This window comes from Hypanus sabinus, chromosome 18, assembly GCF_030144855.1.
Source record: "Hypanus sabinus isolate sHypSab1 chromosome 18, sHypSab1.hap1, whole genome shotgun sequence".
Lineage (NCBI taxonomy): Eukaryota > Metazoa > Chordata > Chondrichthyes > Myliobatiformes > Dasyatidae > Hypanus > Hypanus sabinus.
The window spans coordinates 3,762,499-3,834,587 of NC_082723.1; the positions used below are offsets into that span (position 1 = coordinate 3,762,499).

The 72,089-nt window shown below is 43.4% G+C and overlaps 1 protein-coding gene across 8 annotated transcripts; it reads left to right on the forward strand.

Moving 5' to 3' along the window:
• Positions 1-25,686: 25,686 nt before the first annotated feature.
• On the forward strand, positions 25,687-43,559 carry LOC132407285 (gastrula zinc finger protein XlCGF57.1-like). Of its 8 annotated transcripts, none has more exons than XR_009516431.1 (4): positions 25,687-26,154; positions 27,093-27,266; positions 31,275-31,350; positions 40,176-43,559. XR_009516431.1 is itself a non-coding variant. In XM_059993566.1 (4 exons), the coding sequence occupies exon 4, from the start codon at positions 33,396-33,398 to the stop codon at positions 35,343-35,345; it is 1,950 nt and encodes a 649-aa protein (XP_059849549.1). In that variant the 5' UTR covers positions 25,687-26,416; positions 27,093-27,266; positions 31,275-31,350; positions 32,997-33,395; the 3' UTR covers positions 35,346-43,559. The 8 variants fall into 8 exon arrangements, 6 of the variants coding, with proteins under 6 accessions (XP_059849549.1, XP_059849545.1, XP_059849547.1 ...); XM_059993566.1 differs by having other exon boundaries at positions 25,687-26,416; positions 32,997-43,559; XM_059993562.1 differs by having other exon boundaries at positions 32,997-43,559.
• Positions 43,560-72,089: the final 28,530 nt, after the last annotated feature.

The following is a 72,089-nucleotide window of genomic DNA, read 5'->3' on the forward strand; positions in this document are numbered from 1 at the left end:
CACAAAAGGCTTTGTCTCAGACAGAATTGAGCTCCAGCTATCTAAATGCGAGGATTGGGAACTCGGAGAAAGGGAACAAAATCGTTTCCATCTGCTGTTGAGAAAATCACCTTTGTTCTACCTCCAATCACAAACAAGAGAAAATCTGCTAATGCTGGAAATGCAAGCAGCGCACACAAAATGCTGGAGGAACTCAACATTAGTACTCTTTTCCATAGATACTGCCTGACCTGCTGAGTTCCTCCAGCATTTTGTGTTTGTTGCTTGTGCTACCTCCACTTGTTCTGGACTTTTCTACCAGTAAGGACAAGTTTTGATCCATTCTCTCTGGGTACATAATGATATCAAACACCTTGTTGCTGGTCAACAAGTAGATTTCACATCACACATGTGCCAAACTCTAGTGAGACAGACTACTGCCCTTCCCTTCATATTAATTGGCATTACCATCACTGAGTTAACCACCGTCAGCCATTGGGGGAGAGTTCATGAGAAATATTTATGTACCATATTGAAAGTGGTGTTACCTGTGTGTAGAAAATTTGCTGGAGAATTTGCAGGTAGGAATAAGCGGAGAGATGTTTGGAAATCTGACTCTTTAAAGTGTAATTTAGCAAGCAAATCACATATGGACAATGAGCAAAAGCTCTGGTGCGAAAATCCTTCATTACCCGTTATGAGCCTGTTACATAGGTTGTGTGAGAGTGAACTGGACGGATCCAAAAGGAGATCAATGTTCCCATAAACAGTCATTTGCTAGCTGTTAAAATGTATTCCTCTCTATATAAAATTCACTGCGCAAATGTTGTCACTGGGTAAAATATGGACAGTACATGATTTATGTGCACCCTGGTCATTACAAATTAGAGGGGACATTGGTGGGAAGGTGGAGAGACCTCCAGTGTCCCTGATGCCCTCACCTACAAGATGTGCATCCAGCTGCAGCTTGTAACCCTGTACTTTAAGGAGTTGGAATTTCAAATGGATGAATTCCAGATCATTCAGGAGTTGGAGGGAGTGATAGATACGACATGAAGAGAGGTGAGTTACACCCATGGTGCAGGGCACAGGAAAGTAAGTTAGAGTCAGGAAGGGGATAGATATGAAATAGCAATTGCAGAGTACTCTTGTGGAAATCAAACACAACAGCAGGTGGACCACTTCAGAAATAGTTGGGCTGTACTACCAGGCAGAGGAATGTCAAAGGGCTGATAGGGGATTTGTTAGTTAGGGTAACAGTACAAGAGGGGACTAATATCCTAGTGGTAAGGCTTGCTACAGCTAGTGTGTGTGTGGGGGGGGGGTGTGAAGGGGTTAAAGTAAGTTGTATGGGGAATGGGAACAAAATGACAGAACAGATAGTGGAAAGGTTGATTTGAATTTAATTCGCTTTATTACATACATCCTTCATATAGATGAGGACTAGAAATCTTTATGTTACGTCTCTGTCTAAATGCGCAATGTGTAATTTATGGTAATTTATAATAAATAGCTTGTATTTAGAACTGTCAATGTAACATCAAAATCAATTAATCAGTCTGATGGCCTTGTAGAAGATGAAGCCACGGAGCCTGTTAGTTCTTTTGCTGTGTTACCGTTTCCTGGATGGTAACAGCAGGAACAATTTGAGTTTGTAGTTAGTTGACTCCCCAATATCCTTTAGGCCCCTTTTATAGGAAGTCCACATCTACAGATGGGCTGTGCTATCCGCACCACTCTCTGCAGGTTCCTGCGATTAAGGGAAGTACAGTTCCCGTACCAGGCATTGATGCGGTCAGTCAGGATACTCACAATTGTGTCCCTGTAGAATATTCTGAGAATTTGGGGCTGCATCCCAAAATTCTGCGACTGTCTGAGGTGAAAATTGCTGTTGTGCTTTTTTTTTCGCAACACAGCGGTATGAACAGACCATGTGATATCTTTGGTGATGTCTCTGCCAAGGAACTTAAAGCTGTTCACCCTCTCAACCCCAGATCCATTGATATCTTGATGTTAACATGGGTTAGCCTATCTCCAATCCTCCTGTCATCCACAATCAGCTCCTTTGTTTTTCTGAGAATAAGGGAGTGTTTGTTTTCCTGACAACAGTCAGATGTTGTTCAGACCTCGGACAGAGTCAGCAATCAAATGGTTGAGGATGGTGCGATGAATGTGCTGAGCTGTGTACATCACAATGCAAGAAGCATCATAGGAAAGCCAGATGAGCTCAGGGCAGGGAATTATGATATTGTAGCCATTACTGGGACTTGCATACACCCAAAAGTCTGAGGGATTTAGAGGAACAAACTAATAGAGAGATGGCAGACCAGGCCACGAAACAAAGGTTGATTTATTAAGTGATTTTAAATTTCCATATATTGACTGGGACTCCCATACTGTAAAATGACTAGATGGAGTAGAGTTTGTCAAATGTGCCCTTAATCAGTACGTAGAGTTCCCGGTGTAGAAGTGTGCAATAAACCCTTAGGAAGTGATCCAGGGTGACAGAAATTAGTGATCATATCCATGAATTTCAAAGTAAAGCTGGAAAAAGAGAGGTCTGGACCACGGGTTGAGATTCTGAATTGGAGAAAGGTCAATTTTGCTTCTACCAGAAGGGATTTGACAAGTGTGGTATGGGACAGGCTGTCTTCTGGCAAAGGAGTACTTGGTAAGTGGGAGGCCTTCAGAAGTGAAATTTTGAGGGTTTAGAGTTTGTATGTGCCTGAAAAAATAAAAGTTGAAAGGTAACTGGTTCAGAGAACCTTGGTTTTCAGGAAATACTGAGGCCCAGGATATATTGGCCCTCTAAATACCACAGACTTTTGGGTGCTACCAAGACTCATTAATGAATACCGTATCATAATCCCAAGCCCTGAGCTCATCTGGCTTTTTTTAAATCATCTTCTATTGGTTTCTATAAGCTTCCAAATAGCTTTTCTTCAATATTTTGCCCTCTCTTTGCCTTTTTTGTTGGCTTTGGCTTCTCAGTTTAGCTACGGTTTTGTCCTCCTGCCTGTACAATGCTTCCGTTTCATTGGGATGTGTGGATCGCTCAGCTCCCAAATTGCTCCCAGAAACTCCAGTCATTGCTGCTCTGTTGTCACTCCTACCTTTCCCTTCCAAACACGTTTGGCCAGCTTCTCTGACATAGAAACATGGAGAAGTTTAGTATGGAAACAGGCTATTTGGCCCATCTAGTCAATGCTGAAAAAACAATTAAGCTGTCTAAAGCAACTACCTGCACTGGGACCATCTCCCTCCATAACCCTACCATCTAGGCTTCCCTCCAAACTCCTTTTATATGGAGAAACTGAGCTGATATTCACTTCTCGTGCTGACATCTCATTCCACTGTCTCACAACCATTTCAGTAAAGAGTTTTTCTCACATGTTTCTGTCAAATTTTCACCTTTCCCACTTACCCATGATCCTCTGGTTGTCATCGCTCCCAACCTCAGTGGTAAAAGCTGTTTGCATTTACCCTATCTATACCCTCAAAATTTTGTATACTTCCAACAAATCTTCAAAACAATGTATACGTTCCTTATAATTAGATTATATTCAGAGCCTTTTTAAAAATGTATAAGATGATGAAGGACATTGATTATGTGGATATCCAGAGTTTTATTCACACCTAGTGTACAGTAGAAAGTTAACTCATGCCGGCTGGAGCCTGCCAGTGATAGTGTTCTCAGCAGTACTTTTACATCTTTCCCTGTTGTTCATCTCTCACTCTCCTTATGGGAGGGGTTCCAGTCACCACTCTGTGGTTGAAGAGGCTTCCCTTGAATTTAAATCTTCCCATGTTGTTCCTCTTTCACTCCCCCTGTGGGATGGGTTCCAGTCACCACTCTGTGGGTGAAGAGCCTTCCCTTGAATTTTCTTCAGACTGAAGAAGTCAAGCTGACTGCAGTTCTGTCTGAGATGTTCTCCGCCCCTCAAATCTCTGGGCTGAGGAAGAATGACATTGGTTGTTAACCTCCCTATTCAGGGCTAATTTCCACATTACGGGTCATATTCCCTGCTTCTAAAGGGTTGTTAGAAAACTCCACCATCCTATAAAGACTGAAAGCAGAATGGGAAACCATTAGATTGAAGTTCAATGGAGCAGGGTCAGACACCAGAGGTGTGTCCACACAAGGCAGTGTTTGAGGCGCTGAACGATGGTCGGGGTAAGAACTTATGATTAGGAAAAGGGAATCAACAACAGGGTGTGGCAGCGAATGACAGAGTAGCAACATTTGGAAGATGACAGAGAAAATAATTCAGTTATCTGACTGACGACACAAACAATGCCTGTTGTGAGGTGCTGCACTGGCGGAGGAACGTGTCTGTGTTGGGAATGGTTTTGTCTATTGAGGGAGTTATTCCTGCTTCTTTATCCTGTAATATTATATCCAGATGGTTATTATAATTGTCCTATCTGATATAATGTATTGATTATCATATAACTTTTTAAGATTTTGACTCTAAAAGTGGATCAGGCTTGAACTTACGGTGCCTAGATGAAGTGATGGAGGGCATTCATGCGTTTGTATTTTAAAGCAAGATTTTGGTGAATCATATTTGTCACTGATTGTACCTTTGTGAGTAATCAGATTGAGTTAAACTGCTGTAGGGTCCTGAAATGTGCTGGATTGTGTCTGATTTCTCTTGGCATTTTCTACACAGACAGACAGACAGACAGACAGACAGCCATATTTTATTGATCCGGAGAGAAATCGTGTTTCGTTACAGTCACACCAACCAAGAATAGTGTAGAAATTACTGCCATATTGTTTGTATTTCATGTACTTTCGATTTTTCTTTCCTTTTGTTAACCACATTGACGTGTATTTCTGCAAGGGACCCCTTGTCAAGTGATTTTTGACAGGTCATGACCATTGCATCTTTTATCTCTTCAGCAACCTCTCTCAGGTGTTACGAATCCCGAGGTTTCGTTTGCTGTGCACTGCGGAAGTTACTGAGTGAGGCGGGACTAACAGTGACGTCAGCCGGCAGCTTTCTCAGCTCAGAGAGAGAGAAAGAGGGAGAGGGATAGAGATTTAGAGAGACCGATATATATATATATATAGATAGATAGATATGAGACACACACACACAGACAGTGGGAACGAGGGTGTCTCATAGTCTGAGTTAGACTTTTATTTCAGAACTGCCAGAGCAAGGTTTGCTCCAGAATGTGTGTCTGTCACTTCGTATAATCCAAAGGAGTAGATTTAGGAATGTAATGTGGGACCACTTGAAGTTAACCCTTATCTGGATATGTTATGTGGTAATCACTTGAAGACGACATTCGTCTGATATATCGAACTCGATTTTGAATCGATTCAACGGACAAGATCTTCGGTGACGGTTTACATTTACCTGTGGAATTCGATATAATTGCCTTCTCTCTACATTTACCCTGGACTACAAATATCTGTCTCTCTGATCATTTATTCCTCCGATGTCTGAACTTTCCTACGTTACCATCTCAAGACTCTAAGCCTTGATCCTCCAGTCTCGATAGTTTAGGAGTTATATTTACCCATATTTATACGCATAACACTGTTAACTTTAGTTTAATTTGTTTAACTTACAATATTATAAGTAGTTACAAATAAAGATAATCGTTTTAACATCAAACCAGACTCCGGTGAGAACTGTATTTCTGCTGGTTTGTTTCTAAAACGTTACCCTGGGATGTACTCCATCTGGTTCAGGTGACTTATCCACTTTAAGAACCTGAATTTGCCTCGCACATTTTCCTTTGTAATAACAATGACATTTACTCCTGCTCCCTGACACTCACAGATCTCTGGCACACTGCTGTGTCTTCAACGGAGAAGACAGATGCGAAGTACCTATCAAGTTCATCTATCATCTCTTCCCTATTTCTACCCTATGAACATCATTTTCCAGAGGTCCGAAATAAATTATTGCCTCCCTTTCGCATTTTTACGATGGTGTATATTATTGTCTAGTTTGCTCTGCAATTTCAGCTTTCCCCTTCATATAGCTTTTCGTAGTTGCCTGTTGTTGGATTTTCAAAGCTACTCAATTACCTAACTTCCTACTCACTTTTGCTACCTGAAGTCCATAACTTCCTTTGTCAGCCACGGTAGCCTAGTCCAGCTGTGTGCGAACGACTACTACAGGACAATATGACCTATTCAGCACATTATGAACTATTCGCAGAATTGTCAGCCACTTCTGCTTTGACGTCATCCCCACCAGTATCCTTCTCAAATCCACCTGGGGAATCACCTCTCTCATGCCTCTGTAATTTTCTTCATTCCATTGTGATACTATGCTTCTCCCTCACAGATTGCAGTAGGAATTCAATCATTATGATCACTGCCTTCTGATGGTTCCTTTACATTAACCTCCCGAATAAGATCTGAATTATTACACAACACCCAAACTAAGATAACGGTTCCCCGAGTAGGCTCAACCATTAGCTGCTCTAAATATCAATTTCGTAAGCATTCAATACATTCTCTCTGTTGTGATCTCACATCAATCTGACTTTCCCAATTCTCCTACAGAATGAAGCCACCCACTGCTTTTGCAAAGGAGAGAACATGTTTTGGAAACTGAAAAGCCTGAAGGTGAACACACCAGGGTTCAGAAAGAGGTAGCTGAAGAGATTATGAAGGCATTAGAGTCATAGAATACTGCAGCACAGAAAAATCCTGTCCGTGCTAAAGCATTAATCCGCCGAGTTCCAACAAATTCCACCTGGACCGTAGCCCTCCATATACTTCTCATCCATGAACATAAGCAAACTTCTCTTAAAGGTTGAAATCGTCCCTGCCACTTGCTCTGGCAGCTCGTTGCACACGCTCCGACTCTGAATGAAGAAGCTCCCCCTAAGTTTTCTCTTAAAGTAATGAGTAATGATCTATCATGAATCACTAGATTTTGGAATGGTTCTGGCAGGCTGGAAAGTAGCAAATATCACTCCACTCTTTAAGAAGTGAGAAAGGGAGGAAGAAAATTATAGGACAGTTAGTCTGACCTCAGTTGTCAGGAATATGTTGGAGTGTATTAAGGGTGTGTGTTTTTGGATACTGTAATTGGGGACGCATGATGAAGTAGGCCAAAGTCACCAGGATATCTTTAAAGGAAATTGTGTCTGACAAATCACTTGCAATACTTTAAGGAATCAACAGGCAAGATAGATAAAGCAGAAGCAGTGGATGTATTTTGCTTGGATTTTCAGATGATGAGTTCATGAGTTAATGTTCAGATTCATAAGTTGAGAGTTAAGGGGCAGAAGTTTAGGAGTAACACGAGGGGGTACTTCTTTACTCAGAGAATGGTAGCTGTGAGGAACGAGCTTTCAGTAGAAGTGGTAGAGGCAGGTTTAATATTGTCATTAATAAAAATTGGATAGGTATATGGACAGGAAAGGAATGGAGGGTTATGGGCTGAGTACAGGTCGGTGGGACTAGGTGGGAGTAAGCGTACGGCACGGACCAGAGGGCGGAGATGGCCTGTTTTCGTGCTGTAATTGTTATATGGTTATATCTTTAACAAGGTGCCCCCATTTAAGGCTTATTGAGAAAGTAAGGAGGCAAGGGATCCAGGAAATCAGTGCTTTGTGGATCCAGAAGTGGCTTGCCCACAGAAGGTAAAGAGTTGTTTTAGTTGGGTCATATTCTGCATGGAGGTCGGCCAACAGTGGAGCGCCTCAGGGATCTGCTCTGGGACCCTTACTCTTCGTGATTTTTAAAAATGACATGGATGTGGAAGTGAAGGAATGGGTTAGTAAACTTGCCTGTAACACAAACGTTGGGTGTGTTGTGGATAGTGTAGAGGGTTGTCAGAGGTTACGGCGGGATATTGATAGGATGCGAAACCGGACTGACAAGTGGCAAATGGAGTTTAACCCAGAAAAGTGTGAGGCACTTCATTTTGGAGGTCAAATATGATGGCAGATTATAGCATTAATCGTCAGACTCTTGGCAGTGTGGATGATCAGAGGAATCTTGGGGTCCGAGTCCATTGGACACTCAAAGCTGCTATACAGATTGACTTTGTGGTTTAGAAGGCATAAGGTGCATTGGCCTTCCGTGGGATTTAGTTTAAGAGCCGATTGGTAATGCTGCAGGTATACAGGACCCTGGTCAGACCCCACTTGGAGTAATTTGCTAAATTCTGGTTTCTTCATTGCAGGAAAGATGTGGATATGATAGAAAGGGTGCAGAGGAGATTTACCCAGTATTGCTCATGACCTGTCAAGAATCACTTGCTTCTAGCATGGTCTCGGAGGACAGGAAGATTGCAAATGACAGTCGACTATTTGAGAAGGGAGGAAGGCAAAGGAAAGCAAATTATCGTCCAGTTAGCCTAACATCATGCTGGGAAAGTGTTTGAGTCTATTATAACAGATGAGGTTTTGGGGTACTCGGAGACTAATGATAAAATAAGTCAAAGCCAGCACAGCTGCTGTACAGGGAAATCTTGCCTGACAAATCTGTTAGAGTTCTTCGAGGAGGTCATAAGCAGGATGGACAACAGAGAGGCATTTACTTGGGTTTTCAGAAGGCATCTGACAAGGTGTCACACATGAGACAGGATAAAAATCAGAAGAAATACTGACATAGATAGGAGGAATGGCTGCCAGCCAAGAGGGAGCGAGTGGGAATTAAAGGAGCCTTTTCTGGTTGGCTAGCAGTGACTAGTGGTCTTCATGGGGCAGTAGTCGGTCCGCTGCTTTTCACATTATTTGTCAATGATTTGGATAATGGAATTGCTCGCTTTGTCGCAAGGTTTGCGGATGATTCAAAGATAGATGGAGGCGTTATTAGTGCTGGGGAAGCAAAGCGACTGCAGCAGGACAGACAAATTTGAAGAATGGGCAAAAACTGAGAGGGGGAGTAGTGAAGGAAGAAACTTCTTGGGATATAATGACAGACAGACAGACATACTTTATTGATCCTGAGGGAAATTTGGTTTTGTTACAGTCGCACCAACCAAGAGTAGTGTAGAAATATAGCAATATAAAATCATAAATAATTAAATAATAATAAGTAAATTATGCCAAGTGGAAATTAGTCCAGGACCAGCCTATTGGCTCAGGGTGTCTGACCCTCCGAGGGAGGAGCTATAAAGTTTGATGGCCACAGGCAGGAATGACTCAGTGTTGCATCTCGGTGGAATGAGTTTGTGGCTGAATGCACTACTGTGCCTAACCAGTACATTATGGAGTGGATGGGAGACATTGTCCAAGATGGCATGCAACTTGGACAGCATCCTCTCTTCAGACACCACTATCAGGGAGGCCAGTTCCATCCCCACAACATCACTGGCTTTACGAGTTTGTTAATTTTGTTGGTGTCTGGTGACCTCAGCCTGCTGCACCAGCACACAACAGCAAACATGATAGCACTGGCCACTACAGACTCGTAGGACATCCTTAGCATCGTCCGGCAGATGTTAAAGGACCTCAGTCTCCTCATGATATGGAGACGGCTCTGACCCTTCTTGTAGACAGTCTCAGTGTTCTTTGACCAGTCCAGTTTATTTTCAATTCATATCCCCAGGTATTTGTAATCCTCCACCATGTCCACACTGATCCCTTGGATGGAAACAGGGGTCACCGGTGCCTTAGCCCCCTTCAGGTCCACCACCAGCTCCTTAGTCTTTTTCACATTAAGCTGCAGATGATTCTGTTCAAACCATTTGACAAAGTTTCCCACCGTAGCCCTGTACTCAGCCTCAACTCCCTTGCTGATGCACCCAACTATGGCAGAGTCATCAGAAAACTTCTGAAAATTTCCTTAACGATTCTCGAAAGATCATTGCTAATGCGTTCATATCTCTTCAGCCATCTCCGGTTGGTGTACCACCTGGTCCAGGTGACCTGTTTACCCTCAGACCATCTGTTTCCCAAGAACCTTCTCCCGGGTAACGTAACTTTAAACATTCTGACCACGAACATTTGGGACTTCCATATTTCTCCAAGTGTCTTCGACAGATAAGAGTGATGCACAATACTTATTCAATTCCTCTGCCATCACCTTCTACCCCGACGCCATTACTACCTCTCCAACATCATTTTTCAGAGGTTTGATATCAATTTCAGCCTCTCGTTTACACTATTACCTGAAGAAAAAAATTGTTATCCTCTTTAATATTACTGCCTAGCTCATCTATGTATTCCATGTTTTCCTTAATTATTTTAGTTGCATTCTGTTTGTTCTTAAAAGCTTCCCAATCATCTACCTTCCTAGTAATTTTTGCTTTAAGCCATCTCTTTGTTTTTTTTTTGTTGTCTTCGGTTTCTCTTATCAGCCACAGCTTTGTCACCTTACCTTCAGAATACTACTTCCTCTTAGTGATGTGTTTATCCGTTGCCTTCCGAATTGCTTCCAGAAATTCCAGCCATTGCTGCTCTGTTTTCAACCCTGCCTGTGTTCTTTTCAAATCAATTTTGACCATTTTTTCTCACTTGCCTGTCTAATTCTCTGTATTCCACATCTGACTTTAGCTTCTCCTTCTCTAATGTCGGGGTGAATTTGATCATATTAAGATCACGTGCCCCTAAGGGTTCTTTGAACCTGAGTGACCTAATTAATTCCAGTTCACTACAGCACCCAATCCAGAACAGATGATCCCCAAGTGGCCTCAACCACGAGCTGCTCCAAAAAGCATCTCGTAGGCATTCTAGGAGTTCTTGCTCTTGAGACCAACACCATCCTAATTTTCCGAATCACCTACATGACAATCCCTCATAACATTGCCCTTTTGGCAGGCATTTTCTATCTCCCATTCTAATTTGTGGACCACATACTTACTATTGTTGGGAGGTCTCTATAAAATTCCCATTAGGGATTTTATTTTTACATTTGCTGGTCTTAATTCTACCCACAGTTTCTTCAACTCCCAACACTATGCCATCTCTTTCTAATGATTTTATTGAATATTTTAACAACAGGGCCGCACAGCCCCATGGCCAGCTTGTTCCTGGCTTGTTCTTTCAAGAAACAGGTAAGTATCTGGGAAACAAGAGGACCTGCAGATGCTAGAAATCTAGAGAAATACACACAAAGTGCTGGAGGGGCTCAGCATGTCAGGCAGCATCTATGGATGGGAATCAACTTTTTGGGTCAAGACCCTTTATCGGGACTCTTGATATTCCACGTATCTGGAATATCAAGAAGCAAAGAAAATAGGAAGTAGTGCAAAATAGGGGAAACCTTTGAAAAATTTAGTTCAAGGCTTTAAAAAAAACTGTCAGAGCTCAATATTTAACAAACACAACAAAGGCAATAAACACTTCCATCAACACTGACATTGAATTATTTTTTATAAAAATATCTTGGTCCCATTTCAATCAGTAGAATTTACAAAGATAAATAAGAACTTTAGAAAACTTTAGAAAAGTCTACTTACACCCAAACCCACTTAGGTTAACACCAGCTTGGACAGAAGGAGGAGGAGACATAACACACACGATAAATAAAAAAATCACACAACAATCAGATAAAACTAAGTATATATTTTCATCAAAAATGAACAGGATTCAGCACTCCGTGTGTGTATATGCAATCGTGATAAGCAATACAGGCCAGAAAACTTAAATGAAAGGCCAACTCAGAAAAATGAATTACCACTATGGAAGAAAGCATTAGCCAGTGGAATGAGTATGACCCTCCATGGGAGACATCCCAACAATCTGAGCAGATGAGATGTTGACTAAGAAGCATCGAGCACTCCATTGAGATTTGGAGACTTCTTCCCAGAAACAGAGGAGTTCCTTGCAGAAATACAGGACAAGATGGTTCACAAAATGAAAAAAAATCAAAAATACATGAAATACAAAAAAAAAACAAAGCAGTAAGTGCAGAAAATGCCAAGAGAAACCAGACACAATGCAACACATTCCACATTCCAGTTGAACTCAATCTGATCACTTGTGCAGGTACAATGAAGTTCTATATATCATTCACCAACATCTTGCTTTAAAATACAAACTCATGAATGGCCTCCATCACTTCATCAAGGCACCATAAATTCAAGCCTGTTCCAGTTTAAGAGTTAAAATCTAACAAATTATATGATAATCAATACATTATGTCAGATAGAGAATACGTACATAATCCTGGAAGAATTCAGCATGTTAGGCAGCATCAGTGTGAAAAGTGTAGCCAATGTTTCGGGCCGAGACCCTTCATCAGGAATTCCTGATGAGTTCCTGGCCTGCTGAGTTCTTCCAGCGTATTCTTTGATCCACAGCATATGGAGTTGTATTTTCGTATTGTCAGATAGGACAATCCATAATAATTATCCGGATATAATATTACAGGATAAATCAGCAGGAACAACTCCCTCAATAGATAAAACCATTCCCAACACACAAATGTTCCTTGACCAGCGAAGCACCTCACCTCAGCTATTGTTTGTATTATCAGACAACCAAAAGATTTTCTTTGTCAATCAGCTTCCAAGTGTTGCTACTCTGTCATTTGTTGCCACGCCCTGCTGATTCCCTTCTCCTATCATACATTCTTACACCAACCATCGTCGAGAGCCCCAAACTCTGCCCTGTGCTGACCCACGTCTGGCTTCTGACCCTGCCTCACTTCCCATTCAGGTTTCCGTCCTTAGAGGACAGTGGTGATTACTTAAGAAGCAGGAAAAATTACCCATAATGTGGAAATATGCCCTAAATAAGGTGATTAACTACGAATGGTATTCTTCCTCAGTCCAGACATTAGAGGGCTGAAGGACATCACAGACAGAACTGCAGTCAGCTCGACTTCTTCAGTCTACAGAAAATTCAAGGGAAACCTCTTCACCCACAGAGTGGTGACTGTTTGGAACCCATCACGACAGGGAGAGTGAGAGGGGAACAGCAGGGGAGGATTTAAATGGACTGTCGAGGAACAGAATCCCTGGCAGTGTCCAGCCGGCCTGAGTTGACTCACACTACTAAGTACCGGAGACAGAGTTCAAAATAGAACTGATTTATTTGTCTCCGATCTAGAACATTAAACTCCAGTCCCATTAAAGGTGAATATGCAGCAGAAGAAACTCCTCCCATGCCCAGTGACCAGGGTGCAGAACTGGTGAGCAGCAGCAATAGTTGTAGAGTTCAGCACCGACAGTCACTCTCGAACTTGCATTCAGCAACAGTGATGGATAAATATCCAGCATGAAGCGTATTGAAACTTTCTCCACTGTGTGAACCTGGTAGTGTCTCACAAGTGTAAGATACTGCAAGGGTTCACTGCTAATGTAATGACCTCTATGTAATTTTTCACTGCTGAGGTAAAGGTTTCTCTGTAGCAGGGTACAACGAGAGATAAAAGGGTTTGGAGTGCAAGGCTATCCAATGACAGCAATGTTCTTTCTTGTGAGTCTGAAAGAAAGATTCTTGTGGTATTTTGATGGGGAGAGATGAGAAAACTCGAATGGTGAGAGGGGGCCTTTTTCTTTTTTTTGTTTATTTCACTAATCATATAGTCAAAGTAAGAATTATAAAGCTCAATTTTTTAATCGAATATTGTGTACCATTTGTTATTTCGGGGTACTGATTTGTAACAGGGGTCACCACGTAGCAACGACCGAAACGAGATTCCTTACATTTGGCTGGGACAGAGGGCTATCACCCCCTATATTAATCTGCTAGCCAAAGCGAGAGTTACAAGAGGTTTAATGAGTAAATTGCTTCCCACATTCACAGCAGGTGAATGGCCTTTCACCAGTGTGAACTCAATGATGCACATTTGGTTGATTTGACTGAAAGTATGTCTTCCGAAAGTCTGAGCAGATGACCGGCCTGTACCCAGTGTAAAATTGTTGGTGTCTCCGTAGTTAAGATGACCCAGTGAATCCCTTCCCACAGTCTCAGCATGAGAATGGCCTCTCCCCAGTGTGAACTTGCTGATGTACCTTCAGCTTAGATGAACAAGTGAATCCCTTCCCACAGACTGAGCAGGTGAAAGGCCTCTCCCCTGTGTGAACTCTCTGATGTACCTTCAGTTGGGATGAACAAGTGAATCCCTTCCCACAATCTGAGAAGGTGAATGGCCTCTCACCAGTGTGACCTCTCTGATGTACCTTCAGTTGGGATGAGCAAGTGAATCCCTTCCCACAGTCCAAGCAGGTGAACGGCCTCTCTCGAGTGTGAACACGCTGATGTACATTCAGCTGGGATGAGCAATTGAATGTCTTCCCACAGTCCGAGCAGCTGAATGGCCTCTCTCCAGTGTGAACTCTCTGAAGTACCTTCAGTTGAGATGATTCATTGAATCTCTTCCCACAGTATGAGCAGGTGAACGGCCTCTCGCCAGTGTGGACCGTCAGTTTAGATGACCGAATGAATCCCTTCCCACAGTCACAGCAGGTGAACGGCCGATCTCCGGTGTGAACTCGCTGGTGAGCCATTTGATCAGATGACCGAGTGATTCCTTCCCCAAAAATTCAGCAGATGACCAGCCTCTGCCCAGTGTGCACTGACTGGTGTGTCCACAGGTGGGATGAACGACTGAATCCCTTCTCACACAGGGAATAGATGAATGGCCTTGCCCAGTGTGAACTCGCTGATGTACCTACAGTTGAAATGACCGAGTGAGTCCCTCCACACTGTCTGAGCAGATGAATGGGTTCCACCTGTGTAAAATGACTGGTATGTCAGTCGGTCAGATGATGGAGTATATCCCTCCACATAGTCTGAGCAGGAAGGATCGAGTGAATCTCTTGCTCCACTTCTTAAATATCTGGACAGAGACAGCAAACCTGGTTTGTTGTGTTGAAGATTTCTGCAGACAAGTTCCTTTACATTTTTAACCTGTAACAAGATTTATAAAATCCATCAATGGGTGTAGGACAACATTTCAGATAAGATCACTTGATTTGCTCAGTTGTGATCTGGCATCACACTGTTACAGTGAAGTTCAACCCAAGTTGGAGCGAGAAGTCAACTTCTAACTTGGCACAGTGCTTGTATCTAGAACGTCCATTAAATTCTCTGATGCTCTTCTTGTCTCTGTAAGAATGGGGCATTTCTGCCATCTCCAATATGTGACCTGGTTCAGTTTGTCTCTGGCCATTGGTATTCCCTGTTCCCACTGAGCTGCATGGGTGCCTGGCCCCACAGTAACTGAAACACTCTGGGAATAATACTCTGGCTATCCACACGATCAATGCCCCTCATCATGTTATACACCTAAAAAAGCTCTAAACATAAACAATGAAATTATACATTGTTTTGAGGATTTTTTGGAAGTATACAAAATTATGAGGGTATGAGGGTAAATGCAAGCAGGTTTTCCTGTGAGGATGGGTGGTATGAGAACCAGAGGATCATGGGTAAGAGGGAAGGTGAAAATTTAATGGAAACATTTGGAAAAGCTCTTTACTGAAATGGTCATGAGAGAGTGTTCTGAGATGCCAGCACAAGTGGTGAAAATGAGTTTAATTTCACCATTTAAAAGAAGTTTGGATGGGAGCCTGTTTGGCAGGTGTATGGAGAGTTATGGTCTCGGTGCAGGTAGTTGCATAAGGCAGCTTAAATCTTTTTTTCAGAATTGGCACGATGGGCCATATAGCCTGTTTCCAAACTGAACTTCTCCTTGATTCTATGACAGAGAAGCTGGCCAAACATTTTTGGAAGGGGAAAGTTAGGACTGACAATGGATCAGCAATGGCTGGAGTTTCTGGGAGCAATTGAGGAACTGAGTGATCGATACATCTCAAAGAAGTGGAATCATTGGAAATGCATGAGGACACAACCATGGGTAAAATGAGAAGCCAAAGCCAACATAAAAGCCAATGAGAAGGCAAACAAAAGAGCAAAAACTATTGCAAAGTATTTAGAAACCAACAGAAGACTACTGAAAATAAGTCAGATGAGCTCAGGGCATGGAATTATGATATTATGTTCATCAATGAGTCTTGGTAGCACCCAACAGTCTGAGGCATTTAGAGGAACACAATATCTCTTGAAAACCAATGTTCCCTGCACCAGTTACACTTCAACGTTTATTTTGACAAGCACTTACACACTCTACATTCTCAAAACTTCAACTGAACAGCTGCCACTTACCAAGTACTCCTTTGGCAGAAAACAGCCTGTCCCAAGCCACACTTGTCAGATGCTTTCTGATACCATCAATGTTGACCTTTCTCCAACATAGAATCTGAACCCATGGTCCAGACCTCTCTCTTTCCATCTTTACTTGGAACCTCATGGCATTATGGTGACTAGATACAAAGTGTTCCCATACACTAATTTCTTTCACTAGCCCTGGATCATTTCCTAATAGCTTATTGCATACTTCAATGTCTGGAATTCTATGTACTGATTAAGGGCATATTTGATAAACTCTACCCCAGCTAGTCCTTTTACAGTATGGAAGTCCCAATCAATATATGGAAAGTTAAAATCACCTACTGTGTCAACCTTTGTTTCTTGGCATAGTCCGTGATCTCTCTACAAATTTGTTCCTCTCAATCCCTCAGACTTTAGGGTGCAACCAAGACCAAGTAATGGCTACAATATCATAATTCCCTGGCCTGAACTCATCTGGCTTTCCTATAATAATTCTTGCATTGTGAGATACACAGCTCAGGACAGTCTTCACACCATGCTCAACCTTTTGATTGATGACTATGTCTGAGGTCTGAACAACATCTGTCCGGTGTCAAAAAAACCTCTTTGGGACAGCGTCTTCCACCAGTCCATCAGACTGATTAATTCAATGCTGAAAGAATTGTATTTCTGTGTAATATCGACTATGCCGTTGTACGTACAATTTATTGTAAATTACTATAAATTGCACATTGCACATTTAGATGGAGCTGCAAAATAAAGATTTTTACTCCTCATGTATATGAAGGATATAAGTAAGAAAATCAATTCAAGTCACCCTCTCTAGTATCTGTTCTGGCATTCTGGCCCATACCCCTTGAAAATTTAGTTTAACCTCTAACCACCGCCCACCCCACTAGCAGTAGCAAGCCTCACACCTAGGATATTAGTCCCCTTCTAGTTCTATTCCCCTAACAAACAAATCCTGGATCACCACCTTGACATTCCACTGCCAGCTAATTCCCTCCAACACTTTCTAAGGTAGACCACCTATTGTTGTGGGGGATGGCCACAAAAGTACTCTGCGATGGGTATTTAACATCGTTCCCCTTCCTGACTTTCACACAGTTTCCTGTGTCCTGCACCTTGGGTGTAACACCTCTTTTCATGTTATATCTATCATCCACTCTGACTCCCGGATGATCCAGAATTCAACCATTTCCAGTTCCAGCTCCTTAAAGTGCAGGGTTACAAGCTGCAGCTGGATGCACATCTTGTAGGTGAGGGTGTCAGGGACACTGGAGGTCTCTTCACCTTCCCACCAGTCTCTTCTGATTTGTGATGACCAGTGTGTGCAAAAATCTTATGCTGTGCAATTTTGACCCAGTGACAGCAACATGTGCACACTGAATTTTATGTAGAGAGATATTCATTTTAACAGCTAGCATATCAATGTCAATACGAACTTTTATCTCCTCTGGGTTTAATCGAGTTCATCGGCACTCTTACACAACCTATGTAGCAGGCCTGTAGTGGAAAATTAAGGATTTTCTCGTCAGAGCATTTGGACACCATCCATATGTGATTTGTTTCCTAATCAACGCATTAAAAAGTCAAATTTCCAAATATCACTCCACTTCTTCCCACTTGCAAATTCTCCAGCAACTTTTGCATCACCACAACACACGCAGGTAACACCAGTTTTTGCACTGTACATAAATATTCCCTCTGAACCCTCCCCCAGCTGACAGACGGTGCTGAATTGATTGATGGCAATGCCAATGAATATGAAGGGAAGGGCTGTCTCACTGGAGTCTGGCACATTTGTGTTGTGAAAGCTACTTGATGCCCAGGGCAAAGGTGTTTGATATCATTCTGTACCAAGAGAAAATAGGACAAAACATGTCCTCACGGGTAGAAAGGTCCAGAGCACGAGGAGGTAGAACAAGCAACAAACACAAAATGATGGAGGAACTCAGCAGGCCAGGCAGCGACTATGGAAAAGAGTACTAATGCTGAGTTCCTCCAGCATTTTGTGTGCGTTGCTTGGATTTCCAGCCTCTGTAGATTTTCTCTTGTTTGTGATTATATAGACATCCGCTAGTCTCGTGAGACCATGGATTTGCGCCTTGGAATGTTTCCGGGGCGCAGGGCTGGGCAGGGTTGTATGGGAGACCGGCAGTTGTCTAAAGCTGCAAGTCTCCCCACGCCACGCCCCCGATGTTGTCCAAGGGAAGGGCATTAGGACCCATACGGCTTGGCACTGGTGTCGTCGCCGAGCAATGTGTTGTTAAGTGCGTTTCTCAAGGACACAACGCGTTGCCTCTGCTGAGGCTCGAACCAGTGACCTTCAGATCACTTGGCCACGCGCCAAGTGGAAAAGTGTTTGTAATTGGAGTTAGATCAAAGGTGATTTTCTCAACTGGTAATGGAAACGATTTTGTTCCCTTTCTCCGAGTTCCCAATCCTTGCATTCAGATAGATGGAGCTCAGCTCTGTCTGAGAGATCCATCGGCTCCCATTCCCTCATCAGACGGAAGCTCCCCGGGGCTGGGGTACGGGTCGTGGGGCTGGAGAGATGGAAGAGGGATTGCGGGGTGCAATGTTCGGAACCCACAGCAAATGTGTCGAGGTCGGAGCTTAAGATGGTCTCACGGAGAATCGCTTCCGACATTTTCCGAGGCTCTTTATATACTGCGCGCATGCGTGATATTCGGGGACCGCAACAGCCCTGACGAGCGCATTTGATCGGTGCTTCACGGGTAATCACGCTGCAGTTAAAAGTTTCTGCGTGTACTGGTTCAATGTCCATACCTCAGTTTTTTTTTTCAGTGTGTATAGAAAACTCAACAGTTGTTTTAATGCAGAAAGCGGCTCCCATAAGAATATAAGTAATAACAACGTGTATGTAATGGCAAAGGAAAAACCTCTTACAAAAGCAGAAATGCAGACAAGAGATTCTGCAGTTGCTGGAAAAACAGAGATGCACACACACAAAATGCTGGAGGAACTCTGCAGTTCAGGCAGCAACTAAGCGGAGGAGTACACGGTCTAGGCATGCTGAAGGGACTCGGCCTAAACGTTGTCTATTTATTACTCTGCACATTAGCTGCCTGATCTGTTGATTTCCACCAGTATTTTGCAGAAATTAACCACGGTTTTTCGGTCATCCAGTTTTCAAATGTTTCTAATCTTTCATTTTTAGCCACATCCTGCTGGTCTGACTCCTCCTTTCCTCGTAAACTCTGGACCCCATCTCTCTCTGGAGCCCCAAAGCTCTGACTCAGTGTGGCAACTCTTTGGTTTCTGACTCCATCGAAGCTGGTCTTCTGTCAGCTCTGAGAGGTGCATTCATTGTGTTGCAAGACCGCAGGCTCGAAGACAGAGGCTGATCAGAGTCCTGACGAAGGTTCTCGGCCAGAAACGTCGAGAGTGCTCCTCTCTATAGATGCGGCCTGGCCTGCTGTGTTCCACCAGCATTTTGTGTGTGTGTCGTTTGAGGTTCGTTCACTGTGAAAGGCGGGACTATGAAGTCAGAGACAAGCTGCGCAAGGGAGAGGGAGAGACAGAGAGAGAGACAGAGAGAGAGAGAGAGCTTGTCACTGCTATGGGTTGGAGCTCTCCCATGCCCAGAAGGTCGGGTTGATCATCGGCACGCAGTGTACAACGGATGTGTGACTGTCACTTTGTATAATTCATACGTGTGGATTTGTTGGAGTATCCCGTGGTATAATTTCTGTTGGCCATTACAATGAATCGCGGTGTTCTGCGGTAACCACTTGAAGACGATATTCCTGTCACTGTCACCTGGTGATATTTCGAAGTGGATTTCGGAACGAATCGACGGATAAGATCTTCGGCGACAGTTATTTCGTTTACCCAGCGTGGAATATGTGTGGAATTCTTCGTAATAGCCTTCTCTCTACATGTTCGTGTGGATTTACAAATCTCTCCTCTCACTCACTTATTCCGTGGATTACTGAACTTTTTTACTTCACCATCTTAAGACTTTAAACATTGTTTCCCAAGCTTGATACTTGATGGTGGAGGAAGGGAAGCCCCTTTGTTTAAAAAAGGAAGACATCTCCTTCGTCCTGGAACGAAAAGCCTCATCCTGAGAGCAGATGCGGCGGAGACGGAGGAATTGTGAGAAGGAGATAGCATTTTTGTAAGAGACAGGGTGGGAAGGTGGGAAGCTACAGTCCAGGTAGCTGTGAGAGTCTATAGGTTTATAGTAGATATCAGTAGATAAGCCGTCTCCAGAGATGGAGACAAAAAGATCAAGAAAGGGGTGGGAGCTGTCAGAAATGGACCAGGTAAATTTGAGGGCAGGGTGAAAATTGGAGGCCAAGTTAATGAAGTCAACGAGCTGAGCATGCGTGCAGGAGGCAGCCCCAATGCAGTCGTCTATGTAGCGAAGGACAAGAGGCGGACGGATACCCATATAGACTTGGAAGATGAACTGTTCCACAAAGCCAACAAAAAGGTAGGCATAACTGGGACCCATGCCGGTGGCCATGGCTACGCCATTGGTTTGGAGAAAGTGGGAGGAGCCAAAGGAGAAATTATTGAGAGTAAGAAATAATTCCGGTTGTGTTTGTGATTCCCAATCACAAATCCTTTGACTTTTCTACACTGTTAAAAGTTTACAGACCACGTCAGTGGGTGAAGGGCAACATTTCAACTCAGATAATTTTATTCTCCATGGTAACTTCCGATAAAAACACCGTCACAGCTCAAAACAAATTGTAGGAACTCGACTTCATCTTCTAACTGGCTACAGTTCCGGAATCAGGTACAATATCAAACACTCTGCTTCCCTCTCTGTGTCCAAATGGATCATTCCTCCCCTTCATTAGTCTATGACTTGGCTCAGTTTGTCTGTCTCCTTCGCATTCTGAGCATGGGCCACACACCTACTGAGATCACTTTTTATTTACACGGCTGCGACTGGAGACTTTCTGATTATTATGTCCATCCTTGTATCTGTCGGTGGTAAACAGAGTCAGCAATGGTATTGAACCTCAGGAGTAGGTGATTAGGCTTTTTCATTTGAGATCGATAGACTGCCGGTTGTGTGTGGCTGGATGAGAGGCTCGTTTTCAGACTGGAAGGAGGTAGCGTTTGAACGACCCCAGAGATCTGTCCCTGACCACAGTTGTTCACAGTTTAATAGCCTGGCAGAGGCAGCGAAATGTGAGATGTCCCAGTTTGCTGGTGACGCAGAAAGAGTGGAGTTGGGGTAGTGGGGCTATTCACATGCAATTTCGTAGCTTTGCAATCAGTACATAATGCACTGTGGGGTTGCAGTGGCGGGTTCCATTGCTGAGATCAGTGCACAGTCACTGTGGGCTATGAGGATTTTGTGAATAAAGTTCCATTCTCCAATTCAGAATCACCAGCCGTGGAGCAAAGCTACCGTTTGTACATTTATATTGTATTTATGGCATTATAGTAACCGGATACTATAGCCCTCCACGAGCTCTCTATCCAGTCCTTTCAATATCCGACTTCATCCGTAAATTTGGCCACAGGGCCATCAACACTCTCATCCGATGCATTGACATAGAACAGAAACAGAAAAGTTGCCAACACAGACCCCTGTGGGCCTCTGGTGTAATGATCTCGGGATTAAAAAATAGAATGATCAGGGGTATTAATGTGTGGCTGAGAGACGTGTAAGGGGCAGGGCTTCAGATTCCTGGATAACTGGGGCCTCTTCCGGGGGAGGTACGACCGGTACAAAAAGGTCGGGGTACACCTGAACCCAAAGGAGTCCAATGTCCTAGCAGCCATATTGAATAAAGCTGTTAGTGAGGGTTTAAACAAATTTGGCAGAGGGATGGTAACTGGAGTGATTGGGCTAAATCAAAGATGGCGTGCAACAGAGATTAGAGAAAGAACAGACTGGAGATAAAGCTTAATCAAAACCAGTGGCATGAGTTACAGGACAATAGAGTCGTGGTGCAATTACAGCAGAAAGCAACAAATACTGGACCGAGAGGGTCGTATTTGAATGCACGCAGCATAAAGAATAAAATAGACAATCTGGAAATCCAGCTACAGATTGGCAAACATGACGCTGCAGCTGTCTGTGAAACTTGGCTAAAGAATGGGGGCCATTGGGAGCTGAAAGTCCAACGATGTACGGTGTATCTGAAAGAGATGCGAGTAGGCACAGGAAGAGGTGTGGCCCTGTGTACAATATTAAATCATTGGAAGGAGATGACATATGATTGGAAGGTGTAGACTCTCTATGGGTTGAATTAAGAGCAGGGATGTGATGTTGCGGCTCTGTCAGGCACTCGTGAGATCACGCAGACTATTGTGTGCAGTTTTGGGATCCTTATTTCAGAAATGATATACTGTCTTTGGAGACGGTTCAGGGAAGATTCACTAGAATTATTCCAGCAATGAAAGGTTTACCATATGAGGATGGTCTGACAGCTCTTGGGCTGTGTTCCCTGGAGTTCAGGAGAATAATAGGGATCTCATAGAAACATTCAGAATGTTAAAAGGCCTTTACAGATTAGATATGGCAAAGTAAATTTCAAGTGGTAACGGATACTAGGACAAGAGGGCATGTCTTCATAAGTAAAGGACGTCCATTTGAAATAGAGATGCAGATAGATTACTTAAGTCAGTGGGTGGCAAATCTGTGGAATCTGTTGCCATGAATGGCTGTGGAGACAAGTCATTGGGTGTATTTAAGGCAGAGAAAGATAGCTTCCTGATTAGCCAGCGCATCAAAGGGTATGGGATCAATTCAGGGGAGTGGAGATGACTGGAAGAATTGGAACAGCCCATTACTGAATGACGGAGCAGACTCGGTGAGCCGAATGGCCAACTTCTGCTCCAATATTTTATGGACTTATGGTCTATTCCACTGTTTCTCCCTGCCAAAGTGCAGCCAATATTTCTGGGTATGCCAAAGTGCAGCCAATATTCCCATTCATATGAGAATATAGCCTTTTCTATTTTTCTGAGCTTCTCATCAATGTGTACAGTTCAGTTAAGCTTTGATCCAGAATTTCCACACAATTAAAAGAGTTTAGTACAGTCTTAATTTTTATGTTGCACTACTTATATAATTTAACTATTTAATTTGTATATTATTGGAATTCATATTTGTTAAAACCTATTGTTTTATGAATTAGGACCTACTGCTGCCGCAGAGACAACAAATTTCATGACATATGCTGGTGCTATTAAACCTGATTCTGATACGAATATGGGAGACCCACCACCGGTCACCTGATCCCAGTTACTGCAGATCGTAATGCGAGATTGAAGCCTTTTCCATTTATTTGCATTCCTCAGAAATGACAACAGTTCCGTTAAGGTTCCTTCTGAGGTTACAGAGCAGAAGTTCAGTTTGTCTAATGTTTCCACATAATTGAAATGGGGAATTTGTTTATTCTGATCACGTACCGAGCTACATTGAACAGCTTGCACGATGTACCATCCACACAGATCAATACATTATAACAGTAGATCGAGCTGATATACGACAAATCAATAACTGTAACAAAGCATTATGGCTGCAGAGAAAGTGCAGTTCAGATAGACATCTGGTGCAGGGTCACGTCGAGTTACATTGTGAGGTCGAGTCCATTTTATCATTCATTTGGCCTATAACCACAGACAGGAAACCGTCCAGAGCCGGGTGGTACGCGCTTTAAGGCTTTGGTATCTCTTCCCCGATGGGGGAGCGGGTTTGCAGCAAGAATGTCCAGGTTATGAGGATCTTTGAGTACATGGCCTGCTTTTCCGAGGCAGGGGAAGTGTAGGAAGAGTCCATGGAGGGGAGGCTTGTTTCTCTGATCTTCTCTGTACTTCAAAGTTCTCTGCAGTTCCTTGCAGTCATGGGCAGAGCAGTAGCCATACGGAGGCGTGCAGTATCGACAAGAAGTTCAGAGACCTCTGCCTTCACCCTGTCTTGCGTAGCTGGATCCTGGACTTCCTGTCAGATCGCCGGCAGGTGGTAAGAGTGGGCTCCCTCACCTCTGTCTCTCTGACCCTCAGCACACATACCCCACAGGGTTGTCTCCTTGCCTCCTCCTTTACTCTCCATGCACCCATGACTTGTGTCGCCACCCACAGCTCCAATCTGTGAATTAAATTTGCTGATGACACTACATTGATTGGCCTAATCTCAAATAATAACGAGGCAACTTACAGAGAATTCATCACCCCGACACAGTGGTGTCAAGAAAACAACCTCTTCCTCATTGTGTCAAAAACAAAGGTGCTGATTGTGGATTACAGGAGGAATGGAAACAGGGACCAAATTCAACATTTTCATGTCCGTTATTGCACATGTTAATATTGATCATGACACAATGTATTTGTTATATTGTTAATGGCATAGAATATATTTATAGATTGTTATTGACAGAGAATCGTATAATTGGTGTTCCGTGTGTTACCTGAATGTACTTGCCTGTGATGCTGCCAAAAGTCAGTGTTTCTCTGTACCTGTACCTTCCCGTACTTGTGCACTTGGTAATAAATTCAACAGGACCTGAGAAATCTCAGTGAGATTTGATCAGTGATGATCATCTTAGCAGCTCGGTAAGTCGAATGTATGAGACAGTACACTGTCAAATGCAAAACCCTGAACAGTGTTGATGATCAGGGGGATCTTAGACTCCAAGTCCATCGCTCCCTGAAAGAGACTGCACAGATTGATCGGGTGGTTAAGAAGTCAAATGGCATGGTTGTCTTTATTAGTTGAAGCATTGAGTTCAAAAGTCGGGAAGTTGTGTTGCAGCTGTGACGAGCCTGCGGTCGTACTGTGACTGTTTCTTTAAGAGCGCCGGCGTGAGGAGGCGGGACTATGACGTCAGTCACAGGCTGACAGCGCTAACTGTGGATTAACAATAAGAGAGAGAGAGAGAGCGATCTGCAGACAGGCAGTCGGCCAGTCTAAAGAGAGAGAGAGAGACTGGAAAAGCTGATAGCTTCAGTTAGTCGCAGCTGAGGCTTGGAACTCTCCTCTGCCCACAAGAGTGGGTTGATCATCGGTACACGGAACAACAACGAATGCGTGTGGCTGTCACTTCGTATAATCCATAGGAATGGATTGTGGAATATCTAGGGAAACAGCATGTGTTAACCCTCGCCTGGGTATGTTGCGTGGTAACCCCTGGTAAACGGTATTCCTGTGACAGGTCACTTTCCCTGATAACACGGAAGTGGACAGATTCAACAGATAAGAACTTCGACGACGGTTATTTTAATGTAACGGCCTTTTCGCTGCGTTTCACCCTGGATTACAAATATCTCTCTCGCATCATTTATTCCCATGATTACTGAACTTTCCTACTTTACCATCTCAAGACTCTAAGCTGTGTTCCCTCAGGCTCGATAGTTTGGGGGTTATATTTACACATATACACACATAACACTGTTTACTCTCCTTTATTTTGTTAAATTACTGTCAGTAGATACCAATAAATAAATGGTTTAACATCAAAACCAGGCTCCAGTGTGAACTCTTCTGCTGCTAGTTCGTTTCTAAAACGTTACAGTTCGTGACACAGCTTTATAAAACTAGTTACACCACATCTGGAGTATTTCATACAGTTCTGGTCGCCCCCATTCTCGGAAGGATGTCGGGGCTTTGGAGAGGGTGTGAAAGAGGTTTACCAGGACACTGCCTGGATTAGTGGGCATGAGCTATAACGAGAGGTTGGACAAACTTGTGTTGTTTTCTCCAGAGCGACGCAGGCTGGGGTGAGACTGGATGGAGATTCAAGATTTCGAGAGGAATAAATTGAGTGGACAGACGATATATTTCTCCTGGGGGTTAAAATGTAGCAATACATTAAAGGTGAGAAACAGAGTAGTGGATAGCTGGAGTCACTGCCTGGTGAGAAAGAACCTACAAGTCACGTGATCCAATTTTCCCCTCCCATTTAACCACCGGTGGGCAGTATCTGCGCGTCTGATTCCGAGGCCCGGCCCTCCGGATGATGTAACAATCTATACCGGCATGCTCACTGTCTCCGTGTGGACCTTGTTTTCCTTTCCGCTCAGCGCAGAAGTGGATTGACTGCAGCGTCGTTAAAGGATTATCGCCTCCATTGTGGCGAAGGGGGTCGAGATCACTGTCTGCTGGCCGAAGTTATCACTTTCCCATCAGTGAGTACTGAGAGCGATCTCGAGCGGGGACATCCGATGTTGGCCGTGAGCCCCGAACTGAGGGCCAATTACTCATTTAGTAGCCAGTTATCTGGGCTCGTCAGAAATGTGTCCACTTCACTGAATTTGCATTGAGCGATCCAAACCAGGAGCCCAGGCTGTCTATATCCAAAGAATTTGAACTGGAAGTCCCGCCAACAGGTCACGTGAGGGCAGATCTGCCCCGCCCTCCACTTTGTGACGCAAAATCATCTGATGTGTTGTAAGCAACGTTCACAAGAATAATCTCAGGAATGATCGGCTTTATGTATGAGGAGCATTTGATCTTTCTGGACTTGTGCTCAATAGAGTTCAGAGGGACGGTGGGGTTGGTGGAGGGATGTTTAGTTAAGTAAACCTACTGAATGCTGAAAAGTCTGGATACAGTGGACATGGAGAGGATGTTTCCATTTAACGGAGAGTCTGTGATCTGACAGCACAGTCTCAGAATAAAGATGTTTCCCTTTAAAACTGAGATGAGAAAAAGTATTTGGCCAAACGATGCCTGATCTGTGGGATTTGTTGTCACGGAGGTTGGTTGAGGGTATATTAATGATAGAGATTAATAAATTCCTGAATTTAAGTAGCTTCAGGGTTACAGGGGGAAGGCAGGAATATGGTGTTGGAATAAAAATCAGCCATGGTTGAGTGGTCGGGCAGAACAGATGGATCGAATCACCTAATTTTGTTCCTGTACCTTATGTGTTACCATGACTGAATCATGGCTCCTTCTTATCCCATATCGTTTTGTGACGTATGAGGGACAATAAAAGAGTGTTCAGTTAGATCATTATACTTGCTTTCAATGTTTAAATTTCAGTGATGTTTGTTCTTATTAACATTAAACAGAAATGTTTGGTTCTCTGTTTTCTCGTTAATGTGCTTCATTACCTTTCAAGTTAAAGTTGGACCTGTGCTGAGAGATTTATTGGAAGAAAAACCCCAACTGGAAGGAAAGCACGACTGAAGATGAGAGAACAACAAAAAGGGAACCTTCCAGAGGATTGAGAGCATCAACTGGAGAGAACCCATCTGACTCAGAGATTCCAGTGATTCAGTCAGAATAAAATTTGGTGAGTCTCATTTACTCAAACGCTGGTCCTTTAGACATTACATACCTGTACAAAGGAAGGTAGGAAATAGTTGGAGTGAGACTGAATGTGCCCAGAAGAACTAGTTATGCCTCTATCAGTCCCAGTTGCTATCATTCCATATCCGGAAATGTGTTTCCAGCAGCCCAGCCCTTTAAAACTGCTCCCATTCCCTCACAGTGTTTATTCAATTCCAGATCTTGCATCTACTGAAATAGCTTTTGGTCATTTCTGAGTAGGGAGATGGAAAGAGAGGGGAGTGTTTATAATGACTATCTCTCAAAAAAAGTAATTGTTTGAACTTGCTGCAAACTCTCTCCCCATATCCTATACTTTATCAACCATATTATTGACGTAGATGACAAGTACCAATGGGCGTAACCCCTGGGATCGTCCCTAAGCACAGGACTTGAGTCCAAGAAACAGGCTCTCACCATAACCCTCTGCTCCTTACCAATCATCTGGTTGCAGACTCTGAGGCTCTGTAACAATGGTAACAGGAAGATTAGACAGTAATTAAGATGAAGAGAGAATTGTTGCTTCCTGAAAGTACACGTAATCTGACCAGTTGACCAGATCCTCCCTCGTTGACAAACTTAATTTAACCCCTGCCCATCCACCCAGGTCATGTTATGTATAATAACCCACAGTACCCCAACTACCCTCCATCCCACCAGTGGCCCCACACACTTCTTACCATTCACTCCACACCAACACAAAGACAGGTCCCCTTCACTCACATCCATCCTCCCAGCTTGGGGAACCACAACAGTCTGATCTCGCAATCCCAACTCAGGCCCAAAACTAAAACCAGGGATGCAAGACTGGAGATCCCGGAGCCTCCAGCTGTTTGGTCCAGTCCCGACACTTTCCCACAGCAACCTGCCCTCGATTTATACAAACCTGAGATCAACCCCTTCCCCACCGCCATCTGAACAGGAGAAACACCAGCATCAGCTGGGATTGACATTGTACGGCGGTTTGCAGTAGGTTCCTGTCTGTGGTAAAACTCCCCGCTATCGGATATGGAGACCAGAGTCATACATGGTAAAACTCCTGGTGTGGATCTGTAATCCCACAGTGGATTTGGTCAGTGACTTGTGAACATACATGATTAATGACCCTGCAACTGCGGACTCAATAAATCGTTAGTCTAACAATTCGAATCAGACACTTCATCTGTCTGCCTTTCTCCCTCACCCCAGCTACTTACCCCATCTCCCACACCACTCCCTACCTCACAGTCTTCAGCATAGGCCCCCTAATCCAGCCCTCCCTTCTTGCTCCCTCTCTCCCTCATCGTCTCGCCTCTCGCTCCCCCCTTCCTTATCATCGCCCTTCTCAATAACTCGCTACCTCACCGTCTCTGTCCTTCCCCTTCCCTCTTCTCTATCCCTCTCAGTTACACTCTTACTCGACCAGTGTCGTACTCTCTTTCACCACTTTCCTCACTCCCTCCTTCTCTTTCACCCCTCTACCAACAAATCATACTCCTCTCTCCTGTCTCTCTTTATCTCCTCACTCTCTCATGCCTCTCTGTTCATTTCTCTCACAGTCTCTCCCCTTCAGTTCCATCTGTTTCTCTGACTCTTCCATTCTCTCTCCCATCCCACAATCCCTGTCCATCCCATCACCCGCCATCTCACTCTCAATCTCAGTCACCCACTGTCTTCCCCTCTCCATCTCCCCCTATCTCATCTTCTCTCCTTGCTCTAACTCTTCTCTCTCACTGACTTACCTCTGTCTCTCTGTAACCTCCTCCAACTCTCTCCCTACGTCCCACACTCTCCAACTCTCCCTTCTGGCTCCCATATCCCACACTGTCTTCCTCATCTCTCACCCTCTAAATTTACCACTCACCCCATGCATTACCCTTCACTCTCTCTCCTTATCTCTGAATCCATCTCTCCCATCCCCATCACATCCTGTGCTCTCCACCTGTGGCATGCAAAAGTCTGGGCACTCCGGTCAACATTTGTGTTACAGTGGATAGTTAAGTGAGTAGAAAATCAGCTGATCTGCATTTTCTGTGGTGGGGGAGGGAAGGTGAAGTGAGAAGCTAGGAGGTGATAGGCGGAAAGGTAGAGTGAAGAAGGATTTTGATATGTGAGTATTAGACAGTGGACCATGGGAGAAAGAAAAGGAAGAGGGCCATCAGCTAGGCAGTTGAGCAGAAATGAAAGGGGTAAAAGGGATCCCGAAGGGAATCAGGGGAAGGAGAGAAGTGGGAAACTACTAGATGCTGGAGAAATCGATGCAAAAGCCGTCAAGTTGGAGGCACCCACAAGGGATGTGAGGTGTTGCTTCTCCAACCTGATGTTGATAGTACAAATGACCGTTGACCAACATGTCTGATTGGAAATAAGAAATAAAAAGAAAAAGTTTGGCCACGGAGAGAACGGAGAGAGTCTCCCTGTTGTAGATGGAGCCAAAATCCTCGACAAAATGACTCGCGATATATGTCTGGCCTCAGCGGTGTTAAAGAGGCGTCACCACATCTTGGGGAGGGGTGTGTGTGTGTGTGTGTGTGTGTGTGTGTGTGTGTTGAAAGAGGGTGGATAATGAGTCCATTCTTCAACACTTTATATACTGTATGCGTCTCCGCTTGAACCCCACCCTCACCTCCACAATCGGGTTTCTGTTACTTTAGAGTTGACAAAGCGGCAGGGATTGAAGGAAAATAGGTGGCGTTAATATTCAGCCACTACAGTGCTCAGTGAGGACAGACTGGAGAAATCATCAAGGGAGACATTATGGGTAGAACAGAGAAATACGGAAGGTATGACCACGTTAGTGGCACTATGCTACAGACATCGAACAGTCAGAGGGATCCAGAGGAACAAATTTACAGAGAAGTCACAGACTGTTGCAAGAAACATGAGGCTGTTATTATAGTAGGATATTAGTCCACATCCAGTACAGGTGAAAACGGTCTCTTCCATATAGATCCCACAAAGTTACCTTTCACACACCTGTCACCCATTACCTGTCAAAAAGGGTGGGCCCCGGAGAGCTTCTGGCTATTGAGGGAATGGGGACCGATGGATCTCTCAGACAGAGCTGATCTCCAGCTATCCAAATGCAAGGATTGGGAACTCAGAGAAAGGGAACAAAATCTTTAACATCACCAGTTGAGAAAATCACCTTTGTTCATCCTCCAATCACAAAGAAGAGAAGATCTAGAGATGCTGGAAATCCAAGCAAATCACACAATATTCTGGAGGAATTCAGCATTAGTGGACTTTTCCATAGATGCTGTCTGGCCTGCAGAGTTGCTCCAGCATTTTGAGCATTTTGCTTGTTCAACCTCCTCCTATTCTGAACTTTTCTACCTGTGAGAACATGTTTCAACCCATTCTCTCTGGGTGCATAATGATATCAAAACTTTTGCCCTGAGCAACAGGTAGCCTTCATATCACGAATGTTCCAGACTCCAAAGAGACAGTCTACGGCCCTTCCCTTTATATACATTGGCATTGCCATCACTGAGTTCACCACTGTCAGGTGGAGGGTTCAGGGGAAATATTTATGTCCAACACAGAACTTGTGTTACCTGTGTGTATTGTAGTGATGCAAAAGTTGATGGAGGATTTACAAGTGGGAAGAAGTGGAGTGATGTTTGGAAAGCTGACTATTTAAAGCATCACTTAGCAAGAAAATCACACATAGGCAGTGTGCAAAAGCTGTGGTGAGAAAATCCTTCATTACCCTTCTAGGCCTGCTACATAGGTTGTGTGAGAGTGCAGATGAACTTGATCAACCACAGAGGAGATCAACGTTCTTATTGACAGTGATTTGCTCACTGTTGAAATGAATACCTTTCTAAATGAAATTCATTTCACACATGTTGTTGGGTAAAAAATGCACAGCACGAGATTTTTGCACTGGCTGGTCATTACACTTTAGAGTGGACATTGGTGGGAACGCGGGCAGACTTCCAGTGTCCCTGATACCCTCACATACCTGACTCCATATAACCCTGCACATTAGGGATTTGGAGCTGGAAGTGGAAGAACTCTGGATCATTCAGGAGTCAGAGGGGAGGATGGATATGTCATGAAGAGAGGTGAGTACACCCATGGTACAGGACAGAGGAAACTGGGTGAGAGTCAAGGGGAATAAGGTTAAATAGTCACCACCAAGTACTCTTGTGGCCATCCCCCACAACAGGAGTTAGACACTGTTGGGGGGGGGGGGGGGAATTACCAAGCAGAGGAATGTCAAAGGGCTGATAGGGGATTTGTTAGCTCGGGAATGAAAACCAGCAGAGGTCAAATATCCTAGTGGTAAAGCTTGCTTGTGCTAGTGTGCCGAGGAGGGTGTGTGGTTAAACTAAAGTTGCCGGAGAGATTGGACTCAGAATGCCATAACAGATAGTGGAGAGAGTGAATTGAATTGACTTATATCATTCATATACATGAGGAAATCTTTACATTACTTCTCCATCTAAATGTGCAATGTGTAACTTATAGTAATTCATAATAAATAATTTGTACGTAGGACTGTCAATATAAAATAGATATACATTTGTATCAGCAAGAATTAATCAGTCTGTTGGCCTGGTGGAAGGAGCTGTCCCAGAGTCTGTTGATCCTGGCTTTTATGCTGTGATACTGTTTTTGGATGGTAGCAGCTGGAAAATTTGTAGTTGTGGTGAATTGGGTCCCCAGTATCCTTTGGGCCTTTTTATGCACCTGTCTTTGTAATTGTCCTGAGTAGTGGGAAGTTCACATCTATAGATGTGCTTGGTTGTCTGCAGCACTCTCTGCAGAGTCCTGCAATTGAGGGAAATACTGTTCCCATACAGTCAGTGATGCAGCCAGTCAGGATGCTCTCAACTGTGTTCCTGTAGAAAGTCCTTAAGATTTGGTGCCCCATCCTAAACTTCTTCAACCATGTGAGGTGAAAGAGGTTCTACCCTGCTCTTTTCACTACACAGCCGATAAGTACAGACCACGTGAGATTCTCGATGATATGTATGCTGAGGAACTTAAAGCTGTTTATCCTCTCAACTCCAGATCCATTGATGTCAATAGGGGTTAGCCTGTCTCTATTCCTTCTGTAATCCACAACCAGCTCCTTTGTTTCTGTGACATTGAGGAAGTGGTTGTTTTCTTGACAGCAATCAGATGTTGTTCAGACTTCAGACAAAGTCAGCAATCAAAAGTTTGAGCATGGTGCAGCGAATGTGCTGACCTGCATATATCTAATGCAAGAAGCACCGTAGGAAAGTCAGACGAGCTCACTGCATTGAATTATGATGTTGTTACCATTACTGGGAGTTGGTTGCACCCATCAGTCTGAGGGATTGACAGGAACAAATTTACAGAGAGATCACAGCCTATGCCAAGAAACAAAGGTTGATATAGGAAGTGATTTTAACTTTACTTACATTGACTGGGATGTCCATACTGTAAAAGGACAAGATGGGGTAGAGTTTGTCAAATGTGCCCTCAATCAGTAGAATTCCCAAAGTAGAAGTGTGCAAAAAGCAGCTAGGAAATGATCTAGGGCTGGTGACTGATATTAGTGATACAAGGTACTCTTCAGTTCCAGATACCAGCCCTGTGCCCAGTTTGAAGATGATTTCTCTCTCCATCTTGGTTTGACCCTTACTGTAACAGTGTGATGTCAGATCACACCTTGGTGACTAAAGTGATCTCATCTGAAATATTGTCCTTCACCCATTGGACTTTGTAAATCTTTTTACAGGTTTAAAACGACAAGGAATTTATCTACAGAAATCACGGATACTACATGCCAAATTTTCTGTCTGTGTCCAGATATCTAAGAATTGGAGCAATCGATCATTCTTCCTACGCCGACTGTGGGGAGGGATTCACTTGATCAACTGACCGACCGGCACGCCTGTCATTTTTCTCATGGGGAACGCCATTCACCTACCCAGACTGTTGGAATGGATTCACTCGGTCAGCTCAACTGAAGGTACATCAGCAAGTTCACACTCAGACAAGTCCATTCACCTGTTCTCGGGGTGAGAAGGGATTCAGTCGGTATTCCCACCTGTGGACACACCAGTCAGTTCACACTGGGCAGAGGCTGGATATCTACTGAATTTTTGGGGAAGGAATCACTCGGTCATCTGACCAAATGGCTCACCAGCGAGTTCACACCGGGGAGCTGCCATTCACCTGCTCAGACTGTGGGAAGGGATTCATTTACTCATCTAAGCTGAAGGTATATCAGTGTGTTCACACTGGAGAGAGGTCAGTCTGTGAGAAGAGACTCACTAAGTCATCTCACCTACAGAGACAACAGGAAGTTCACTCTGTGCAGAGGCCGGTCACCTGCTCAGTCTGTGAGAAGAGTTTCAGCAAGTCATCACATCTACTGTGTCACCAGCAAGTTCACACTGGAGAGAGGCCATTCACCTGTTCAGAATGTGGGAAGGGATTCACTCAGTCATCTCATCTACAGAGACACCAGCGAGTTCACACTGGGGAGAAGCCATTCACCTGCTCAGACTGCGGGAAGGGATTCATTCAGTCACACGACCTACTTGCACACCAACGAATTCACACTGGAGAGAGGCCATTCACCTGCTCAGACTGTGGGAAGGGATTCACTAAGTCATCCCACCTACAGAGACACCAGCGAGTTCACACTGGAGAGAGGCCGTTCACCTGCTCAGACTGTGGGAAGGGATTCCCTTGCTTATCTGAACTTAAGGTACATCAGAGAATTCACACTGGTGAGAGGCCATTCACCTGCTCAGACTGTGGTAAGGGATTCATTCGGTCATCTCAACTACAGAGACACCAGCGAGTTCACACTGGGGAGAAGCCGTTCACCTGCTCAGACTGCGGGAAGGGATTCATTCAGTCTCCCGACCTACTGGCACACCAGCGAATTCACACTGGAGAGAGGCCGTTCATCTGCTCAGACTGTGGGAAGGGATTCACTCGGTCATCCCACCTACAGAGACACCAACGGGTTCACACTGGTGAGAAGCCATTCACCTGCTCAGACTGTGGGAAGGGATTCACTCAGTCACCCAGCCTACTATGTCACCAGCGAGTTCACACTGGAGAGAGGCCATTCACCTGCTCAGACTGTGGGAAAGGATTCACTCAGTCATCTCAGCTGAAGGTACATCAGCGAATCCACACAGGAGATAGGCCGTTAACCTGCTCAGACTGCGGAATGGGATTCACTCAGTCATCTCATCTACAGAGACACCAGCGAGTTCACACTGGAGAGAAGCCATTCACCTGCTCAGACTGCGGGAAGGGATTCATTCAGTCACACGACCTACTGGTACATCAGCGAATTCACACTGGGGAGAGGCCATTCACCTGCTCAGACTGCAGGAAGGGATTCACTCAGTCACACGACCTACTGGTACACCAGCAAGTTCACACTGGAGAGAGGCCGTTCACCTGCTCAGACTGTGGGAAGGGATTCAGTAAGTCATCCCACCTACAGAGCCACCAGCGAGTTCACACTGGGGAGAAGCCGTTCACCTGCTCAGACTGTGGGATGGGATTCAGTAAGTCATCTCTTCTACAAAGACACCAGCGAGTTCACACGGGGGAGAAGCCGTTCCCCTGCTCAGACTGTGGGAAAAGGTTCACTGTGTCATTATACCTACTGGTACACATGCAAGTTCACACTGGGGAGAAGCCGTTCATCTGCTCAGTGTGTGAGAAGAGATTCACTATGTCATCCCACCTACTGCGTCATCAGCGAGTTCACACTGTAGAGAGGCCGTTCACCTGCTCAGACTGTGGGAAGGGATTCACTTGTTCATCCGAACTTAAGGTACATCAGAGAATTCACACAGGAGATAGGCCGTTTAACTGCTCAGACTGCGGAAAGGGATTCACTCGGCCATCTCATCTACAGAGACACCAGCGAGTTCACACTGGGGAGAAGCCGTTCAGTTGCTCAGACTGTGGGAAGGGATTCACTCAGTCAGCCAGCCTGCAGAGACACCAGCGAGTTCACAGTGGAGACAGGCCGTTCACCTGCTCAGACTGTGGGAAAGGATTCAATCAGTCATCTCAGCTGAAGGTACATCAGAGAGTTCACACTGGGTAGAGGCAATTTACCTGCTCAGACATTGGGATGAGTTTCTCTCAGACATCTCCATCAAATATGCATATTTGAGCTCAAATTGGGGAGAGGCTGTTCACCTACTGTGAATGTGGGAAGGGATTCACTCAGTTATCTAACCTTATGACACACTACCGGGTTCGCACTGGGGAGAAGGTTTCAATAAGCTGCATGCTAGATAATTGTCCATCACCGTTGCTGAATGCAATTTTGACAGCGACTATATGTGCTGAACTCTGCCACCACTCCCAGTTCTGCACCCTGGTCACTGGGCATGGGAGGAGTTTCTTCTGTTGTATATTCGCCTTTAATGGGAGTGGAGTTTAATATTCTGGATATGAGACAAATAAATCTTTTCTATTTTGAACTCTGTCTCCATTACTTAGTGAAGTTATAACATACCTAGAGTACAGTAGAGAGTCAACTCAGGTTGGCTGTACCCTGCCAGTGATTCTGCTCCAGGGCAGTCCTTTTCAATCCACCCCTGTTGTTTGTCTCTTGCTCTCCCTCTGGTGATGGGTTCCAAACAGTCACCACTCAGTGTGGGTGAAGAGGTTCCCCTTGAATTTTCTGCAGACTGTAGAAGTCAAGTTGACTGCAGTTCTGTCTGACATGTTCTATGCCCCTCAAAACTTTGGGCTGGGGAAGAATGACATTAGTAGTTAAGCTCGTTATTCAGGGCTCATTTCCACATATGTGTCATTTCCCTTCTTCTAAAGCGTTAACATAGAGGTATGTACTCATGAGTATCTTGTACTTGTCACGTGACAGTGGTGTTGATCTGCTGGACATGAGGTAATGGTCTTGTGATGGTGGAGTGACGTCATTTTCCCGCCAGTGAGTGGTCATGAGATAGTTTTTTCCAACAGGGTATAAAAGCAGGACCCCTCCTTGTGAGGAGGTAGTTCATAGTGGAACTCCTGTATTGCTGCGTATTTGCTATAGTGATGCAGTTTCTTTTAAAAGTGGAGTTTTACTTTCTACCTTGAGTCTAAATGGTTATTGCAGGCAGTTTTGTTATAATACTGCCAGTTAAATTCAGTGGAGAGTGAAGATTCGTCGAAATTCGGGAAGTTAAAAGATCGAGGAAAATTGATTTCGATGGTAAAGCAGGTTTGACCTTGTTTGATCCTGATTTGGAAGGAATTCGTCAGCTGTGCCCATGATAACTCCTGTTCTGCCGGGAGAATTGAGGGTTGGGTATAAAGTTTTGCCAAAGACAGGTCAGTACCTTTAAGCTGTTTCATTGTCCTCTTTGTAAATTCTCTGGGAAAAGCATACTTCGAGTGGGAACAGCAGTAACACGATGTGAAAGAGAATTTAAATTGTTTCCAGAAGTCTCTCCGAAGCAACTGAATAAAACTTTGAACTTTCACATTACTACTTGTAAGAACTGTTTTGCGTCATTGCTTTAAGAACTGGTTTTGCATTATCGCTTTAAGAAAGGTTCAAGCTGCCCCACAACAGCTGACTTCCGGTTAAGTTGGTCATTTGTTTATTTTTGGGTTTTTTAGTAGTGTTTAATAAATGTTTTATTTGTTATATAAAAAACCTGCCTCAATTATATATTCATTGTTGCTGGATTCCGTAATATTAAAAATGGGGGCTCATGGAATGAACCATTTTTGAGTTTAAATGCTTGTTTGATTTTGAATCAGTGTTATGGAAAAGGGGAATACTTGATTCTTTTGCTTGATTGGCTTGTGTGTGGTATTCAGCAACAAGGGATATTGAAGAATTCTTGGAATCACCTGATTGGGAGTTATTAGCGAAGGGAAAAAAAAAAAGTGATGTATCTCAGATTGCTAGTAGGTTCGAACTAAAAGGTATTTCGAGGTCTACATCAAAGGCTGTAATACAGAGAAAAATTGCATCACACTGTGTGGATTTAGGTGATTTTGATGAATCAACTTTTGATTAGTTTCCAATAAGTAATCTAGAGATACAGTTACAAATAGAACAACTGATGTTCGAGCAAAGTAAAGTGGACTTAGAGTGTTGTATGCTGGAAGCTGAAAATAAACAGAGGGTATTAGAACTAAAGATGGAGGAATTGATGTCTGCAAATCAGTCTCCTGGTTCTAGATAAACGTTTGTTGTTAGTCAGGAAATTAAATTGGTTCCTCCATTTTGTGAAACAGAAGTAGAAAAATATTTTCAGCATTTTGAAGCTATTGCTCTGATTTCAAAGTGGCCGAAAAATAAATGGTCAGTGTTGTTACAGAGTGTAACTAAAGGCAAAGCACAACAGGTTTATACAGCTTTAACTGCGGAGCAAGTACTTGACTGATATTGTGAAACTGCACATATTGATTGTGTATGATTGGTCCCAGAAGTATATAGAGAAAGGTTCAGAAATTTGAAGAAATCTGTGGAAAACATGTGGAATTTGTTTATGATAAAGCTGTATGTTTGGAGAGATGGGTTTCCTCTACAAATGTAAATGGGGACTATAATAAATTGAAAGAGCTGATTTTAATGGAATTTAAAAGAAGCATCCCTGTTGAAGTAAGGACATACTTAAATGAGAGAGACACTGCTACATTGCAGGACTCTGCTAGATTAGCTGATGAGTATGTTTAATCCATAAGAATAAATTTCCTCAGGGTAGAAGTTTTAAAAGGAAAAATAACACAGACACTCAAGGTAAATTAGAAATTAAATCAGAAGTTAGTGTGAAAGGTAAGGAGGAAGGAAAACCGGTGAAGGAAAGACAGTTTGGTCCTATCTGTAACTATTGTAAGAAACCTGGTCATGTAATAGCTAAATGTTTCCGATTGAAAAAGAAAGAGAAGGAAGCAGTCCCAGATGCTTGTCTGCAACATACAGAAATTCTTGTAAATCCGCAGGGTTTGATAAACACAAATGACGTTTTGTTAGAGTCTGACCAAGTTAAAAAGGGATATGATAATTTTATAACTGAAGAGTTTGTTTCCTTGAAAGAAGACTCCACTCCGGTGCCAAAATAAATCCTTAGGGATACTGGAGCTTCAAAATCACTGATATTAGACAGTGTATTGAAGTTTAGTGAAGAGTCTGATACTGGTGAGGTAAATTACATACGAGGTGTTGGGAGTATGACTTAAGGCTGTACATTTGCATAAAGTAAATTTAAAATCAGGGTTAGTTACAGGATTTGTTAAAGTAGGACTATAGCCTAGCTTACCGGTGAAGGATATTTCTTTATTGTTAGGTAATGATTTGGCAGGTGGACAAGTTTTTCCTGAAGTGCATTTGACAATGGAGTCAAAGGAACCACAGATGAATTCTAACACAGATTCTTCTTGTGTTGTGACTCAAGCTATGTCTAAAAAGATTGATGTGCAGAATGAGGTTGTTACCCATGACTGTTCAACTCAGGATTCGAGTTTTGAGGATGTGTCAGAAACTTTCTTACCTTCATTGTTTGAACAAGATTCTTGGATTAAGTCTGTCCATGATGATTTGTCTCTGTCCAGGAAGGAGATGATAGCAGAGCAGAGTAGAGACCCTGAGATAATTAAATTAAAAGAACAAGCTCTTCCAGACAGTAAAATTGATAGGGTGCCAGTAGGATATTATTTTGAAAAAGGAGCGTCGATGAGGAAGTGGAAATCGCCTGCAATTCTTGCAAGTGATGAATGGAATATTGTTCACCAGGTAGTTGTTCCTAAATTTTATTAAAATGAGATTTTAATTTTAGCTCATAGTGTGCCCTTGGGTGGACGTCAACGGGTAAGGAAAACTCTGGACAGAATTTTAAAACATTTTTACTGGCCTAGTTTAAGAAAAGATGTGGCGATATTTTGTAGAATGAGCCATACTTGTCAAATTGTGGGTAAACCAACTCAAGTTGCACCAGTGGCTCCATTGCAACCTATTCCAGCATTTGGTGAACCGTTTTCTAAAATGAGTATAGATTGTGTAGGTCCATTACCAAAAACAAGAACTGGTTATCAGTATTTGTTTACTATCATGTGCACTGCGTCTAGGTTTCCAGAGCCTGTACCACTTAAGAATATAACAGCTAAAACTGTAACAAAGGCTCGTATATTTTTTTTTACTTATTTTGGATTGCCTAAAGAAATACAATCTGATCAAGGCAGTAATTTTTTGTCTGGATTGTTTCAACAAATAGTTTATAAATTGGGAGTTAAGCAAATTACTTCGTCTGTGTTCCATACAGAGTCACAAGGTGCTTTGGAGAGGTTTCATTCTACCCTCAAGCCTATCATTAGGATGCATTGTGTGGAAAATGAATGTGATTGGGATGAGGGTATCTACTTACTTCTATTTGGAGTAAGGGAGTCGGTGTAGGAATCCTCAGTCCATTGGAACGTGTATTTGGGCACAGAGTTAGAGGACCTTTAGCTTTATGAAAAGAGCAATGGATTAATAAGGAGGTACACACTAATTTGTTGGACTACGTTTTGAAACATAAGGACAGATTACATAAAGCTTGTAGTTTAGCTAGGGATAATTTAAAATTGGCTCAAGAGAAAATGAAATCCTGGTATGATTAAGAAGCTAGGATGAGGACGTTTAAGCCTGGAGATAGTGCTGGTTCTTTTCCCAGTGCAAATGAATCCTTTACAAGCTAACTTTCATGGTCCTTATGAAATTGTGTCTAAAATCAATGATGTAGATTATGTGATTAAAATCTCCAGATCGTAGAAGGCCAACTCAAATTTGCCATATAAATATGATAAAGCCAGATTATGAGAAAAAGCCTGCTACTGTGATTGTTGTGGTCAATAATAATGAGTCTGATCTCACTAGGAACATTATAGATGACTTATCTGAAAGCCGTTCTAAACCCAACATTGTTTCTGCCAGGTTACCAAACTCAACCATTCTGGAAAATATTGATGAGAAATTAGCACATTTACAACCAGAACAGAAGCAGCAGATGAAACAATTAATTTCTAAATATAAGGATTTGTTTCCAGATGTTCCTAGAAGAACCACAACAGATGTAGATGTTGGAGACGCCAAAACCATTGAACAACACCCATACAGAATGAACACAGAAAATTGTGAACTTGCTGAGAAAGAAATTAAATATCTATTAGAGAATAATTTTATTTGACCTTCTAACTCGAATTGGAGTTCACCTTGTGTTATGGTGCCAAGATCATATGGTAGTATTAAGCTTTGTACGGACTATAGGAAGGTGAATGCTGTGACAAAAACAGATGCATATCCAGTTCCTAGAGTAGATGATTGAGTAGATAAGGTGGGAAAAGCTAAGTTCCTTACAAAGATTGATTTATTGAAAGGGTATTGGTGTGTTCCATTAACGGATGGAGGTAGAGAGATATCTGCATTTGTAACTTCATCTGGATTATATAAATATAATATTCTTCCATTTTGGATGAAGAATGTTCCAGGTACTTTCCAGAGGATGATTAACTTTGTGATTCAGGGATTAAAAGATACAGATGCTTATATTGACGATTTAGTGACAGGAAATGATACTTGGGAAGCACACATTATTGCGGTGGAGATATTACTTGAAAGGCTTTCAAAAGCTAACCTAACTGTTAATTTAGCTAAAAGTGAATTTGGACATGCCACTGTGACCTACCTTGGTTATGTTGTGGGTCAAGGTAAGGTAGCTCCAGTTCAGGCAAAAGTTTGGGAAATTTTAGAGATTCCCACTCCAACTGGGAAAAAAAAAAGACCCTCAAAAGATCTCTAGGAATGGTAGGATATTATCGAAAATTTTGTAAGAATGTTGCCCTTCCATTACCTAACCTCTTGAAGAAGAATGACAAGTTTGTGTGGACAGTGCCTTGTCAAGAAGCTTTTGTAAAATTGAAAACTATGATATGTCAACAACCTGTGCTCAGGGCACCTGACTATGAAAAACGTTTTTCATTAGCTGTGGATGCTAGTGATGAGGCTGCAGGAGCAGTATTATTGCAAAGGAATGCGGGTGATGTGGTTGATCATCCCGTAGCTTACTTTTCTAAGAAACTTAATAAGCATCAAATAAAGGATTCAACAAGAGAATGTCGGGGTTCGGTCCAATGTCTGCATTCCGGGTTTCGATCCGGTCCGCGTGCTGCGGTTTTTGCAGCTGTCCCTGCCGGCCCATCTGAGCCTGTTAAGATCATCCTGAATCAACGAGGCACACCTGTGGCCTATTCGGCTGCCGGTGTTTATCAGGGGCCGTAGGACGAGACCGGCCGTTGGTCGTTTTGTTTTGTTTCTCGCCGGTTCCGAACTCTTCTCAGCATTCTGTTTTTCTGCCCGGGCTCAGTTCTACCCCGCATCCTTTTGTTATGCCCTGTACCAGTGGTGCCAGGTTGGCCCTCTCCCCCACCTTTCTTCCCATGCGCTGTCCCGCCTCTCCACTCGTTTGTTTTGTTCGCGCGGTCACGTGTCTGCCGGTTTTTCTCGATTTTCCTACTATCAGGGCTTTTGTACTGGTCACCCTGGACCTATGTCCCTTCCTACCCGTAGCCTCCGTCGGGCAGGTCCGGCCGGACTGCCGCTGCCCTGGCTGCAGTTCTGCCCCTTCCACCTACTGTTAAGGGTTGTGCCCCACACCTGCCCAGGTGTCCACGACTGACCCAGGCCTCCTTGTCTACCGCCTGGGAGGCAGCCCTTCCCGGGATCAATGCGGCCCGCCCAGGGAGGGCTCTCCGCCAGCCTATCTAGCCACCTAGACCCTGACGTCCGCCTGAATCCCGGATCCACCCTGCCTGTCTGCCAGACCCCGGGGACCTGTCTGCCTGCCTGCCCGAACACCGGGGGCCTGTCTGCCTGAACTCCGGGAGCCCGCTGTGCTCTGCCTGCCTGCCTCGTGTGAACTCTGGGATCCTCCTGCCTGCCTGCCTCGTCTGAACCGTGGGATCTTCCCGCCTCGCATGATCTCCGGGATCTTGCCACCACCCCCCCCCCCCCCGCCTTTCCCCTCACATGCCATGGCATCCCCGTCCTGTCCAACCCCTAGTACTTCAGTGTCTGCGTCCTGCACTTGGGTCCATCCGGCCCCCGTTCCTGACATAGAAAAGGAATTGTTATCTCTTGTTTTAGCTTTAGAAAATTTTGATGTATATATTGATACAACTCAACAGCCATTTATAATCTACAGTGAACTTATCTGTTAGTGTATCTAAGTAAGATTAAAAATAAAAGATTATTGAATTGGAATTTGATGTTACAAGAGTAAAATATTCTAATAACAATATTAAAGGTAAAGATAATGCAATTGCTGATTGTCTATCTCGATGTTGAATGTACAATGTAATTTTTTTATTGAATGATATTTTAACATTAGTAACACTCTTGTGTAATAATCTGTCAGCTGATGTATGATGATACTATATACTGTGTATGTTTTAAATTTTATACATTTGTATTTCTTTTGTGAATTAATAGTTAAAATTTTGTTCTTGATTTTAAATTTTTTTGGAGGGAGGTGTTACGTACTCGTGGGTATCTTGTACTTGTCACGTGACAGTGGCGTTGAGCTGCTGGACATGAGGTTGGTCTTGTGATGTTGGAGTGACGTCATTTTGCCACCAGTGAGTGGTCATGTGGTAGGATTTTTCAACATGGTACAGAAGGAGGACCGCTCCCTGCGAGGAGGTAGTTCATGGTAGAACACCCGTATCGCTGCATATTCACTGTTATGACGCAATTTCATTTAAAAGTGGAGTTTTACTTGCTACCTTAAGTCTAAAAGATTATTGCCGGCAGTTTTGTTACAATACTGCCAGTTAACGTCAGTGGAGAGTGAAGATTTGTCGAAATTTGGAAGGTTAAAAGATCGAGGAAAGTTGATTTCGACGGTAAAGCAGGTTTGACCTTGTTTGATCCTCATTTGGAAGGAATTCGTTATATGTGCCCATGATAACTCCATCTCTGCCGGAAGAATTAGAGGGTAGCATATAAAGTTTAGCTAAAGAAAAGTCAGTGCCTTTAAGCCGTCTCATTGTCCTTTTCGTAAATTCTCCGGGAAAAGCATACTTCGACTGGGAACAGCAGGAACACGACGTGAAACAGAATTTAAATTGTTTCAAGAAGTCTCTCCTGAGCAACTGAATAAAACTCTGAACTTTCACATTACTAATTATAAGAACTGTTTCCAAATTAACGCTTTAAGAAAAGGTTCAAGCTGCCACACAGCAGCCGACTTCCGGTCAAGTTAGTGTTTGTTTATTTTTGCGTATTTTTTAGTAGTTTAATAAAAGTTTTATTTGTTATCAAAGAAAACCTGCCTCAATTATTTGTTCATTGTTGCTGGATTCCGTAACAATAGAAACATAGAAAACCTGCAGCACAATACAGGCACTTTGGCCCTCAAAGATGTGCCAAATATGCCCCTACCTTAGAAATAAGTAGAGATACACAGAGCCCTCGATTTTCCTAAGATCCATGTACTGATCCAAAAGTCTCTTAAAATACACTATGGTATCCACTTCCACCACTGTTGCCGCCAGCCCATTCCAAGCACTCTCCACTCTGAGTAAAAAAAACTTATCCCTGACATCCCCTCGCTACCTACTCCCAAGCAACTTAAACCATATAACCATATAGGAATTACAGCACAGAAACAGGTCATCTCTCCCCTTCTAGTCTACGCCGAACGTTTACTCTCACATAGTCCCACCGACCTGCACTCAGCCCATAACCCTCATTCCCTTTCCTGTCCATATACCTATTGCTTTTTAAATGACAATATCGAACGTGCCTCTACCACTTCTACTGGAAGCTCATTCCACATTGCTACCACTCTCTGTCTAAAGAAGATCCCCCTCGTTTTACCCTTAAACTTTTGCCCCTTAAATCTCAACTCATGTCCTCTTGTTTGAATCTTCCCTTCTCTCAATGGAAAAAGCCTATCCACGTCAACTCTATCTATCCCCCTCATAATTTTAAATACCTCTATTAAGTCCCTCCTCAACCTTCTATGCTCCAAAGAATAAAGACCTAACTTGTTCAACCTTTCTCTGTAACTTAAGTGCTGAAACCCAGGTAACATTCTAGTAAATCTCCTCTGTACTCGCTCTATTTTGTTGACATCTTTCCTATAATTCGGTGACCAGAGCTGTCCACAATACTCCATATTTGGCCTTACCAATGCGTTGTACAATTTTAAAATTACATACCGACTCCTTTCTCAATGCTGTGATTTATAAAGGCCAGCAAACCAAAAGCTTTCTTCACCACCCTATCCACATGAGATTCCACCTTCAGGGAACTCTGCACCATTATTCCCAGATCACTTTGTTCTACTGCATTCTTTAATGCCCTACCATTTACCATGATAGTCCTATTTTGAAAATTCCTACCAAAATGTAGCACCTCACACTTATCAGCGTTAAACTCCATATGCCAGTTTTCAGCCCACTCTTCTAACTGGCCTAAATCTCTCTGCAAGCTTTGAAAACCTACTTCAATATCCACAACACCAGCTATCTTAGTATCATCTGCATACTTACTAACCAATTTACCACCCCATCATCCAGATCATTAATGTATATGACAAACAACACTGGACCCAGTACAGATTCCTGAGGCACACCACTAGTTACTGGCCTCCAACTTGTCAAACAGTTATCCACCACAACCCTCCAGCTTTTCCCATCCAGCCACTGTCGAATCCATTTTACTACTTCATTAATACCTAACAATTGAACTTTAATAACTAACCTTCCGTGTCGAACCTTGTGAAAGGCCTTAGTGAAGTCCATATAGACAACATCCACTGCTTTACCCTCGTCATCTTTCCTAGTAACCTCTTCAAAAAATTCAATAAGATTTGTCAAATATGACCTTCCATGCACAAATCCATGTTGACTGTTCCTAATCAGAGCCTGGCTATCCAGATAATTATATATACCATCTCTAATAATACTTTCCATTAATTTCCCCACCAATGACATCAAACTACAGGCCTATAATTGCTAGGTATACTCTTAGAACCCTTTTTAAACAATGGAACCACATGAGCAATATGCCATCTCCGGCACCATCCCCGTATCTAATGACATTTGAATATTTCTGTCAGAGCCCCTGCTATTTCTACACTAACTTCCCTCAAGCCCTATGGAATATCCTGTCAGAATCCGGAGACTTACCCAGTTTCATATTCTTCAAAAGCACCTGTACATTTTCTTCTTTAATCTTAGTTTCCATAACTACCCTACTTGTTTCCCTTACATAATTCAATATCCTTCTTCTTAGTGAATACTGAAGAAAATAAATTATTCAAAATCTCCCCCATCTCGTTTGGCTCCACACATAGCTGTCCTCTCTAATTCTCTAAGGGACCAATTTTATCCCTCACTATGCTTTTGCTATTAAAATAACTGTAGAAACCCTTTGAATTTATTTTCACCTTACTTGCCAAAGCAACCTCATATCTTCTTTTAGCTTTTCTAATTTCGTTCTTAACATTCTCTTAACGTTCTTTATATTCCTCGAGCATCTCATTCTCTCCATGTTGTCTATATTTATTGTAGATCTCTCTCTTTTTCCGAACCAAGTTTCCAATATTCCTTGAAAACCATGGCTCTCTCAAACTTTTAAGCTTTCCTTTCAACCTAACAGGAACATAAAGATTCTGTATCCTCAAAACTTCACCTTTAAATGACATCCATTTCTCTATTACATCCTTACCATAAAACAATGTGTTCCAATCCACTCCTATATCCATTCACATCTCTTCAAAGCTCCAATCAAAAAGCTCAACCTTGGGTCCAGACCTATCCTCCATATTTATATTGAAACTAATGGCATTGTGATCACTGGATCTGAAGTGCTCCCCAACACATAGCTCCATCACCTGAAATATCTCAATCCCTAACAGGAGATTCAACAAGGCCCCTTATCTAGTTTGTACTTCTATATATTGCTGCAAAAATACTATCCTGCACGCATTTTAGAAACTCCAAACCATCCAGCCCATTTACAGAATGGGCTTCCCAGTCTATGTGTGGAAAAGTAAAATATCCCACAATCACAAGCTTGTGCTTACTACAAATATGTGCTATCTCCTTACAAATTTGCTCCTCCAATTCTCGCTCCCCATTAGCTTGACTATAATATACCACTATAAGTGTTACTGCACCTTTCCCATTCCTTTATTCCAACCGAATAGCCTGCCTGGACAAGCCCTCTAATCTACTGTCCAAAACAGCACTGTAATATTTTCTCTGTCAAGCAATGCAACACCTCCCACTTTTGCCCCTCCGATTCCATCACACCTGAAGCAACAATATCCAGGAATATTTAGTTGCCAATCACACGCCTCCTGCAATCATGTTTCACTAATAGATAATACATCATACTTCCAGCCTTTATTCAATGCTCTAAGCTCATGCACCTTTCTTACAATGCTCCCAGACGATGCGTCCTGACGAAGGGTCGCTGTCCGAAACGTCGATAGTGCTTCTCCCTGTAGATGCTGCCTGGCCTGTTGCGTTCCACTAGCATTTTATTTGTGTTGCTTGGATTTCCAGTATCTGCAGATTTCCTCGTGTTTGTTTCTTAAAATGCTCCTGGCATTAAAATAAATACATTTCAGAAATTCTCCACGTCTTACTCTCTGATTATCCCTAATGGTGCAAACAACTTCACTATCTTCTTTTTCTTCCTTCTCCCCTACAACTTCGGTCTGTGCTGTCCCCTTCTCTATCACCTGCCTATACTCCCTCACACACTTGTCTACAAGCTTTCTCAATTTCTCCTCTCTCCTAGACTCATCAATTTGTTTCCCACCAAATCATTCCAGTTTAAAGTCTCTCCAGTAGCCTTAACAAATCTCCCCACCAGAATATTGGTCCCCCTAGGATTCAAGTGCAACCCGTCCTCTTTGTACATGTCAGACTTGCCCCAAAAAAGGTCCCAATGATCCAGAAACTTGAATCCCTGCCCCTTGCTCCAATCCCTCAGCCACGCATTTATCCTTCACCTCATTCCATTCATACTCTCACTGTCGCGTGGCACAGGCAGTAATCCAGAGAATACTACCTTTGAGGTTCTTCTTCTCAACGCCCTTCCTAACTCCCTATATTCTCCTTTCAGGACCTCTTCTCTTTTCCTACCTATGACATTGGCACTGATATGTACTACGACCTCTGGCTCTTCACCCTCCCACTTCAGGATATCTTGGACGTGATCAGAAGCATCCCAGTCCCTTGTACCAGGGAGGCAAGCTACCACCCGGGTCCCTTGACTGCGTCCACAGAATCGCCTATCTGACTCCCTGACTATTGTGTCCCCCATTACTACTGCCTTCTTCTTCCTGTCCCTACCCTTCTGAGCTACAGGGCCGAACTCTGTGGCGGAGGAATGGTCACTGTTGCTTCCCCCAGGTAGGCTGCCCCACCTCCTTCCCCCAGCAGAACTCAAACAGGAGTACTAATTGTCAAAAACCCGTGCATTCCTGTGGCAGACATTTCAACCCTGGGAAAAAGCCTCTTTCTATCCACACGATCATTGCCTTTCATCATCGTATATACCTCTAACACGTCACCACTCTTCCTTCTTCGCTCCAAGGAGAAAAGGCGGAGTTCGCTCAACCATAAGGCATACGCCTCAATCCAGGCAACATCCTCGTAAATCTCCTCAGCCCCCTTTCTGTGGTTTCCACATCCTTCCTGAGCGGCGACCAGAACTGAGCACAGTACTCCACGTGGTTTCTAACCAGGTTCCTATATAGCTGCCAGGGTTGTTAGAAAACACCACTGTCCTGCAAACACTGAATGCAGAATGGGAAACCATTAGTTGGATGTTGAACAAAGCAGGGTCTGAAACCAAAGGCGGGTCTGCACAGGGCAGAGTTTGGTGCTCTGGATGATGGTTGCGGTGAGAACATTTGATAAGGATATCAGCAGCGGGGCGTGGCAACAAATGACAGAGTAGCAACATTTAGAAGTTGATTGACAAAAAAATAACTTTTTTGTCTGACTGACGACGCAAAGAACACCTGTTGTGTTGGATATGGTTTTATCTATTGAGGGAGTTGTTCCTGCATGTTTATCCTGTGATATTATATCCGGATGGTTATTATGGATTGTCCTATTAATAATAATGTGTGGTTATCATATAATTTGTAAGGTCTTGACTCTAAAACTGGATCAGGCTTGAATTTATGCTGCCTTTGTTAAGACACGGTGGTCATTCATGTGTTTATATATTTAAACAAGATTTTGGTGAACGATATTTGCCACATGATATTACCTGTGTAAGTAATCAGTTTGAGTACAGCTGCTGCAGGATCCCAGAATGTATCGGACTGTGTCTGGTTTCTCTCGGTATTTTCTGCCTTGTTTGTATTTTATGCCGTTTTGAATTCTTTTCTTTGTTAGCCACCTTGTTCTGTATTTCTGCAAGGAACCTCTCCGTTTCTGGGAAGAGTTCTCCGACTCTGAGTCGGGCACTCGGTGACTCCTTGTCACCATCTTATCTGCTCAGATCGTTGCGATGTCTCCCATGGAGAGTTGTACTCATTCCACTGGTTAACGTTTTCTTCCATAGTGATAATATATTTTTCTGAGTTGGCTTCTTAATTAATCTTCCTCGTCTGTGTTTCTTATCAGACTTGCATATGTACTCACATGAAGTTCTGAACCATGATAATTTTAGATGAATATATATAATTTAGATCAGACTGTTCGTTGATTTTATTTTTTAAAGTCTATTATACCTCTTCCTCCACATGTCTTCGGTAGTATTTATCTATGTGGATTTGAGTGTAAACAGTACTTCCTAAATTTTTCTTTTCCATTCTTATCTTTCATTATAAAGTTTCCAGCTAAGAATGGGACCAAGATATTTTGCCGAAAGAATACATTGATATTGTTATAGGGAAAGTGTTTATTACTTTTGCTGTATTTGCTACACCATGGGGATCTGCTTGGCAAATCTTATTAAGCCCTGAAGTAAATTCTGTCATAGGTTTTTAGTACTATTTTTTAATTCTTGCTTGTTGATATTCCAGATAACTTTGTGTCAAGAGTCCCGATGAAGGGTCTTGGCCCAAAATATTGACTCCCATCACAGATGCTGCCTGACCTACTGAGCTCCTCAGACACATTGTGTTATTACTCTGGACTTCCAGTATTTGCAGTATCTCTTGTGTCCCATATTCTGGTACGTTTCTGGAAAGGACGAACAGGTTGGCAGAGAGAGTGCTGTGACTCTGTTGGTTAAAAAAATAAAATAAAATCATCAGAATGGTGACATAGGGTTAGAAGGTGTTGAACCATTGTGCGCAGAACTAAAGAGCAGCAATGATGAAAAGACTCTGATGGAAGCTGTCAAGAGACCCCAAACAGTAAAAGGTATATTGTCCACAAGTGAAAACGGGTGATGGAAAATGCTGGCCAAAAGGGCAATGCAACATGTAAGATAGTCATTCAGATATATTGGGAATATCAAATTGGTGCCTGATCCCAAGAGGGAGAATCCTTAGAATGCGCAGACAATAGCTTATTAGAGCAGAGAATCATAGAAAGTGTACAATACAAGCCCTTTGACAAGGGTCGTATATAGCTGCAACATTACCTCTCGGCTCCTAAATTCAATTCCACAATCGATGAAGGCCAATACGCTGTATGCCTTCTTATCCATAGAGTCAACCTTCACAGCTGCTCTGAGCATCCTATGGACTCGGACCCCAAGATCCCTCTGATCTTCCGCAGCTAACACTTGAGTTGGTGTAAAGGTTGAATGTCCTGTCATATGAAGACCATTCGATGACCCTGGGCCTGTATTCACTGCAATTCAAAAGAATGAAGGGAGATATCATTGAAAACTATGGAATGTTGAAAGGCCTCAATAGACTGATATGTCCCATGGTGGGAGAGTCCAGGACCCAAGGAAAGTGTTTCAGAACAGAGGGGCGTCCTTTTGGAACGAAGATGAGATTAGACAGAGTGTGGTGAATCTGTGGAATTCATTCCCGTGGGCAGTTCTGGAAACCAAGACTTCATGTGTACTAATTATCAGTCTATATAGAGTTTGCGAACGCATAATAATTACTGTTTCTCAGCTCCAACTGATAAAACGAGGTGCAGGCATCGCAAAGCGTAATCATTTCTCAGTTTGTGAGGAACCTGTCTGCTCAGATCGCAGGATGTCTTCTATAGACGGATGTAGTGGTGAACTTGATCTTCCATAGTGACCATTTCTTCATTATTCTGGATTGTGTTTTCATTTAACTTTAGTGGTATGTACCTTTTATTAGTGTTATACATGCCAGGATGGAGTGCTGAATCCTGGTTTCATTGAGGAATTATATATCCTTAGATATATTACTTCAGCCTTCCCCACCTCCAGTTTCACCCATGACTTTCCACCTCGCCTAGACTTTGCTGGAACAGGATCCAACTTGTCCTGACCTACAAAATAGCCAACATAGGTCACAGTGGCATGGCCAAGTTCACTCTTAGCTACATTAACTGTAAGGTTGGCCTGTGGAAACCTGTCAAACAGCGTTTCTACTGCAGAGATACGCTCTTCAAAAGTGTCACTCACTGTGACAAAGTCATCAATATAGGCATCTGTGTGTTCTAACCCTCGAATTACAGAATCAATCATTCTCTGGAATGTTCCTAGAGCATTTTTCATTCCAAACAGCAAAATATTGTATTCATACAACCCAGATGGTGTCACAAACACAGAAAGTTCTCTACCTCTGTCCGTCAATAGAACACAGCAATAGCCTTTTGAACAGATCAATCTTTGTAAGAAATTTAAATTTTCCAGCCTTATCGATGCAGTCATCCACCCTAGGGATAGGATAGGCATTTGTTTTTGTTACTGCATTTATAATCATTGCAAAATCTAACAATACCATCAGGTTTGGGCACAAAAACGCAGGGTGAGCTCCAATCTGATGTTGAATGCCTAATAATACCATTTTCAGTATATGTTCAATTTCTTGCACAGCCAGTTTACACTTTTCTATGTTCATGCGATATAGGTGTTGTTTAATGTGTTTGGCTTGATCAATATCTACATCACGTACTGCGACCGTGGTTTGCTTGGGAACATCAGGAAGTAAATATTTAAACTTCAGAATTAATTCCTTCAGCTGTTGCTTTGGCTGCAGATGAGCCAACTTCTTATCAATGTTTTCTAGAAAAACCGAGTTCATTAGCCTGACTGGGACCATGTTTGGCTTGTGAAAAGTCTCAGACAATTGTTGCATTCACAGGGTTGCCAGATTCTTATGTTTTGACAACAACACTCACAGATGGTGCCTGCTTGTCAACATAAGTCTTTATCATATTTGTGTGTACCACCTGTGTTAGTTTACGTCAGTCGCGTGTTTTAATAAGATAATTCACATCATTAATTTGAGAGATTAATTTCATACGGTCCATTGAATTTCAGCTGAAGTGGATTTGTCAAGATTGGAGATAAGGCAAGCACCTTATCCCCTCCTAGTATTTTCTTTCACAAGCCCGCTTATCAAACCAACACTTCATTTTCTTTTGAGAAATCTTTACGTTTTGTCTCACGAGACTACAGGTTGGGTGTAGTTGATTTTTAAACGTCAAAACATAGTCTAACAAGTTAACATGGACGTCCCAATCAATCCACTGTTCCTTTAAGAAGCTCAAATGTCCCCTCACTCTATGACCAAATACAAATTCAAATAGACTAAAGCTCAGTGATTCCTGTTCTGACTCTCTTACTGCAAACAGACGATGATTTTTTTTTTAGCTCCCATTTCATAAACTACCTGCTCGAATAATGTAGATGTAAAATTACTTCCTTGATCAGACTAGCAAACCAAATAAAGTAAAATAAATGGTAAACACACAGTCCAAGATGGCGGCGTGATGCAGCTTGCAGCAGCCACTGTGGAGCTGATACCTTTTAAGCGGGGTGCCATGCGCAATCCTAATTTGATGAAAAACGGACGAGGGAACACGGAGGAACATTGGGAAATCTCCAGGAAGGCCTTCTTCATTGCTGCTGCTGCTGTGAGGTCCGGGTCTCTGATGAGAAGAACAGGCCCCCAGTCCTCGGGGTCGCTTTGGTGGGGTAGTCTTAATGCACTTGGCAGAGGATGGTGCTCGGAGAAGCTCTGCCGGAGGGGAGTGTCGACAGACTCAGAGTCCGCTGTGGTTGGGGCGCTTTCACTGTGTGGTGTGTCTGCGAGGCTGGGTCCAGGGTATTCCCTTCTGCCGCCTGCGTAGGATGACGAGCCTATCGGGACCCTGAGGACTTGTGGAAACTGTGTGGCGGTTTCTTTCGAACTTACAGTCTTTTAACATCTATGGATATTTTTTGCTGTGCCCATGGTCTGTTTTTTTTTTATTAATTATGCTATTGTTTGCACTGTTTTAACTATATGTTGTGAGAATCTGGTTTTGTACAGGTCTTATAGCTTTAGTTTTTGGCTCGTTGGATGCTAAAGTTGGTCTCCTGACTTGGTGTGTCTGGGTAGTCTTTTTTTATCTGGAGGATTTGATGCTCCTTTCCAGGGAACACGCTAAGATGGTATGCAATATTAATACGCAGCAGCCTCTCCGGACTCTGCATTGGGGAATTACCAAACGTTATGTGGATTTTCTGTATTGTTGTGTGCTTTGGTAATAGCATTCTGGAGGAACGTTGTCTCATTTTTTAACTGCATTGCATTTGTGGTTTCTAAGTGAAATAAACTGACAATAAACAATCAATAAACAATAAAAGAAGTTTTGCCACAGTTTGAGCTTTAATATTTCTGAGAGGTATTGCCTCAGGGAATCTGGATGAGGTAAACATAATCGTTAGCAGATATTGACGGCCGGCTTTAGTCTTTGTCAATGTGCCAACACAATTCATGGTAACTTTGGAAAAGGGTTCACCAAATGCTGGTATAGGCCAGAGTGGGGCCACTGGGGTGACCTGATAAGGTTTACCCACAAATTGACAAATGTGACAGTAATGCAAAAGGTCACCACATTTTTCCTCAAATTAGGTAAGTAAAATTCCTTCATAATTCTTTTTACAGTTTTATTCACTCCAAAATGGCCACCTAAGGGCGCGCTGTGGACCAAGGTTAAATTTTCTGTCCTATAAATTTTAGGAACTACAACCTGGTGAACAATTGTCCTTTTCTCACTCGCAGGTATAGCAGGTGACCTCCACGTCCTCATTAACACTCGATCCTTGAGATAATACCCTACTGGCACTTTCTTAATCTCATCATCTGAGAGAGCTGTTCATTTTAAACCTTCAATCTCAGGATCACGGTTCTGTTCCGTTTTGAACTCCTTCCTTGACAGGAATAAATCTTTCTCCTCAGACTTACCACCTGAATCCTGTTGGAACAATGAAAGCAAAACAGTCCCTGACAAGTCAACATAACCTGAATGCCGATTTTGGCTATCATGGATATCAGAATCATGCTGTACAGAACTGTCTGCGTCGGCAGGCTTTTGAGCCATACTTTGAGTTAGTGCGCAGGAAAGATAAATGTTAAAAATCCATCTGTGGGTCGTCAGTGGTTGGCTTAGTTGTCAACAGCACTGCAGGAACAACTTTACCATCTGCCAGGTAAGTAATATCTTCCACCTGTAAACTGGAGCATAATCTGATCCCGAAAGCATCCCTTACTGTAAGGTTTCTCTCTGCAACGGCTCGGAAATGCCCTTCATAAGATTTACCTCACCAGTGTTAGTCTCATCACCAAACTTCAGAACGCTGTCTAATATAAGTGACTGAGAAGCCCCAGTATCTCGAAGAATTTTCACTGGTACAGGGATGACCCTTCCTTTACTAATACAAACCCATCTGACCTGAAATGATCGAATGCCTTCTTAAGTCGGTCAGACCGCTCAGTCCTTAACTGAGCCTCAAGAGAATGTTCAGAACCCTGTAGGTTTATAGGTGCTTCAACATACTGAACGCAGGCATTTGGGACTGCCAAGTTATCCTTTTTCTTCAGGATGGAACGATTAGCCATCACATGACCATCTTTCTAACAATAGTAACAAGGGAGACAAGAATATTTCTCCTTCAACTGCTTCCCTTCATCCTTACTCTTGTCACTGGTCCCAGCTTTAATTTCTGGTTTACCCCGGTTATCCCTTTTGGAACATCTTTTGGATGTTCTTATTCTGGGTAAATTTAACTTTATGAGTTAAAGCATACTCATCTGCTAATCTAGCAGACTTCTGCAAAGTGGCAGCATCCTTTTCAACTACATATGTCTTTATGTCATCCGGGACGCACCTTTTGAATTCTACAATTAAAACCAACTGTTTCAAGCTGTTAAAATCATCATTTACATTTTCATATGGGCACCAACGGTCAAAACACCAACCCTTTTTTGGCCACTAAACTCTGAGCAACCTTCTCAAGATGCTGAAAGTATTTATCAATCTCTGCCTCGTCAAGTGGAGGTATCAATTTAACTTCCCGACTGTCCTATCACCAGAGTCTAACGCTAGACCCCTTTGCTGCAATCTGTCTATCTTTTCCACATCAAACTTCCTCTGCCTTTCCGCAGCCTCCATCTTTAATTTTTCTAACTTGTGCTGGAGCTCAAGCTCACTCGGTTTACTTTAAGGAAACACCTTCAGCTCCTCCACTTTAAACACACCTCAGATACATAATGCACAACTATTAGCCTCTGCATCTGTGCCCTCCTCATTGACAGTTTCACCATAGCAAGTTTTAACCTTTTAGCATTACTCAACAACTCAATCCTTCTGGCGTCCTTTAATGCCTCAGAGGTTGGCGCTTGCAGAAATCTATCAACATCCATTGCTGCTGATATTCCACACACAAATAATTCAAAAGGGATTTCCCCAATGAAATCGATAATTAATCAATCAATAGGCCCCCAAAGTTGTTCATATCCCGGACGCAGGCCCCAACTTTGTTACAAACCATAATGCTTTAGAAACAAACCAGCAGCAACGGACGACACCTGGAATCCTGTTTTGATGTTAAAACCATTATCTTTATTGCTATCTATTTATAATATAGCAACTTAAGCAAGATAAACAAAAGTTAACAGTGTTATGTGTATATACGTGTGTAAATATAACTCCCAAACTATCGAGCTGGGGGGAAACGACGCTTAGAGTCTTGAGATGGTAAAGTATGAAAGTTCATTTCATCCACGGAATAGGTGATGAGAGAAAGATATTTGTAATCCAGGGTAAATGTCGTTAGAAGGCAATTATGTCGAATTCCACGGGTTCCACGGTGATAAAATGAGAGCATGGTCGCTGCAGATTTTATCCATCATCGTTGCAAATCCATATACGAATTATAACCGAAAGTGAATTGTTATAAGGGGTATCTTCTTCCAGTAAATTACCACACGACACCCAGGACTAAGGGTTAACACATAAGTGGTCTTCGCAGGATAGCACAAATCTAATCCAGTCCCATGGATCAAACAAGGTGGCAACCACACATTCGATGTATGGCGAATCGATAATTAACCCACACTTATGGGCATAGTGAAGTTCCAAACAGTGACCCTTGGCCACTAGTTCCCTGGTTTCGATCCTTCCATTTTTCCTCCTTCGTCTCCGTCTGACACTGAGTATCTGTGTCCTTGGTTAAAACTAAACAAGCTGTGAGCGAATTAAACAAGCTGCAAGTCAGATTGACTCGGCATCCTATTCTCTGTCTTTCTCTCTTAAAATGACAGTCCACAAACGAAACCTAGGGATTCATAATAACGGCCACTCCCCATTGTGAACTGACTGGTGTGCCAGTAGTTGAGATGACTGAGTGAATCCTTTCCCACATTCAGAGCAGGTGAACGGCTTCTCCCCAGTGTGAACTCGCTGGTGTTTCTGTAGATTGGATGACAGTGTGAATTTCTTCCCACATTCTGAGCAGGTGAATGGCCTCTCTCCAGTGTGAACTCGCTGATGACTCCGTAGGTGGGATGAATGAGTGAATCCCTTCCTGCAGACTGAGCAGGTGAATGGCTACTCCCCAGTGTGAACTCTCTGGTGTCCCTGTAGGGTGGTTGAATCAGTGAATCGATTCACACAAATGAGCAGGTGAATGGCTTCTCCCCAGTGTGAACTCGCTGGTGTGTCAGTAAGTGAGATAACTGAATGAATCCTTTCCCACAGTCTGAACAGGTGAACGGCTCCTGCCCGGTGTGAACTCGCTGGTTACGTCGGATGACCGAGTGAATCCTTTTCCTGAAATTCAGCAGATGACCAGCCTCTGCTCGGTGTGAACTGACTGGTGTGTCCATAGGTGGGATGACTGACTGAATCGTTTCTCACACACAGAACAGATGAATGGCCTTGCCCAGTGTGAACTTGTTGATGTACGTTAAGTTGAGATGACCGAGTGAATCCATTCCCACAGTCTGAGCAGGAAGTATTGAATCCCTTGCTCCGCTTCTGAATTATCTGGACAGAGACAGCAAAACTGGCGTATTGTGTTCTCGTAGACAAATTCCTTGTCATTTTTAACCTGTAACCAGATTTACACAACCCATCAATAGGTGTAGGGCCACATTTCAGATGAGATCATTTGAGTTGTCAAGGTGTGATCTGATATCACACTGTTACAGTGAAGTTCAACCCAAGTTGGAGAGAGAAATCACCTTCTAACTAGGCACTGTGCTGGTATCTGGAATGATCATTAATTCCCTGATGCTCATCCTGTCTCTATCAGAATGGGGCATTTCTGCCATCCCCAATCTGTGACTTGGCTCAGTTTGACTCTCTCCATTGGTATAATTCCCTGTTTCTGTTGAGATGCATGGGTGCCTGACCCCACAGTAACTGAAACAGCCGCACACTAACAGTGTTTCTTGACGAACAGTTGGGGTTTTCTTTTGTGTATTATTAACTTAAAGTATCACAGTTTTAATGCAATGTAAAACATTCCTGCTGAGATGAATGGCTGGTTTGCACAGCTGTTAAAAGGACATAGAATGAATTTTTCTATTATTTTATGTTCTTGTCACAGTCATAGAAAATTACAACACAGAAACAGATCCGTTGGGCAATCCAGTTTGTGCTAAACTATTTAAACTGTCTACTCCCATACTCCTGCCATCCAGGTACCTATTCAAACCTCTTAAATGTTTAAAGAGATCTCACATGCACCACCTGCGCTGGCTGCTCATTCCATAACCAGATGACCATCCGTGTGAAGAAGTTTACCCTCATGTACGCCTTAACATTTCACTTTTCGCCCTTATCCAATGGCCTCTGGTTGTAGCTGTATTCCCACCCAATCTCAGTAGAGAAAGCCAGCTTGCATTTACCCTATCTATAACCCTCTATCACAATCAAATGTCTCCTCAATCTTCTACATTCCAAGGAATAGTCCTGACATGTTGAATCTTTCTTCATAACCCAAGTCCTCCAGACCTGGCAACATCCTTGTGAATGTTCTTTGAACTCTTTCAACCTATGTTACATCATCCTGTATGTTGGTGACCAAGACTGCACACAATACTCCAAATTAGGCCTCACCAATGTCTTCTACACGTCAACATAACATCCATGTATTGTTGTCAGTACTTTGGTTCATGAATGCCAATGGGCTGAAATCTTTCTTTCTGTACGTACCTAACAGTGACACCACTTTCAGTGAAATAAGGACTTATATTCCAAGATCCCATTCTTCTACAACATTCCTCAGTGCCCGACCAGTCACTTTAAAGACCTCCCTTTGTAGAGCCTATCAAAGTGCAAGAACTCACACTTGTCTGCATTTAATTCCATTTTCCAGTTCACATTCCATTTTCCCAGCTTATCCAGATTGCACTGCAAGCCATGATAGTCTTCCGTACAGTCCACTGCACCACAAATCTCGGTGTCATCCACAAACTTGCTGATCCAGCAAACCACATTATCTTTCAGATTATTGATATAGATGACAAACATCAACAGATCCAGCAATGATCCCTGTGGCACACCGCTAATCAGATGCTTCCAGTGAGAGCGGCAATCATCTGCTACCACACTCTAGCTTCTCCCAAAGACAGTGACTCATCCAGTTTACTATTTCACCTTGAATGCTGAGTGACTCCAGCTTCTTGACAAACCTCTCATATGAGACTTTGTCAAGTGCCTGGCTAAAGTCCATGTAGACAACAGTCACTGCCTTGTCTTCATCCACTTTCCTGAAAACTTGCTCGAGAGACTCTGGAAGATTGTTTAGACATGACCTACCATGCGCAAAGCCATGCTGCCTATCCTTAATCAGTGCACATCTATCCAAATAATAATATATATCCGGTTCCTGCACATATGGTCCAATAAATCTCCCACTACTGATGTCAAGATCACCAAAGTACAATTTATTAGTTTACTTTTAGAGGCTTTCTTGAACAGAGGAAAAGCATTGGCTGTCCTCCAATCTTCCAGTAGCTAACCTGTCTCTAACGATTATTTAAATATCTGTGCTTGGGCCCCAACAATTTCTACACTTGTCTTCCACAGGGTCCCAGGGAACAACTTGTCAGGCCCTGTGCATTGATCCACACTAATTTGTCTAAAGACAGCAAACACCTCCACCTCTGTAATCTGTCCAGTGTCCATGAAGTTGTTGATGCTTTGCCTTACTTCTATAGACTCCGTCCATCTCCTGAGTAAAGATGGATGCAAAAAAAATCACCCAGATCTATTTTGTCTCCTCATATGGATTACCATTCTGATCTTGCAGAGGATTGATGTTTTTCCCTTTCAATCCTTTCGCATTTAACATATCTGCAGAATCCATGAAGGTTCTCCTCCACCTTTTCTGCTGGGGCAACCTCATGCGTTCTTTTATTTCTTTCATAAGTGTTCACTTGAATTTTCTGTATTTCATAAGTATCCCATTTGTTCCTATCAGCCTGTATGCACCTCCTTTTTATTGATCTGGGAGATGAAAGCCAAAAGGGTGACAGACCTGCATGGTGAGAAGTGGGCATAGGTGGGGGGGGGGTGTTAAACTAAAGCTGCAGGGGGAATGAAAGCCTGAATAACAGAACTGGGAGTGGAAGGGTTTTGGAGACAGTTGTTGTTCAGCCCTCAGACAAAGTTAGGAATGAAAAAGTTGAGCATGGTGCAGTGAATATGCTGAGCCCTGTATATTTCAATACAAGGAGCAGCGTTGGAAAGGCGGATGTGCATGGATCAACACCTGGAACTAAGACACGAGGATCTGGCAGCTGTTGACTGGGACAGGCTGCTTTATGATAAAGGTGTGCTTGGTAAATGGGAGGCCTTCAAAGCAAAATTTTGAAAGTACAAGTTGGGTATCTGCTTGTCAGAATAAAAGGTAAAGATAGAAACTGTAGGGGACCCTGGATTTCAAGACATATTGAAATTCTGGTAAAGCACAAAATGGAGTTGCACAACAGGGATAGATAGGCAGTTTCTTATGGAGCAGAAGAAATGCAAGAGAACACATGAAAAATAAATCAGGATGGCTAAAAGTAGGCATGAGGTTGCCCTCGCAGAAAAGGTGAAGGATAATCCTCAGGGATTCTGGAGATAGATTAAGAGCAAAAGGATTGCAAGGCACAAAGTTGGTCCTCTGGAAGACCAGAATGGCAATCCACGTGTGGAACAAAAGCAGATGGGGAGATCTTAAATATTTTTTTCATCTCTATTTACTCAGGAGATGGACACAGGGTCTATGGGAGTGTGAAAAAGAGGCATTAAAATCATGGACCCTGTACAGATTAAAATAGAATAGATATTTGTTTTCCTGAGGCAGATTAGGGTGGATGAATCTCCAGGACATGACAAGATGCTACCTCCAACCCTACGGGAGGCAAGTACAGAAATGATCAGAACCCTGTCACAGACAATTAAAGCATCCTTAGTGACGGGGGAGTTATCAGAGGATCGTAGGATAGCCAAAGTTACTATGCTGTCCAACATAGAACACAAAAGTCTACAACATTTTCCAGGCCATTCAGCCCACAATGTGGTGCCAACCAGGCAACTTACTCTCGAAACTGACAAGAATGTCCCTAGTGCATCGCCCTCTATTTTTCAAAGCTCCATGTACCTATCTAAGAGGCTGTTAGAAGACCCTATTGTATCTGCCTCGACTAGCGCTGCTGGCAGTGCATTCCATGCACCCACCACTCTCGGTGTAAAAAAACTTACCCCCTCATGTTAGCCCTGGGAAAAGCCTCCGGCTATCGACACAATCAATGCCCATCACCAACTTATACACCTAAAAAAGGCTCTAAGAATAAGCAAGGAAATTTTACATTGCTTTGGGGATTTGTTAGAAGTATACACAATTGTGAGGATAGAGATAGGGTAAATGCAAGCAGGCTTTATACACTGATGTTGAATGAGATGACAACCAGAGGTTAAGTGGCTTCCCCATTTAACCTAAATTTAAAGGGAACATGTGGAAAATCTCTTTACAATTGATTGTCAGAGTGTGGAATGAGATTTCAGCACAAGTGGTGCATGTGAGCTCGAATTCACCATTAAAGATAAGTTTGGATAGGTACCTGGATGGTGGCGGTATGGAGGGCTGTATTCCCAATGTAGGTCATTGCATTAGACAACTGAAATGTTATCAGCATTGTCTAGATGGGACAAATGGTCTGTTTCTGCACTGAACCTCTTCAGGTTTCTATGACAGAGAAGCTGGAGAAACTTGTTTGGAAGGGCAAACTGGTAGGAATGATGATGGAGCAGCAATGGCTGGCGTTTTTGGGAGCAATTCAGGAATTGAGTGATTGATACATCCCAGTGAAGCACTCTAAAGCAGAAGGACACAACCTTGGCTGAAATGAGAGCCAAAGCCAACATAAAATCTGCAGAGAGGGCAAATAATAGAGCAAAAAATATTGGGACGCTTTTCGAAACTGACAGAAGATGAGTAAAAAGAAAGCCAGATGAGGTCAGGAGATAGAATTATGAAATTGCTGTCATTAATGAGTCTTGGTTACACCCAACAGCCTGCAGAATTTACAGGAACAATATATGCAAGGCCTCAATATCTCCAGAATATCAAGGTTCCCTGCACCAGTTACCATTCACCCTTTATTTTGGCAGGCACAAACAAACACTACACACTCAACATTTCTCTTCTGAAGGCCTCCCACTTACCAAGTACTCCTTTGCTAGAAAACAGCCTGTCCCAATTTACACTTGTCAGATCCTTTCTGATACCATCAAAATTACCTTTCTCCAATTTAGAATCTCCAACCGTGGTCCAGACCTCTCTTTCTCTATATTTACTTGGAATCTTCTGGCATTAGATCGCTAGATACAAAGTGCTCACAAACACTAATTTCTGTCACTAGCCCTGGAGCATTTCCTAACCGCTCATTGCACACTTCTATCTCGGAAATTCTACGTGCTGATTAAGGGCACATTTGACAAACTCTACCCCAGCTAGTACTTTTACAGTAAGGGAGTCCTAGTCAATATAACTGGAAGTTTAAAATCGCTTACAATCTCAACCTTTGTTTCTTTGCATAATCTGCAATCTCTTTACAAATGTGTTCCTCTAAATCTCTCAGACTGTTGGGTGCAACCAACTCCCAGTAATAGCTACAATATCATAATGCCCTGTCATGTACTCATCTGGCTTTCCTACGATGCTTCTTGCATTGTGATATACACAGCTCAGCACATTCATCGAACTATGCTCAACCATTTGATTGTTGACTTTGACTCAGTTCTGAACAACATCTGTCTGGTGTCAAGAAAACAACCTCTCTCTGAATTTCGCAAAAACAAAGGAGCTGGCTGTGGACTACAGAAGGAATGGAGACAGGGTACGCTTTTGACATTAATGGATCTGCCATTGAGAGGGTGATCAGCTTTAAGTTCCTTGGCATACACATCACTGAGGATCTCACGTGGTCTGTACATACCAGCTGTGTTGAAAAGGGCACAAGAGTGCCTCTTTCACCTCAAACCGTTGACGAAGTTTGTTATGGTTCCCCAAATCCCAAGAACTTTCTACAGGGGCAATTTTTGAGCATCCTGAGAGTCTTTATCACTGCCTGGTCTGAGAACTGTACATCCCTCAGTCGTAGGACTCTGCAGAGAGTGGTGCAGAAAGCCCAACCCGTCTGTAGATGTGAACTTCCTACTATCCAGGGTATTTACATTATTGTATCAAAAGGACCCGTAGGATCATTGGGGAGTTCAGTCACCCCAACCACAGACTGGTGTAGCTGCTACCATCCGGGAAACAGTACTGCAGCATAAAAGCCAGGACCAGCAGGCTCCGGGACAGCTTCTTCCACCAGGCCATCAGACTGATTAATTCATGCTGATAATTATATTTCTATGTTATATTGAATATCCTGCTGTACATACTAATTGTTATAAATTGCACGTTGCACACTCAGACAGAGACGTATCGTAAAGTTTTCTGCTATTCATGTTTCTGAAAGATGTAAGTAACAAAGTTAATTCAAATCAATTCAACCCTGTCACTGTCTGTTCTGTCATTCTGGTTCCAATCCTCCCTGCAACTTTAGTTTAACCACCCACCCCTAGCAAGCACTAGCAAGCCTTACCACTAGGAGATTAGTCCTCTTCTAGTTCTGGTGCCCTAACTAACCAATCCCCCATCACCGGTTGATGTGTGGGATGGCCACAAGAGTACTCTGCAATGGCTATTTAACCTCATTCCCCTTCCTGACTTTCACCCAGTTTCCTGTGTCCTGCACCTTGGGTGTAAGTCATCTCTCTTCACGTCATATCTATAACCCCCTCCAACTCCCAGATCATCCAGAATTCATCCATTTCCAGTTCCCACTCCTTAAAGTGCAGGTTACAAGCTGCAGCTGGATACACATCTTGTACGTCAGGGCATCAGGGACTCTGGAGGTCTTCCCAACTTCCCACCAATGTCCCCTCTAATTAGTAATATTTTGCCAGGTGACAACAACATGCGGGAACTAAATTTTATATTTTGAGGTATTCATTTTAACAGCTAACAAATCACTGATGATAAAAACTTTGATCACTTCTGGGTTTGATCGAGTTCACCTGTACTCTCACACAAACTCTGTAGCAGGTAATGTAGCATTTTCTTGACAGAGTTTTTGCACACCGTCCAGACATGATTTGCTTGATGAATGATGCTTCGAAAAGTCAAATTTCCAAATATCACTCCACTTCTTACCACTTGCAAATTCTCCAGCGACTTTTGATTCACCACAACACACGCAGGTAACACCAGTTTTTGCACTGTACATAAATATTCCCTCTGAACCCTCCCCCAGGTGACAGACGGTGCTGAATTCATTGATGGCAATGCCAGTGAATATGAAGGGAAGGGCAGTAGTCTGTCTCACTGGAGTCTGAGACATTTGTGATGTGAAAGCTATTTGGTGCCCAGGGCAAAGGTGTTTGATATCATTCTGTACCAAGAGATAATGGGAGAAAACATGTACTCACGGGTAGAAAGGTCCAGAGTACGAGGAGGTAGAACAAGCAACAAACACAAAATGCTGGAGGAACTCAGCAGGCCAGGCAGCAACTATGGAACAGAGTACTAATGCTGAGTTCCTCCAGCATTTTGTGTACGTTGCTTGTATTTCCACCATCTGCAGATTTTCTCTTGTTTCTGATTATATAGACATCCGCTAGTCTCGTGAGACCATGGATTAGCTCCTTGGAATGTTTCCAGGGCGCAGTCCTGGGCAGGGTTGCATGGGAGACCGGCAGTTGCCCAAAGCTTCAAGTCTCCCCACTCCACGTCCCCGATGTTGTCCAAGGGAAGGGCATTAGGACCCATACAGTTTGGCACCGGTGTCATCGCAGAACAAAGTGTTGTTAAGTGCATTGCTCAAGGACACAACGCGTTGACTCAACTGATGCTCGAACTAGTGACCTTCAGATTACTTGGCCACACGCCAGTTTCTGTATTGTACATAATATTTCCCCAGGTGACTGACGGTGGTGAACTCATTGATGGCAATGCCAATGAATATGAATGGAAGGGCAGTAGTCTGTCTCATTGGAGTCTGGCACATTTGTGATGTGAAAGCTACTTGTTCCCTGGGGCAAAGGTGTTTGATATCATTTTTTGCCCAGAAAAAATGTGTCAAAATATATTCTCACGGGCAGAAAAGTCCAGAACAAGTGGAGGTAGAAAATGCAACACACACAAAATGCTGGAGGAACTCAGCAGGTCAGGCAGCATCTATGGAAAAGAGTACTAATGCTGAGTACCTCCAGCATTTTGTGTGTGTTGCTTGAATTTCCAGCATCTGCAGATTTTCTCTTGTTTGTGATTGGGGGTGAGGATGTTTGGAGCTCACAGCAATTGTCGCTCAGTGGATGTAAAAATAATGCCCGAAGAATCATCTTACCTGAGTCTTTTTGTGTAATGCACGCATGCGTGATATTCGATGACATTATCAATCCTGACGCCTGCGCATTTGATCTCATCTTCAGCAACGGCGAAAATTTTAAACAACCGGCTTTATCAAGCTACCATTAATAGCTTCTGCGAGCATCCGTTCCATGTCCATATCTCAGTTTTTTTGTGTGTTTAGAAAATGCAACAGCTGTTTTAATGCAGAAAGCGACTCCAGTAAACAATGTAGTCAATATCAACCTGTATCTAATGCCAAAGTAAAATCCTCCTACAAATACAGATACGAAACACAAGAGATTCTGAGGTTGTTGGAAATACAGAGACGCACATACACAAAATTCTGGAGGAACTCTACAGTTCAGGCAGCAACTAAGCAGATGAGTACACAGTCCAGGCATGCCGAAGGGGCTCTGCATTTATTTACTCCTCTGCACATTGGTTGCTTGATCTGCTGATTTCCACCAGTATTTTACAGAAATTAACCACCGTTTTTTCGGTCAACCAGTTTCAAAATGTTTCTGATCTTTCTTTTTGTAGCCATATCATGCTAGTCTGATTCTGGCTGGGAACTTTTTGGATTCTGAATCAGCAGCATGGAAGGAGGAAGAGGGAGAGGAAGAGAGAGAGAGAGAGAGAGAGAGAGAGAGAGAGACGAGAGCGAGAGAGAGAGAGAGAGAGAGAGAGAGAGAGAGAGAGAGAGAGAGAGAGAGAGAGAGAGAGAGAGAGAGACAGAGAGAGAGAGAGAGAGAGAGAGAGAGAGAGACAGAGAGAGACAGAGAGACAGAGAGACAACTGACTGACTGTTGGAACTTCAGCTTGTCACTGCTACGGGTTGAAGCTCTTCCATGCCCAGAAGGTCGGGTTGATCATCGGCACGCAGTGTCCAACGGGTGTGTGACTGTCACTTCGTATAATTCATACGTGTGGATTTGTTGGAGTATCCTGTGGTATCACTTCTGTTGGCCATTACCTGGAATCGGGATGTTCTGTGGTAACCACTTGCAGATGACATTCCTGTCACTGTCACCTGGTGATATTTCGAAGTGGATTTCGGAACGAATCGACGGATAAGATCTTCGGCGACAGTTATTTCGTTTACCCAGCGTGGAATGTGTGTGGAATTCTTCGTAATTGCCTTCTCTCTACATGTTCGTGTGGATTTACAAATCGCTCCCATCACTCACTTATTCCGTGGATTACCGAAATTTTCTACTTTACCATCTTAAGACTTTAAACATTGTTTCCCAAGCTTGATAGTTTATGGTGGAGGAAGGGAAGCCCCTTTGTTTAAAAAAGGAAGACATCTCCTTCGTCCTGGAACGAAAAGCCTCATCCTGAGAGCAGATGCGGTGGAGACGGTGGAATTGTTATAAGGAGATAACATTTTTGTAAGAGACAGGGTGGGAAGGTGGGAAGCTACAGTCCAGGTAGCTGTGAGAGTTTGTAGGCATAGTAGATATCAGTAGATAAGCCGTCTTCAGAGATGGAGACAAAAAGATCAAGAAAGTGGTGGGAGGTGTCAGAAATGGACCAGGTAAATTTGAGGGCAGGGTGAAAATTGGAGGCCAAGTTAATGAAGTCAACGAGCTGAGCATGCGTGCCGAGGCAGCCCCAATGCAGTCGTCTGTGTAGCGAAGGACAAGAGGGGGACGGATACCCATATAGTCTTGGAAGATGAACTGTTCCACAAAGCCAACAAAAAGGTAGGCATAACTGGGACTCATGCGGGTGCCAATGGCTACGCCTTTGGTTTGGAGGAAGTGGGAGAAATTATTGAGAGTAAGAAATAATTCCGGATGTGTTTGTGATTCCAATCACAAATCCTTTGACTTTTCTACACTGTTAAAAGTTTACAGACCACGTCAGTGGGTGAAGGGCAACATTTCAACACAGATAATTTTAGTCTCCATGGTGCCTTCCAATAAAAACACTGTCAGAGCTCAAAACAAATTGTAGGAACTAGACTTCATCTTCTAACTGGCTACAGTTCCGGCATCAGGGTCAATAACAAACTCTCTGCTTCCCTCTCTGTATCAAAATGGATCATTGCTCCCCTTCATCAGTCTGTGACCTGCCTCAGGTTCTCTGTCTCCTTCGCATTCTGAGCATGCCGCCACACATATACTGAGATCACATTTTACTTACACGGCTGCGACTAGAGACTTTCAGTTCATTATGTCCCTCCTGGTATCTGTCAGTGGTAAACTCAGAGTCAGCAATGCTATTGATGCTCAGGAGTAGGTGAATAGGCTTTTTTCGTTGGAGATCGGTAAACTGCCGGTAGTGTGTGGCTGGATGAGTGGCTCGTTTTCAGACTGGAAGGAGGAAGCGTTTCGAGTACCTCAGAGATCAGTCCCTGACCACGAGTTTTTCACTAGTTTAATGTCCTGGCGGAGGCAGCGAGATATGAGATGTCCCAGACTGCCGGTGACGCAGAAAGAGTGGAGTTGGGGTAGGGGAGGCTATTCACACCAGTATTTGCTGATTTTCCACCAGTATTTTGTAGAAATTAACCACGGTTTTTCGGTCACAACCAGTTTCCAAATGTTTCTAATCTTTCATTTTTAGCTGCATCCTGCTGGTCTGACTCCTCCTTTCCTCGTAAACTCTGGACCCCATCTCTCTCTGAAGCCCCAAAGCCCTGACTCAGTCTGGCAACTCTTTGGTTTCTGACTCCATCGAAGCTGGTCTTCTGTCAGAATTTAGAGGTGCATTCTTTGTGTTACAAGACCGCAGGCTCGGTTGAAGACAGAGGCTAATCAGAGTCCTTACAAGAGTCCTGAACAAGGGTCTCGGCCCGAAACGTCGACAGTGCTTCTCCCTTTTGATGCTGCTTGGCCTGCTGTGTTCCACCAGCATTTTGTGTGTGTTGTTTGAGGTTCGTTCACTGTGAGAGGCGGGACTGGAAGGAGGGCAATAAGAAAGGCCGCGCTTTGAGAGCGACAGAGACTGAATGGGATGGAGAGGAGTGAGTACATGAGAGTTGGGAGGGGGTTCGGCGTGTTGGGGTTTGGGGAGAAACTGGTCGGGGTCTAGAAAGCGAGGGGGAGGAATATCGGGAACTGTGTTTGGCATAGGTGAGAATTAACCGTGGAGCGAGAGACGGAGACAAGGGAAACGGGCAGACATGTTGGGAAGTGTATGACATAGGAGATAGAGGGGGATGGGGGTACGAGTGGATGATGTGAGTGAGAGAGATGACGTGAGGGATGGAAACGAGGAACAGAGTTGGGGAGAGATGGGGAAGTGCGAGAGAGATAGATAGGGAGGGGAGCAGTACTCTGGGGTCAGAAAGACTGAGGATTGTAGGAGAGCGAGGGTGTAGAAAGAGTGGGAGAGACGGGGAGAAAGAAAGAAAGAGAAAGAAAAAAGAAAGAAAGAAAGAAAGAAAGAAAGAAGAAAGAAAGAAAGAACGAAAGAAAGAAAGAAAGAAAGAAAGAAAGAAAGAAAGAAAGAAAGAAAGAAAGAAAGAAAGAAAGAAAGAAGAGAAAGAAAGAAAGAAAGAAAGAAAGAAAGAAAGAAAAGAAAGAAAGAAAGAAAGAAAGAAAGAAAGAAAGAAAGAAAGAAAGAAAGAAAGAAAGAAAGAAAGAAGAAAGAAAGAAAGAAAGAAAGAAAGAGAGAAAGAGAAAAGACAGAAAGAAAGGAAACAAAAGAGCCTGAAATGAGGAGCGGGGCTGGGGGATGGGTGGGATGGAGAGGACAGAGGGAGCAAAAATGGACGGAAATAGAAAGAATGTAGAAGGGGTGAGGGAGACTACTGGTTGTGAGAGACAAACAATGCTGACAGTGAGGGAGATATAAGAAAACTGGGGAAAATTCTGGCGGAGGGGAGAGACAGAGAAGCAAAGGGGAGACCAGGGACAGCTGGGGGAGAGAGAAACTGAACGAGGAAGATGAGATAAAGAAGACTTGTAGCACAGAGGGAAGTGGGGAGTGAAATAGCAACAGGGGGTGACAGGGTTACTGAGGTAGGGAGACAGACTGGGACCGTTAACAAAGAAAGGAGAGAGACGCGAGGGGGTTTTGAGCGCGATAGATCCGGCATGGAAGACAGAGGAGAGGGACGGAGGAAGGGAAGACGGGAAGAGGGAGTCAGAGGCGAGAGGTAGACAACGGAGAAGGATAAACAGACGGGAATAGACTAGGAGGGAGTCTGGAGAGGGAGAGAGTCTGGGGGCAGAACCAGACGAGCGGGAGAGGGAGAGAGAAAGTGAGTGGTGAGAGGGGACGACTGAGGATATGGAGAGATTTTGAATCGGGAGAGACATCGTCGGAATGGCGATGGCGTTTGGAGTGTGGAGAGACTGAGACAGAAGAGATACTCGAGTGACGAGCCAGACCGGGAGAGAGAGAGAGAGAGAGTAATGGAGACATGGGAAAGAGGAAAGAGAGACGGCGCAAAGAGAGACGGGGGGCCGAGCTAACAAATGACTGGGATGGGGGCTGTGCAGAAAGAGAATGTCAGAGAAGGTTGTGGGTATTTAAGGGGAGAGACTATGTGAGATAATAGGAGATAATAAGAGCGAGTGTGGGGAGAGAGCATCTAAGAGAGAGAGGCCAGCGTTGGGAACAGACACCATGGTTGCGAAGAGACACCGGCGTTGGAGAGAGACTGGGAGAGACAAACACAGATTTCCGGGGGGGGGGAAGTACAGAGTCTGTGAGAGACTGTGGGTTGTTGAGAGACAGGGGATCTAGGTTCTGAGGAAAGAAGGTGGGAGGGGCGGAGAAAGAGGCAAGAGGCAAGGTGAGAAAGACACTAAGCAATGTAAGAAATAGGGGTGAAGGAGGGAGTGAGTGGTATAGTGAGAGAGGGTAATTGCAGAATAAGGTGGACTGCTATTGGGAGAAGCAACGAGAGAGAGAGAGAAGGGGTGAGACGAATATAGGGAGGAAAAGTGGAGAGCCAGAACGACGTGGTAGAGAGGGCCAGAGAAAGAGAAGATGGGGAGAGAGAGTCAGAGGGAGTCTGGGGAGGACACTACAGAGACAGATACAAGTGGAGAGAAAGAGGGGGGTTAGAGGCTGAGGGAGAGAGTGTCTGGGGCAGAGATAGAGGGGAGGCCGCAGGAAGAAAGAGTTTGGGGAGAATGAGACTGGAGTACTGAAGAGAGAGACCGGGGGTGGGAGGAGAGAGAGACCGAGCGGAAGAGAAAGACCAGGAGCGAGAGAAAGGGGAAACTTTGACTGGAACTCAGATCGGAATGAGAAATGAGATTGGGATGGGGGAGAGAATTTTGAGTGGAGAGGGGGATTGGAAGTCACCCAGAACAGAAAAGAACGAGACAGTAGAGGAAAACGGGATGCGTGCGTTGTGGAGAGTCTTCTTGTGTGATTCAATTTTTCCCCAAGATACTGTAGGAAGCGGGGGATGAGGATTGCCTCAGCATTGGAGATATTCTTTGCGTTATCATTACCCAGAGAAGTAGAGCCAGAGGATTGGAGCATGGAAAATAATATTCCGTTGTTCAAGAAAGGGAGTAGGGATAACTCTAGAAATTATAGTTCAGTCAGTCTTACTTCAATAATACGCAAACTATTCAAGAAGATCCTGGCTTTGTGATGGGCTGGTCATGTCTCTCGAGCTTGGTTTAATTTAGAGAGGCTGTGACCAAGCACATTGATAAAGGTAGAGGGGTTGATATAGTGGAACTGGATTTTAATGAGGTATTTGATATGTTTCACATCTTTCAGTAGGCATGGTATCCAGGAAAAGTTGAAAAGTTTTGGATTCGGAATCGTTTTTTGTCCATTGAAGGCAGAGGATAATTATGCATATGACTAGTGGTATTCTGCAGGTATCTGTTCTGTGATCCTCTGCTTCTAGTGTATTTTTATAAATGATATGCTGAGAAAGTAGAAGGGTCGAAGTAGTAGGTTTGCATATTATATGGAGATTAGTAGAGTTGTGCATAGCGTACAAGAATGTCATAGGTTGCAATAGGACTGACAGGATGCAGAACAGGGCTGAGAAGTGGCAGATGAAGTTCAACCCGGAAAAAAAAGTGCGAAATGATTCACTTTGAAGTGCAAATCTGAAGGAAGAATACAAGGTTAATGACAGGATTGTTAGTAGTGTAGTAGAGCAGAGTGATGATACGGTCCACATCCATAGATCCTTCAACCTTTCTTTACACATTCCTATGGAGTTTGAGAAGGCAAATTCGGTGTCGGCGTCAATCGTCAGGGGCTTGAGTTCAGCAGCCACGAGGTAATGTCGTAACTCTAAAAATCCTGGTTAAAACAGACTTGGAATATTATGTCCAGTTCTGAGCGCCTCCTTACGGAAAGAGTGTGGAACCGATAGAGAGGGTGCAGAGGAGGTTCACCAGAATGCTGTCTGGATTAGAGAGCGTGTACTATGATGGTACTTTGAGCGAGTGATTGTGTTTCTTTTTGGAGCAAAGGTGCAGGCAGTGTGGATTTTTGCGGGGAGGGACACGTCTCACAATCCTGACAATATTCGGTGAAGATATAACAAAGTACATTGATAAAGGTCGAAAGGTGATCTGGTATGAATAGATTTTAATAAAGCATTTCATAGCATGATGGTTTTTTCAGAAGGCATGGTATCCAGGGAAATTTGTCTGGTGGATTCAGAATTGGCTTTTGTCCATGGAAGACATGGTATAATTTTGAATATGACCAGTAGTATTGTGCATGGACCTGTTCCGGGATCCCATGCTTCTAGTGCTTTTTATAAATGATTTGGTGGAGGAAGTAGAAGGGTGGAATTACTAAGTTTTCAGAGATTAGTAGACTTGTGGATAGTGCAGACGATTGTCGTAGGTTACAACAGGAAAATTACATGATGCAGAACAGGGCTAAGAAGTGGTGGATAGAGTTCTCTCCGGAAAAGTGTGACGTGATTTACTTTGGAAGGGCGAATTTGACGGCGCTCCTTCGCTCCACCAGCCTGCAGGACACCCTTGGGCAAGGTGCAGCACCTACTTTGCACAGTCCCTCTCTGCCACACCGAACAGGGTCACATGAAGTCATGGGAGCAGATGGTGGGTGGTCTTATAAGAACACGGTTCATGTCACAAGTTCTGCTTATGTGATCACTGACACCAGGAAGACAATCTCTGAAGAGCATTAATAATTGCTGGAGTCACTAGTCTTATAAATACACTCCCAGAAAGTGGCAATGGTAAACCACCTCTGCAGAAATATTTGCTGAGCAATCACTGTCATGGAAAGACCGTGATTACCTACATCATATGACACGGCACACAGCGAACTAACAAACAAATATAAATTGGGACTTGCTGAATGTAAGTGGTTTAAGTGGAACAGAGTTTGTTAGTTGCATCTTAAATTAGTATGCGTATTGTCCAACAAGCGGAGGGTCTATGCTGCATCTGGTGTTGGGTAATAAGCCCGGCCAGCTGAATGAACAGTGAACACAACACCTTAAGATTCCAGATAGCTGCAGGCGTGAGGGTTTGATCGTGTGGATTGCCTGGGGCTTTTTTCCCAGGGCTG

Coding starts and splice junctions, on each gene's coding strand:
- LOC132407285 (XM_059993566.1), top strand. CDS start 33,396: ATGGCTCACCAGCGAGTTCACACCGGGGAGCTGCCATTCACCTGCTCA.